The sequence below is a fragment of the Vulpes lagopus genome, chromosome 10, assembly GCF_018345385.1.
Source record: "Vulpes lagopus strain Blue_001 chromosome 10, ASM1834538v1, whole genome shotgun sequence".
Taxonomy (NCBI): domain Eukaryota; kingdom Metazoa; phylum Chordata; class Mammalia; order Carnivora; family Canidae; genus Vulpes; species Vulpes lagopus.
In genome coordinates, this window is record NC_054833.1 from 79,588,134 (window position 1) to 79,660,222 (window position 72,089).

At 43.1% G+C, this 72,089-nt stretch overlaps 1 long non-coding RNA gene across 1 annotated transcript; it reads left to right on the top strand.

The window, feature by feature from the left end:
* The first annotated feature begins 17,518 nt into the window (after positions 1 to 17,518).
* On the top strand, positions 17,519 to 41,625 carry LOC121500242. Its single transcript, XR_005990341.1, has 3 exons — positions 17,519 to 17,684; positions 19,019 to 19,218; positions 40,640 to 41,625. It is a non-coding gene; the product is annotated as an uncharacterized LOC121500242 (long non-coding RNA).
* Positions 41,626 to 72,089: the final 30,464 nt, after the last annotated feature.

The following is a 72,089-nucleotide window of genomic DNA, read 5'->3' on the forward strand; positions in this document are numbered from 1 at the left end:
CAAGTGGGTTTGAACTTGGACTGCTCTGCCTTCCTCAGTTGCTGGGCAGGGTTGTCTTCACTGTTGGAATACTGTGTGGAGCCGTCTCAACTCACTTTTACGGGCCACCGGCTCTGTGGTGGGCCCTACTGGGTGCTTTGGTGGAAGGTCATTCATTCCATGTCGGCTCTGCTAGGGAGCTCCAGGTGTGGTGCTTAACCCTCCTGGCCTCCTGGGCTTCTGTGTTCTCACCTGGCAGGTGGGAGGAGTAGCAGCGCTTTCCCCGGTTGAGTATCCGATGAAGTACCATGCAAAGCACTGGAGGCGGAGCGTGGTAACCAGCGGGCACTCCAGAGTGTCCATCAAAGGAATCTTCTCCTCGAGGGGACCTTGTGGTGTGACTCCTTTATCATTCCTCTTACAGCCTGGGGCTGGTACCCTTGAGAAGACAGAAAACATCCCTTGCCTCCGGGCAAAAGTAGACCTTGAGCTACTTTTAGCATCATAGGTGCTGTTTCCTCTCACCCTCTCCTCTTCCTCCCTTTCCACATACAAGCTTCCAGGTGGACAGTTGGATATTGGCTGCATAGATACCTGTGAAGCCATCAACCTAATCAGAATAGTAAAGGTGACCATCGCCTCCTGGAATTTCCTCAGGCCCCCTATCTGCGCTTTCCCCATTCCCAGTTCCAGGCAATCACGGATCCTCTTTTTGTTACCATAAATTAGTTTACATTGCTAGCATCTCCTATAAATAAAACCATATAGTAAGTATTCCTTAAAAAATTCACTCCTGGGACACCTGGGTGGCTCAGTCGGTGGAGCGGCCAACTCAGTTTTGGCTCATGGTCATGAGCTCATGATCTGGCTCATGATCTCAAGGTCGTGGAATCAAGTTTCTTGTTGGACTCCATGCTGAGTGTGGAGCCTGCTTAAGGTTGTCTGCCTCTCCCTCTGCCCTACCCTTCTCCTCGTGTGCTCTTTCTTAAAAAACAAAAACTCACTTCTTTTATTCAGTATAATTATTTGGAAATTTGCCATTTTATTTCAATCATTCCTCTGTATTGCTGACTACAAGTCCATTGTAAATATTGACCATAATTTGTCCATTCACCTGCTGATGAGCATTTGGTGTGTTTTCAGTTGTTGGCTATTAGAAATAAAGCTGCCAAGAACATTAGCCTTAAGTTCTTTTTTTTTTTTTTTAAGATTTTATTTATTTATTCATGAGAGACACTAAAGAGAGAGAGGCAGAGACACAGGCAGAGGGAGATGCAGGCTTCATGCAGGGAGCCCGATGTGGGACTCAATCCCGGGACTCCATGCCCTCAGTCAAAGGCAGGCGCTAAACTGCTGAGCCACCCAGGGATCTCAGCCTTCTTAAAAGTTCCTTAAGGTAAAATGGTTGGGTCAATGGATGGATGGTGTTTGACTTTCTTAAAAGCTGCCAAACTGTTTTCCAGGTGGTTGCAAGCTTTTACATCTCCACCAGCAACCTGTAAGTGCTCCATTTGCTCCACAGCCTCCCCAAAGCTTGGTATGTCAGTCTTTCATAATTTTGCCCTTCTAAGAGACAAGTAGTGTGTCTTACCATGGTTTTAATTTGCATTTCTCTAATGGCTAATGATGTTGAACATCTGGTCATGTGCTTATTTACTATGCATCTGTCTTTCTTGGTAAAGTGTGTGTTAAAATCTTATTCCATTTTTAAAATTGGGTTTTTAGATTATTATTGAATTTTGATAATTCTTTATACATTCTAGACACAAGTCCTTTTTCAAATACAAGATTCAAAAATATAGTGGCCCAGTGTGTTTTGCTCTGTCATTCCCTAGTGTTCTCCTGAAGCTTACTGATGGTCTGTTCAGTGTTTTCCTCTGTGTTTGATTGTGGCTGGTCTTTCTGTTCATTGTCTTTTTCAGTGTTGACCCTGCCTTTAATCTCACCCAATTCACTTCATCTCAGGCATCATAATTCGGTTTAGGTCTTTTCTACAACTTCCATGTCTCTACATGCTCAGTCTTTCCCTCGAGCTTCTTGATCACATGGAATACATTGATAATCACTGTTTTATGTCCTTGGCTAATTTTACCTTGTAGGTTAGTGTCGATTGGTTGATTCTTCTCCTCATACCAGGTCGGTTCCTCCCCCTGCCTTGAGTAGTCCTCAACCAGGCACACTCCACTGCATAGGTGAGGGGACCATACGTAGATCTCAGGAGTCCTCTCTCTCTCTGTGAGTCTCCTTCCAGCACTCTGCCCTGCTAACTCTGCCTCCCTCAGTCTTTCCAGACTCCCAGCTTTCTCTCTGCAAATCAAGGGGTCCATATGCCTTCACCTGGGTCCTCAGCCAGTGCTGTGGCCCAGAAACTCACTCAGGCTATAAATGGGGTCCGTTATAAGATTTCCCCAATTTGTGTCCTATCTTTCAGAAATCATGGTCCTTCCTTGCCTAAAAGTCCAATGTCTGGAGAACCATTGATTTTTTGTTTGTTTTTTTTTTTTAGTTGTCTTAGGTGGGAAGGTAAATCTGGTCTCTGGTACTTCACCTTGGCCAGAAGTAGAAGTCTCCAGAGTTTCTTTAGTCATAGAGAACCCTTACAGTCTCTTGTTAAAACTCTCCTTATTAGACATTAGGAAGCTGAGGAACTACCCATGTATTATGTACAGTACATAGTTTGGAGTTTAAAGGATGTAATGCGCCATATTTGGTGTTGGGATTGGAAACATGAATGCCATTGAGGCAGAAGCTAGGTTGTAAAGGTAACTGAATGCGGGGAGCAGGGCCTATCCCGTGGTTGGTGGGGGAGGGACTGAAGAATCATTTTAAGTCTAGGAATGGCATAGTCGGGCTGGAAAGCCTAATTAATATTTATGCATCGCTTTTTTTTTTTTTTGTAGTTGGATTATATTCACCTCTACTTCTAGCAGGGAGCTGGCACAAGGTCATGTGTTGTACTTGCTGAGCTCTGGACCATAGTCTGCTCCCATCTGTGCAGCTCTGGACACATCAGTTCACCTCTCGTGGGCCTCAGTTTCCACAGCTGTAAAATGAGAATCCTAATACCTGTATCCACATGAAGTGACTGCAGTGAGGCTTCGATGAGAATGACAGAGGTCTGACCATGGACTCAAGTGCCCAGTACAGTGCCTGGCAAATAGCCCTCAGGGACGATGAGCAATTACTAATCAAGAAAGCTGAGTCTCAGTGAGGCTGTTTTGATGTGGTAACAGAGCAAGCAAGCCTCCACTTCAGCTCCCTGATAGCTTGCCATGTCTGTGATCTTCTAAAGCAAGATTTAATCCAAAAGATGTAATAATGATTGGTTGAGGCGAATCCCGACAGGGCCACAAAGACATACGTAGTGGTGGCTAAGGAGTATCCCCTGCCCTTGGCCGTTCCCTGACCCAGCGGTCCTAGCCCGGCCTGACATGACTTTTCTGAGCAATGCATGTTGGAAGCTGTTGGATTTCTGCCACACAGAGGGCTACATTTAACCAACTAGAATGAAGAGTCAGAGCTAGACTGTGGTGTGCCATGGTTTGTGGTCATGTGTTTTAATATGATGTTTGGGGCAAAATTCAACTGTAAGAGGCTCCATCACGAAATGAAAGCTTTTATTTGTGTATGTTCTCCCATGGTCCAGACCTTTGTACTAGCCATTCTCTCTGCCTCAGGTGCAACGTCCTCTTGATTCGATGCTTCCTGCGTGTCTGATTGCCGAGCGGGCACTCTTTCTTCAGTTCACAAAGACTATTAAACCTTTCTTGACTCCCCCAGACAGATGATATATTCTTTCTCTTTAGATGCTTCTGCATTTTGCAAATACTGCAATTTTCATAATGGCCTTCTTTCCTTTTCTCTCTCTCTCTCTCTCTGTCTCCCCTTAGACTGCAAACCCTTTGTGTCAGCAGAGCGACACCTCCTTTGTTTACCGTGGGACCCGTGCAACCTAGGGTAGTGTCTGTGCTCAACACCTATTTTTGCATAAATGAATGAATGCACAGACAATGGGAATATAAGGTGAAGTGATGTAACACTTGCACATAGTAGGAGCTTTCTTTTTTCATTTCCGTGCCTTATAGTAGCTTGAGCTTTTAGATGCTCATATGTGGTCTTGCTTATCTCTCTATATTTACCGTTATTTACTGTCACAGGGCATTCCGGGGGCTCAGCAGATGCTGGCTGAATGAATGAGCAAGCAAGCCTTATGCCTTAATTGCTTTATCTCTTGCATGAAATGGTTGCATTAGATAATGTATCACTCTGCGAGTATTTCCTGAACCTCTGCCATGTGCCAGGCAGAGGCTGCATCAGTCATGGACTGTATCCTTGAGAAGCCTACAGACTAGTAGAATTCAGACAGACACTGCAACCCAAGATGGAAGGTGAGGGGTCACAGCTTGGGACGTGGCCGAGACTGATGGGAAGCCACCGAGACTAACGCCAGGCCTGTCCTGTGGGATGCGGGTGGGGCTCAGAGCTCGATGCAGCCATAGCTATGAAGAGAAGATCCAGATCGCATCTCCTCCACACTTCCCAGCCAGAAGTCACCTTTTGCTCATTTGTTCTCATCCTGGCACTTGATCTAACCCCTTTTAGAATACTGGCTCCTTTTCTGGAGGGTTAATGGTGATGGTTAATCTTATGTGTCAGCTTGATCAGGCCACAGGCCACCCTGACATTTGGCCAGACATTATCCTGGTTGTGTCTGTGAGGTTGTGTCTGTGCTTTTTGGTGACATTGGCATTTTCGGATTGGTAAACTGAATAAAGCAGAGCGCCCTCCCTCATGTGGGTTGGCCTCATCCAGTCACTTGAAAAAAAAGGAGGGAACTCCTCCTGCCTAAGGGCTGAGTCGGGACATCAGTCTTCGCCTGCCTTTAGATACAAACTGGAATATCAGCTCTTCTTGCTTCTCAAGCCTCTAGCTTCTTCTGGACTGAATGTTGCCATCAGCTCTCCTAGTGTTCAAGCTTTCAGCCTCTGACTGGAGCTGCACCATGGCTTTTCTGGGTCTCTGGTGTGCTGACTACAGGTCTTAGGATTTCTCAGCCTCCATAACTGCATGAACAAACTCCTTATTATTGATCTATTGATCTGTTGATGGATCTATCTACCTATCATCTATCATCCATAATATATATATATGTATATATGTATATATATATATATTGAGAGAAAGAGAAAGAAAGGGAGAGAACTGTTTATTTCCCTTTTTCTCTCTCATCTCTTACTATTTCTGTTTTGCTGGGGAACCCTGACAAACACAGAAGGTGAGAAAGAACCTGCACTTTCCTATCTATTATTATATCCATTAGCTTATTCATTTTATATAATACCCCTCTGAGGATGGATGTAAGTTCCAGTTTATGGATGGGAACAATGAGGCTCAGATTGGTGAAGCAACATTCCCAAGGTCACACAACCAGCAAATGACAAAAACAGTTTAAAATCTTATTCCTGGGGCCCCTGGTGGCACAGTGATTGAACATCTGCCTTTATCTCAGGTTGTGATCCTGGGGTCCTGGGATTGAGTCCTGCATTGGGCTCCCCGTGTGGAGCCTGCTTCTCCCTCTGCCTGTGTCTCGACCTCTCTTTTTGTGTCTCTCATGAGTAAATAAATAAAATCTTTTTTAAAAAAAATCACATTCCCAGGGAGCTTGGGTGGTGCAGCTGGTAAAACATCTGACTCTTGGTTTTGGGTCGGTCATGATCTTGCTATCTTGAGAACAAGCCCCACATCCAGCTCCATGCTCAGTGTGGAGTCTGTGTGAGATTCTCTCTCTCTCTCTCTCTCTCCCTCTACTCCTCCTCACCATGCTCTTTCTCTCTCTAAAATAAAGCACTAAATCTTTTTTAAAATATAAAAATAAACAAAATCTCATTCCCTTTAGCATCATAGCCTATGCTATTTCTCCTCCACTTGACTACTTCCTTCCCTGCATGTTTTATCTCTCTGGTAGATACTAAGTTTTTGGTGAATGGAAACCAGTTCTAATTATTTTTCCTCTGCTTGTCCACCTGTAATTTTTTATGCTTAGCACCATCTCTGGCACAGGAGGGGAGAGTGGAGGTGACCTCAGGGATTGGTGAGTGATCTGTCTGGATCAAGGGACTTCTCTGCAGGGCAGGACTTTAGATACCTCATAGCCCTATGCATCCCTACTTTTACCTTTGCTTCCAGTGTAGCTCTCTTTCTTCTCCATCTCCATGCTGCTGTGTTATTATATGGCCATATATTCCCCACAGTGATTCCAGGGTGTTCTTAAGTTTGCAGTGAAAAGTCAAGGATCATGCTCCCTAGGAAACGCTTCCTCAAGCCCCTTCTGGCACTTTGACTTGCCTGTGCCACCTGGGCCTGGAGCCAGCTGTACAGCAGGGTTGGGGGGAGAGAGTGTGGGCTGAAGAGGACAGGGAGACCCTGACAGCTTGCTGGGCCCATGCTGGGGAAACTCTGGCTATAAATAGAAGGAATACTAAGCTGAATGTTTTTAATATGCACATTGAATTCATTTACTTAATGAAGAATTTTCCTGGAAAAGAGAGCTGAGCTGTCAGAGCTGAGCTGTTTTGGAGTACGATGTAAAAGAAAAACTCAAGAGAATTACTTGCTGTTTGGACTTATGCTTTTAAAATAGGTCACAATAAAAAGCAACACTGTAGGGGCAGAAATCAGGTCAGTGTTCATCAGGGCTGGACGTGGGAGCGAGGGACTGACTGGGAAGGGGCAGGGAGGAACTTTCTGGAGTGAGGGTAGCGTCTTGCATCTTACTGGGTCAGTCAGTTACAGCCGTTCACAGAATTGTTCACCCAAAATAAATGAGTTTTACCGTATGCAAATTATGCTTCAACAGCCCTGATCTATCATGTCACAGTGTTCCGGCCAAGGGAGAAAGAGAAGGAGCGGAGAATGAAAGTTTTCAAGCATCTACTTGGGGTGGAGTTCTCTGTAGCTTCTTTAGATAATTTATCTTGTTATAAAACCAAGGCAAGTTAGAGATTATCATCTGCCTTTTGCAGATGAAACAGCCAAGATTGGGAGATCACTCCGGGTCCCACATAAACTCCTACTGGACCTCATGAGGAGGTTTTGGAATTCCATAGTGACCTCCCTCCACCTCCCCGGATGCTGGGAGTGATAGAGCCAACAAGTCTGGGGATACACAGAACTGAGTTTGTGCTCCTTATATTAAATGCTTCAGACAGCTCTATGCTCTTTCTCCAAAATGTTCCTCCATTCTGTATTCTTTGGCTGTTTCTGGCTGCATCTGGGAAAAGGTCTTAATAAGGTGCTAATGGTCTTTAACAGCTTTATTTAGTACCTTTCGACCTCCCTTTTTATCAAGTGTGCTTGACTTTGGGCAGATGTTGAAATCTGAAAGGGGGTAGGGTGCGCACTGTAGGGCCTGCCATCGTTCCTGGACCCCATTCCCGTGGCTGACATCATTAATCAATCATGTTACTCTATGAACTCTGACTTGCTCTTGCCATCCTTCATGCCATGGTCTTCTGAGCAGTGATTACTAACCAATTTGAATTGGCCCTCAAACTCAAGAGGCTATATTTGCCATCATACCTGTGTTTGGGAGGCCTAATGTAGGTGCGTTTATAAATTGAGGGTGAAATCTTATCCTTTATTCTGCTCAAACCTGGAAACTGGAGAAAAGTTGACATGTGGATTTAGTGGCAAAAGTAGAAAAAGCATGGATTAGACAGAGTTGGACTTGGACATCAGCTCTGTACAATGCCCATCTCTCCCACAACACTCATCGTCTTCATCTTTGAGACGGGGATGATAATAACTCTCCAAAGGTGTCATGGTGAAGTGTAAATCCTATGAGATCACTCATAGGAAACAAATTCACCATGTCCTCAGCTCTGTGCTAAGGACTCTTAGATGCATTAGCTTGTTCAACACTTATAACAAAGTAATGTGTAAGAAACTTTTTAATCTGCCTTAAATAGGTGATACTCCATTTGTTCGGGTCACGCATGGAAGAGTAAGGTGATGAAGTGAACTCAGGTCTGACTCTGAAACTCATACTGTCAGTCACAAGCTACACTGTCTTGTTCCTGGCATGGGGCAGGCAATCTTTGGGGTGCCACAACCCTTATTGCAGGACCGAGTTGACTGACAAGGACTCAGACAAGACTGGCTCATACATCAGACTGGTACAGGCCCTGAAGAGAGGACTGGTACAGGCCCGAAGAGAGGAAGAAAGCCTCTGCAGCAGGGAATTCTGGGAGTGGTAGAAGGTACCAGTACCATTTTGGGGATCCTGCTGGTCTGTTTGGGGGCCTGTGTACAAATTAGAAAAAAAAGTGTCTCATCTGGGCTAAAGAATTACAAAAGTCACTCCCTCTGGGAAGGCACAGTTCAATAGGAGGCAAGGCTTAGAGCATTTGGATGAAAAAAAAATGGGGTACTTTCTTCTGGGTGGAGGAATTAGTACAGGGTGGCATTTCAGCAGGCATTCAATAGCTTGACTGGGGTCTTTGTGCAGTACACAACCTGTACAACAATATAAAGTGACTATATCTTGACAGTTGGGAAAGGCAGTCTTAGGGACTTAGAAGCAGGTGAAAGGTGAATGTCCTAATAGGTAATTTTGTTAGGCAGATAACATCATTGGCCTGAAACGGAACTGGATTCAGCTTGGAATGATTCCAAGGCCAGACTGACTGATCATAAGAATTACTGAGGTTGGAGTGGGGGCCTCTTAGTAAAAAACACAGATTTATCAGCCCCTTCCCCTGAAGAATCTGACTTAGTAAATCTGGGATGGTGAATTTTTAGGATCCAAAAAAGTTTAGGAAATACTATTCTATCCCATGCCCTTCACACAGTATTGCTACTGTCTCTGTTAGTAGCCTTGATAACCATCTGGCCAGTTGGACTCTCTCTTGAGGGCTGGCCACGTCTACGTCCATAGCACAGTGAGCAGGGTCTGGCACATACAATGAATAAAATAGTCAATCAGCAGAGAAACCGTGCATCCACTGAGTGGCTTCACAGTCCAGAGAATTCTGGCTTACGCATCATGCTGTTTATTACTCTGCCAAGGTAACCTCACTTCCATGTCTGTATTCCTTCCCTGCTTCCTCCCCTCTTCCTACTCCCTTAGCCACCATCTATTTTTTCAACCAACCCTTGCAGGACAGGACCCATCATTCTGGGAGGCCCTTTCAGACTTATCGAGAGCATGGCATGTTTCCTGATAGCCACACCTGCTTCTGGGCCTGGGCGCTGCTTCTAACCCGCTGCGTGCGGTTGCACATCTTTAGCTCTTCTTTCCTCCTGGATAAAAAGGAATGGTTTTACAGTATGATTTCTGAAGTCTCTTCTGACATGCCGGAATCCTCTGCATTGAATCTAAGATTTCTGGTAAATTCTGTAAGATGAGAAGGCTTTATCTGAGGCCTTCGCATTGGCATCACAGAGCCTGCTGGTTGCAGCCTGGGCGATGAGCAGCTGTAGTCTGGGATTTTCCTGAGGTCTGCTTTGCTGGTGGATGGCTTTCGGTCATGGGCCTGCTCCAGCAGGTTCTGGCCCCCACCACGGGCAACTCAATAAATACTGGCTGCCTGACGGATGTGTGGGATGGGAAGCCAACTGGATACTGGAGGGCCCTGGAAAACATGGCCGTTCAAAGGCGGGCAGCTGTGCTGAGTCGTTTTCCAAGTGCACTTATCCTTCGGGGCTTTGACTAGCAAGCTCCATCGGAAAATCACAAGTGTCTGCTTCCAAGGGAATGGCTTCTAGTAATAATAATAATAATAAAAAGGAGCTTTGAAGGCTTCTTGGAAATCAGCTTCTATAAAATAGTGTTTTGAGAAATTGAGCTGCAAGTCAAGCAGAAACATGGATTGAAAGTCTCCCTTTGCATACTCATTCTTCTAGAATATTTTATTTTTAAATATGAAAATGATGGGTGCATATGGCTAAAAAAGCCAAACGGCATGGAAAAGTACACAATACAAAGCAAAAATCTCCCTCTGTCATCTCTCATCCCATGAGGTAACTATTTCTTCTTTGTGTATGTGATTACTCTGTGAGTTTACAAAAGTTAAAAAAAATTATTGTGGTAAAATGTCCAAAATGTAAAATTTACCATTTTAGCCATTTTTACGTGTACAGGTCAGTGGCATTAAGTACACTCATGTGGTGGTGCAGCCATCCCCCCCTGTGTCTCTACAGCAATTTTCATCTTCCCCCAATGAAACTTTGTACCCATTAAACAGTACCTCCCCAATCCCACCTACCTCCATCTCTGGCAAACCACCCTTTACTTCCTGTCTGTCTCTCTTTCCATTTGTCTACCCTACGTGGGGGGAGCCATGCAACATTTGTGTGACTGGTTCATTTCCCTTAACATCAACACATTCTTTTTGATTTTTTTTTTTAATTTCAGGTAGGTCACCACTGTCACTCTAATTCTTATGCTTGTGTGGTATTATTTAATCCCTCAAACTTAAATAGTATTTATTGATTCCTGCCATGGGAGATTTAGGTCATTGCTCTACTTCCAGAATCCCTTCTCACTCTCCAACTCTCATGCTATTAATTGCAGTTCTTCAAGTTATTTTTAGTATTTTGAGTAAGTGGTCCTCTCTACTGAGCCCCAGACTCATACCTCCAACTACCTGCTTGATGTCTCTGCCTGGAAGCCTAACAGACATTGCAGTGTCCCCAGTGAAATCCATGGTCTTGGGCCCCACCCCTCCCTGCCTCTCCAACCCGCTCCCCACCAGACTTCCCTATTCAGTAAATGCCAGTGCCATCTTCACAGTGGCTCAATCTCCAAATCTTATAACCACCCTCTTTCCCTCACTCCTTTTTGATCTCCCTCATATCTTATGTCCCGACTGATGGAAAATCCTACTGACTTTATTCCAAAATGTGTCTAGACCCCATCTACTTCTCATTACATCCCCTTGTCCAAATCATGGTCATTTCTCACTTGAATTATTGAGATATTCTGACTTATCTCCCTGCTTCCTCCCTGGCCTCCTGGAGTTTAAGTACAAAATGGTAGTCAGAGAGGTTTTTTTTAACGTAAGTATCAGATTGAGTTACTCCTCTGCTCAGCCAGCGGTTGATTCTCATTCAGAGTAAGAGCCCAGTCCTGATGATGGCTGAGGAGGCTCCATAGAGTGCTTTTCAAACTGTAGTGTGCATAGGGTTCACCCAAGGTCTTGTTAAAGTGCAGATTCTGATCATGCGTGATGGGGTCTTGCTGGCTGAAGGATGACACTTTTACTGCGAGACCACAGGATCTTCTCCATAACCCACATGGTCATCTTCCCTCACCTCTTCGGTCTGTCTCTTATGCTCCTCTTCCCTCTTCTTGCTCCAGCCTCAGGGTCTCTACATTGCACACCCCCTGCTCAGTCTTTGCACTTGCAGTTCCCTCTGCCTAGAACTCTTCTCCCAGATTTGTAAGGCTCACTCACTGCCCTCCTTCAGGTCATTTCCCAAGTATCATTTCTCCTGAGTCTCGCTCTCCTCTCTTTATTTAAAATGTCACCCCCCCCCCCAAAATGTCACCCTATTCATCTATGGCTTTCTCTAGCCCCTGTCCCTGATTAATTTTTCTGTATAGCAAAGGTATGAACTATGGCCTTAGGCAATGGATCAAATCTGGCCCACTCCTTACTTTTATAAATAAAGTTTTACTGGAACAAAGCCATATGCATTTGTTTATGTATTGCTTACAGCTGCTTTCCTGCTATACAAAGTATTTGTAGCAGAGACCTAATGGCCTGCAAAACCTAAGATATTTACTATCTCTTTACAGAAAAAGTTTGCTGACTTCCGCTTTACATCACTGATCACCATCTGACTCACTAGATAAGTCATGCACTTATTTATAGTCTGTCTCTACTCACTAGAATGTAGTGTCTCTGATAAAAAAGGGTTTTTGTCTATTTTGCTCACTGTTATATTCCCAATACATAGGCAGATGCCTAGTAGAGAGAGTCGCTCAATGAGTGTTTGTTAAATGAATGATTATAAATTAAATATATATAGATATATTCATACAGTTTTACACGCAAACTGATGGTTGCCAGAGGGGAGGAGATGTAAGGGTGAATGGGTAAAATAGGTGAAGGGGTTTAAGAGGTACAGATATCCAGTTATAAAATAGATAAGGCAGGAGGATGAAAAGTACAGCATAAGGAAGATAGTCAATAATACAGTAAAATCTTTGTGTGGTTACAGTAACTACACTTATCTTGGTGAGCATTTTGTAATGTATATAATTGTCGAATCACTATGTTATATACCTGAAACAATTTAATATTGCATGTCAACTATACTTCAATTAAAAAAAATCTCTCTTTCTGGCTTTCCTTAAACTGTTCTTGTGTCAACCATTTAGACAATACTACTGACTTCCCATCGTGTAACTATACTTTCTGTCCTTTCACCTCCCCTCTCTCTTAACTCCTGATGGCCAACATTATGTTCATACTGTTAGTGTTGATACCAGTAATGTTTGGTGCTATAATTATAACTAAATCTCACCTGTTTTGTCTATTGGTTAATTCTAACCCCTCAAAAAAGGCATCTCAAATATTATAATTGGGTAAACAGTATTTAATACAGAATATAGAAGTATTACTGAACCTATGGAGAAGAAATGGTTAATTCTAAGCTTAAGAGAAATATTCCTGTTATCAATGGTAAATAGATTTCTTTCCTTACTCTCTGTCACTTAAATTCATATATATTTGGTTTATGATGTTTGTACAACTTTTCATTTTTCCCAAAGTTCCTAGTGGATCTTTAAAAAATTTGTAGAATATGCAAATGTATTCACCATATATTAGAGGTCATGGGGCTTCTTAGCCTCTGATTTTGAAGTGGAATTTGCTTCCTCCTTTAAGATTTTTTTTCCACAGAAACTTCTGGTTTCTTTCTTTCTTTCTTTCTTTCTTTCTTTTTCTTTCTTTCTTTCCTTCCTTCCTTCCTTCCTTCCTTTCTTTCTTTCTTTCTTTCTTTCTTTCTTTCTTTCTTTCTTTCTTTCTTTCTTTCTTTCTTTCTTTCTTCTTTCATTTCTTCATGAGAGATACAGAGAGAGAGGCAGAGAAAGAGAGAGAGAAGCAGGCTCCATGCAGGCAGCCTGACGTGGGACTCGATCCCGGGTCTCCAGGATCATGCCCTGGGCTGAAGGCAGGTGCCAAACCACTGAGCCACCCAGGCATCCCAATTTCTGGCTTTCTGTTCCAATTTTGATGAAATGCTTGCTGGATTTACTGCATGGCTGTAAAGCCAGTTTTTACATTTTACTTCTGGATTAGTTCCACTGTTTCTTGCATCATATTTATTTCTCTTTCTTAGCTTCCTTTTTCATTTTGCTAGAGTGTATTCCCAAGTAATTGTTTTCAGAAGAGGAGTGTGGGAGGTAACTGTACAGTTACCTGTTGCTGCTGTAACTTATCACTACAAGTTTCATGGGTTAAAACAACACATGTTTATTACCTTAATGCTTCTATAGGTTAGAGGTCTGACATAAGGCTCACGAGGCTAAAATCAAAATATAAGCAGAGCTCAATTCCTTTCTGGAGACACTCAGGGAAAATCTGTTTCCTTGCCTTTTCTGGCTTTTAGAGGCCTCTGCATCCTTCGGCTCATGGCCGCATTCCTCTGCCTTCAAAGTCAGCAATGTGATATCCCTCTGACCATTCTTCTGCAGTCACATCTCCCTCTGACTGCAAAGGAAAAAGTTTCCCACTTTTAATGACCCACATCAGGGTCCTTAATTTGTTCATATCTACAAGCCCACATAAGGTAACATAATCATAAGTTTCTAGAATTAGGATGTGACACCTTGGGTGGGGAGTAGTCATTTTTTGCCTATTACAAAATCTTCTGGAGTCCCCCCAAATCCTGGAAATTCTTAAATTAGCTTCACACTGCTTATCAAGTTCTAAACCCAAAAGCATGTTCCCTCATAACTTCAGAGACACTCTTCCATGTCTTTTGGGGTCAGTGATTGTTGATACAAAATCTGAATGCAGTCTGATCCTTTGTCCTTTTCAGGCACATTTATTGCCAAATTCCCTGGCATCTTTTAGGATTGTCTTGCCACAATTTCACCAGGTCATGACCGAGAGTGGGCTTTCATTTTGTTTGTTTGTTTGTTTATATCTGTCATGTTTCATACTGAAATGATCCTTTCAACCTCGGAAGACTTGAATCTCTATTTAAGGATGAGGAATATGTTTTTTTTTCCCTATTTTTTTCTTTGATATCTATGCCACCCCAAGACTTTCACTAGTAGCTCCATATCTGAAACTCCTATTATAGGAATTCTGAGCCATCTGGACTTGTTCTCCATTTATTCTGACTAATTTTCACATATTTCCCTCCTCTTGTCTTCTGGTACCTATGCCATGAGATGTCTTTGACTTCATCTCCCAGAGGACTCATTTGGTCTCTAGCCATGACCAACCTATCATTTGGCTCCATTGCTGAAACTTTTTGCCTATTGGTGAGCACAATTCATATTTCTAAGGACCCTTGACTACCTCTTTCTCATGGGGACAGTAACTTGGCTTGTGGTGAAATATATCTTGAAAATTTTCTTCTGTTTTTTCCTTATTTCTGTTGCAACCAGGCGCCACTGCTTGCATTTTTTTTTTTTTTTTTAGTTTTGGGATTTCTATTTCTCATCAGTTCTCCTCAAATGTTGACCCAGTTGGCTTACTTTTATTTGTGACTCTCACTTGACAGCACAGGCAAGTGACTGCCATGGTTTCCTTTAGTGATTCAGGTCCATTTATCCAAAAGGCCTCTTCTCCAGGTGGGAGGGCTGATGGAGAGCTCTGTGTAGATGAGCAGGTCCTCTTGGATGGCAGGCTGGTCCTTATTGTGCATGGTAGAGAGTAGAGCAGTTTGCTTGAGCTCCTACAATTTCCACGGTGAAAAGGAATGTGCTGTGGGGTTGGAGCCCTGCAGCATACTTTCTTCCTGGTTGGAGCATCTTTCTCCTTTTTTTTCAGCTCAAGATGGTCTTGTGGCTTTGCCCTGAACTCTTCTCTGCCTCCATCCCCAGCTGTCATGCTGACTCTGGGCCCTCCTCAGGCTAGCCTTGATCCCTTCATGATGACCATCCCATAGCCCTTTCTGGCTCCCCAGGCCTGCTCACTCCTGTTCCCAGGCCATTCTAGGGCTCCACCATGTTACACTAGATCACACACTCACTGTAGTCTTCTGTGTCTCTCCCTGCTTCTTGTGTTCTAGCTTATGCCTCAGTAATTGCATTTGCTTTCCACCCTTCAGAGATTTGTGTGTGGATTGCACCCAATTTTTTGGTCTGTTAATCAGTACTGCCAGGGATTTATGTATTCTATTTTGTACATCTTTGTTATCTGTTCAATGGGTCTTATCTGGGAGCCATGTCTGGTCTGCCATCTTGAACTATAAACCTGAAATTCTAAAAGCCCAAATGCAATTCAAATTGAAAGGAAAGAGCTTATATCATATCCTCTTGGAAATATTCTTCTCCCCTCTCTCCCAACCCAGCTTGTCCCAAGGGCCTCTCCTTGGGATTCTACTGAGAGTACCTTGTGTTCTGTCTACCATGTCACATTGTGTTATTCTTTGCCTCTGTATGTTGGCTGTGCCTCCAGGCTGTAGGGTCTTTGAGTACAGAGTCCATGTTCAGCTCTAAATTCCCAGTGCTACACACATGGTAGACAGTCAGTGAATATTTACAGACTGTGAGTGCATTCACACATACTCTATGAACATGGGAATCCAAGATACTACAATATGGCTTTAGCTTTCAAGGAATTCAGAGCATAGTGGGGACAACAGACATGTGTACTGATAATTCTAAGACAGTGTAAACAGAGTGATGACACGTGTGTGGGGCTACAGGCAGGAAAGCAGATAACTGTGCTTGAGGATGGAGAGAAGTCAGGAAAGCCTTCAAAAGGAGATTATATTTATGTCAGTTTTGAAGAGTGCATTGGGGATCTCTGGTTGTTCCAGGTGTATTAATGCATTCCAGAAATAAGACAGCAGTTCAAAGTTAATTATGGCTGGGGTACAAAGTATAAGGGGGTACAGTGGCAGAGAAAGAATCTTAAGAGATAGACATGGGGCAGAACATGCCCAGTGTCAGCAGTGAAAGTGGACACTTTGTACTTGATCCTGAGAGGTGCTGCTGGGGGCTTTTAAACAAAGAGTAGTATCGTCATATTGGCATATTGTAAAGATGCTGACTGCAGGAGAGGGGATGGACAGGCTGAGTCCTGAAGATTTGGGATATAACTGCAATAGTCTAAGTGAGAAGTGATGAGATTTTGACCAACGGAGCAAAAGCTGGGATAAAGTTGAAGAGCTGGGTTTAGGGAATGGCAGGAGGACAGAACTGTGGGCTTTGGTAACTATTTGGTGTGAAGGACTGATGAGAAGGGAAGAGTCAAGCTCCTGGAGGCCCTTCCAGTGCTGGGGCTCTAGGATCCAGTGATCTCAGGAAAGGACACGAGTGCTTTATTTTATTTTATTTATTTTATTTTTTTGGTAAATCTCAAGTGAAAGGCAAAGAGGCTATAGCAGCAGTGATTTATGAGATTTAACCAGACTGTTTCAGTCCTTTCTGAAACTGCACATTTCAGCTGGAATGAGGGAAAGGCGTGTCTTCATTTCTGGCTTTGACAGCCAGGCTCCCCATTTCCTTCGTAGGAAACTGATTGGGAGTGGGATGTCCTGGTGAGGTACATGAGATCAGCTTCTTGTCAAGTTTGGATTAATTTTTAAAGTGGGATTAGCATCCAACTGAAATGGATGTCAACTGCTTGGAATGCATCTTTGGATCTGAGTGATTTTGATATGAACCAAATGTAATCCCCTAGTAAAGTTTTTGTTTATGTGGAACCATCTTGATATCTCGATCCTGCCCCAAGTTTAACTCTTAGGAACCCTCCAAAAAACCCAGACAAACAAAAGGAATATATGTCTCTTGTATTGCCCTTGTGCATCTCTACCTCTTTTTTTCTTTAAATATACCCCTTAGTTCTTCTTAATCATGACAACACAACTCAAAAGCATCTAGGAAAAGTAAAGGGATAGATCTTACCATATACAAGCACTTTGTATGTGATAGGCACTCCCACTAATGGCACTGCATGGACCTGCACAATTACATTAAACATAAGAATCATGATCCCCATTTGACAGCTGTAGAAATTAGGCCTTAAAGGGGTCTTCAAGTTAGTAAATGGTAGAGGGGATTCAAATGTAGTGCCATCTGACGTATGAAGTACCTATCATTGCCTGACATTATATCTGCATTACTCCATTTAATCCTCACAGCTGTGGAAAAATGTAGAGACTTAGAGAAGCCTCATAAAAAGAGGCTTAGCAAGATTAAATAACCTCTCCAAGGTCACTCACCAGGGAGACCTGAGATTTTTGTTTCCCTTCCTTATTATAGGCCAAAGGTACATAATATATGTCTAAGAGGTGTTAAGAGGCATATGGGCAATATTATATGTCATTGCAGGAAAACTCTCCATGATGCTATTCAGATAAAGAGAGAACCTCTTTTGAAAGCTCTGTTTTCTTGGCGGCCATTCCTGAAGCCTTGAGTGTTGGAGAAGGTGGAAGGGCAGTAACTCATTCCAGGCCTTGGATTGGACCATTCCATATTCCACACACAGTGCCAGTACTTCAAACAGCCCTTTGAGGTGGGTGTAATTATTCCTGTTTCCTAGATGAAGGAACTGAAGTCCAGAAAGGTTGGCTAAAGGTTAAGTAACTCATAAGTTTTCTACCCAGGTCCAGCTGACCCAAAGCCCCAGGTTTTCAGGATAGTCCTAACCCACTTGGAGGGCAGTTATTTAGAGAACCTGTGAAATGGAAGAAAGTGATCAGGATGTGAGCCCTGGGTTGGTATTTCACTTGGCCCATTAAGGTCCCTTAAGTAGGTGGTGAATAAATACCCTTTGATGAAATCTGCAGATGATGCTAAATCAGGCCCTCTGTAAACATGAGTAACATAAAAGAAATACGAATGACCCCAGATGAAGGAGATTAGAAGTGCAGGCAGGAAATAACAAGACAAGAGAGATTACCACAAGGGAAATTCTGAATTAAAACATGTAGGCTGGCCAGTGGGACTAACTTAAGCACCTATCAGTAGTTCAGAGCTCTGCAACTGGAAGGTCCACAGTGGTCACCGTATCCAGCTCCTTCATCTACAGATGAGGAAACTCAGACTCAGACAGGAGGTGGAAATTAGCCAAGGCCATGGTCAAATGAATGGCAGAGCTGAGATGAGCCCCAGGTCTCCTGTCTCATAATTGACTTGTCCTTTCATTACGGCCCATGGGTTTCAGAGTCAGAGCTCCTTAAACTTAACTCTGCCCTGTAGATGCTGTGTGTCTTCAGGCATGTTACTTAACCTGCTGGAAACTCACTTTTCCTATCTGGAAAAGTGGTAAAGTGATACATATTCCTTAGGGTTATTTTGGGAAATGAGTGAAATGATTGGTACCTGACATATAGAGGTTCAAGAAAGATTAATTCGCTCTTTCATTAGCAGCAGAGAAATGCTGTAGGGGCAACAGCTACGGTACAGGGTATGTTGTCTCCATTACCGCATACATGAATGGATACTGGAGGCTCTTGCAGAAAGATGGGCAGTGGATGCAATGGGAACGGTAATGCCATACAGCTGTAGTCAACAGCGTCTTCAAATGAATCTGTCAAAAATTTATCACAGAGGGCCTATTACATGCAGGATTGACTGTGTGCCGCCTCAGGGGCTGCAGGATAGTGGGGAAGAATGATGCCCCCAGACCAAAGGTAGCAAAGTTGTGGGAGGAGGAGGTGTGGTGTGAAAGGATGCAGACACTGTCTATAACCCTTCCCTGGACTGCAGTAGACCAGAAATGGAGGAGGAGGAGAAAGCATTCATCTTCTGCAAAGTTGGAAGCTTTGCTTATTACATTGACTTTGCTGAATTAAGATTTTACTTCAGGATTTTTTAAAACTAGTTTATTTATTATTCTTTTTTTAGTAATCTCTACATCCAACATGGGCTCCTACTCACGACCCCAAGATCAAGAGTCATATACTCCTCCGACTGAGCCAGCCAGGTGCCCTTTATTAAGGATTTTAAATGACTACCAAACTTCTGATCATCTAAGAGTAAACAAGGCAGTCAGGGGCCTGCCTCATCTTCATCAGGAATATAGGAAAGACTACCCCACTGAGCAGGTGAGAGACATATAAAGTTCCTTTATTGATTGCAACTCTTGAGTGGCTCGTGTGTGCTGGTCACATTAGCATATTGGATTCATTGGATTGTGCTCTTTACATTGGCTTGTTTGATTTCTTACGGGATGGTGAGTTCTTTGATGAAATCAGACTGATGGTTGGAAAAGTGCCAAGTACACAGTAGGTCCTCAGTATGTATTGTGGACTGAGCTGCATAGAGGAAAAGTTACATGGGTGTGTAGTAGAGTAGACTTCTCCCAGATGCTGACCTTTCTCTTGGGTTGTCCAGCTTTCGTCCATTCAGTGAGCACTTGCTGAGTAGTCCTAACCCACCTGGAGGGCAGTTATTTAGAGAACCTGTGAAATGGAAGAAAGTGATCAGGATGTGAGCCCTGGGTTGGTATTTCACTTGGCCCACTATGTGGTCATTCACCACATAGTCTTTTCTCTTGTGTCACAAGCGAGTGTGACACCATGCTAACCATCTCACCTTTGGGACTCATTGGGAATATACTTTTATTTTCTCATCTTTTGTCATTATCTTTGTATGGTTCTCTCTGCAGGCTAGGACAGCGTTGTTCACATCTCTGATCCCTAGCACAGGAGCCAGGATCTAGAAGCTGCTTGATAAGAGTAGAATGAAAGGCTAGACGGAGCAAATCTGAAATGCTTATAACACTCTAGATGTCAACTCTACCAAACTAGGAAGACAGCTCCAATACTGTCTCAATATTTTTGGAATGTAAATTCTGTGGTGTTAGATTAGAAGCTGCTCTGACTCAGATCCAGAACCCTCCCCCCGCTACCTGAGAAGTATATGATTTTTTGTTAGGATGTGGTTTTGAGAATAACGAGGGCAGCAATATTCATCATAAGTGAGATATATGAAGGTATCTAGTAAAAGGATCTCTAGGTTGGTGCCTCGTAAACAACAGGCTTTGTTTCTCTCTCCATTTATGTGTGATTTCATATATATGTATATATTTAAATTTATATTTATAAATTCATAATAATAAAAATTGTATTTTAGTAATAATATAATAATTCAAACATAATATATATTGATAAAGAATCTTTTATAATTTATAATTATTTATCTGTAATTATATATTTTATACATATATATTTAACTTATATAATTTATCTATGTAAACTATATAAAAATCATATATTTATAATTTTACATATAATATATAGTTATATAGTTATATATTATATATAGTATTATATAGTTATATATTATATATAAATTTATATGTAAAATTTTATTTAATTTAATTACATATAATTTTGTATATAAAATTATATATAATATTATATATAAAATTTTATTTAATTATATATATAAAATTATATATATATAATTTTCTAGACCCTCTTTCTCTTTGTTCTCTGTCCTTAAAACCCAAGGAGCGGGATCCCTGGGTGGCGCAGTGGTTTGGCGCCTGCCTTTGGCCCAGGGCGCGATCCTGGAGACTCGGGATCGAATCCCACGTTGGGCTCCCGGTGCATGGAGCCTGCTTCTCCCTCTGCCTGTGTCTCTGCCTCTCTCTCTCTCTCTCACTGTGTGCCTATCATAAATAAATAAAATAAAATTTAAAAAAAATCTGTAAAAAAAAAAAAAAAAAAAAACCCAAGGAGCATCTCAGCACAGGAGTCATAAAGCTGGTTGGTAGTAACAGTCATGATCAAGGATTTGATCATGTTGGAGGAGAGCTGAAATCAAACAATATGATCTGATACGGTGGTGTGCAGAACATGGAAATCTTTTCCAACTCAAATGGTTTGGGTTAGAGCCCTGTCCCAGTCGCATAACAACTCACAATCTTGGCAAATAAATTACTTCTCTGAGCTTCTTTTCATTTACCTTTAAAAGAAGTCAATATGATGCCTGGACCTTTCTTGAGGGCAAAATCTGTGTCTTACTCATTTCCATGTTCTTGGCAGCTATCAAAGCCGCTGGTCTACAATCATAATAGCAATATACATAATAAGAAATAACTCTTTTTCTAAATATTTGAATGAGTTCACTTAATCCTTACAGCAACACAAGGAGGTAGGTACTCTTAAGTTTTCATAAATACTTGGAGAATGGAATTTCACTCATGCATCAGTAAACAAAATTAGAGCCAACAATGTAGCAACACTAATGTGTGACTTCAAGTGCCATGAAAATATAAGGTAGCATTTGTTATTCTATTTCTCTACTTTGATGTAGGGGACGTGCTGCTCAGGCTTATCATAAAAAGGGGAGGGGATGATTTAAAGATATTTTACAAACATTGCCCTTTGTGCAATTTCATTTAACCTTTGAGTACAACTCCTTGAGGAAGATACAATTATCACATTTCATAGATTTGGAACCTGAAGCTCAGAATAATTAAGGTACTTAGTGACTTGCTCAGGGGCTGTGCAACTATGCCATGGAAAAGTTATGATCCAGATCTAAGTGGGCTGTCTGCAAAGGCAGGCACTTGGAGAGATGGCTAGGTAAGGGGAGAGGGGGAAACGCAGAGGGAAAAAGGAGGTGTCTGATAAGTTTGCAGTGGGTTAAAACAGAGGTTAAAAGCATCAAAAGAACTGAAACCTTGCACTCCACCCCTCCAACACCATTCAGATGTTTTTCTCATTCTGACAGTCAGAAGTAGATGTCTCTGAAGTACCTCTGTTCCCAGGGAAAGGCCAACGGATAAGTCTGCTGGGAACTGTGCAGGATAAGGAGAGTGTTATTTCCAGAGAAATCTGAGAGGCTAAGCGGAGGTCAGGCATTGAGGGGTGTGTCTATGGGCTCTTTCACAGGAGAACACCATGATCACACTGGTTGGGTTATTCTTTTTACTCTTTTCCCAAATGCTGTTGAGGCAGTGTGGCGCTGGAGGACTGGGTTAGAACTGAGGTAGGAGCTGCTGGAATGGGAGCTCGCTGTAACTTGCCTCAGTGTTGTGCCCAGGTCCTCCCCTGGGGATCTCAGACAACAGCAGGGGGTCAGGGCAGCTGACATGGGAAAGCCCTTCCTGTTCTAGAGTCTGCAGTCTGAATTTATTATTTTTTTTTCACGTGACTTCCCACATCCTAGGGAGGGTGCTTCAGTCCTAACCTTGGGAGAGGATAGGCACAACAATCTTTCTAAAGTTTACATTTCATCATGTCACCTCTATGCTTAGCCCTCTGGCAGGGCACTTCTGCAGGTTTCCCAATCAAGGAGCCCACTTGCTCTAAAAACCTCAGACACTCATGCTAATTAATTAGGTGGAGTGTGTGTGTGTGTGTGTGTGTGTGTGTGTGTGTGTGTGTTGGTGAGGGGGTTACTTAACAAGTAGAGTCCCAGGGTTCAAGTCCACCCAGAACTAACTGTGAAATCTTGAACGAGTTACTAACCTCTCTGGGCTTTGGTTTCCTGCTGTAAAGAGAGTCGGACTAGTGCCTGCCTGATTGGGTTGTTCTGCGGGGTGAGCCCCTTTCTGTAAGGCACCCAGAGGAGTGCTGGGCCTACAGTGAGCGCTCCCTGAGAGAAGTTCTTCTCATGAAATCTCACCAGCTCTCTCATTTTACACGTGAGAAAATGGACCCTGCATAAGTTTAACCAACTTGCTCGAGGAAGAATGGTGAAAATTTGAGGATATTTAAAAGAAAATAATAAATATTTTTTAAAGATTTTATTTATTTATTCACAAGAGACACATAGAGAAAGGCAGAGACATAGGCAGAGGGAGAAGCAGGACCCGGGATCATGACCTGAGCCAAAGGCAGACGCTCAGCCACTGAACCACCTAGGTGTCCCTGAGGATATTTTATGATTGTGTCTCAACCCAGGACCCAGAAATGCCTGGGTTGCGCCCTGCTGTTCACTGTCTCTTCCTAACTGTGCTCAGTTTCTGCCCCACAACTGAGGCATGTGGTTGAAGCAGGAAGCAAAGCACACATGTGCTGGCCTAAAAGGGGTCACAGCCCAAGAACAGCACACTCCATGAATAGCCTCGGACCAGACTGATGATTCCTCCAAGAAGCCAGGAGACTGGAGGGCCAGACGCTTGGAAAGGGTGACCTAGCCCCAACAGCAGTTGTAATTGAACTGCATCTTGACCATGTTCAAGGCCATTCACACACTGTCCCCATCGAAACTCCTCAACCTCATCTCTATGCTGTTTGTATTCAGGCCTCTTCTGGATATTCTGTGTCCTGGGTCCTCTATACACCTGTTTGTTCAAGCAGGAAACAGAGTGGCTTGACACCCCCCCCCCCCTTTCTAATCCTTCCTGTTGTGACCAACAAAATCCTGAGTAAAACTTTCCATCTTATTGTTAATTTAGACTAAGCTTGACCAAAGGATCACAATGTGTTGGTATCATTTGAAACTCCAAAGTCTTTCCCAGGGCACACTGAATGTGGGTAAGGAGTCACCACAAAATAAAACTGGCAGTGATTCAATCTGCATATGCACATCTTTGTTATTGAACCAAACAAGAAAAAAAATGTATGGATTAATCAAAGTTTCTTGTGGAAATTAGATCTGCATTATATGATATGAGATATTGGGTTTGGTAGATATTATAGCCACAAAATAAAATTCACAATGATGGAAGCTATAATTAATAAACTGGGATGGAGACAATAAACTGATTCAGGGAATCAAATCTGTACAGGATTGAAATGAAAATTTTATTTTGAAGAACATAAAATAAAAGTGAAATTAGAGAAATTAAGCATAATCTACCTATAGTACAATAATGATTTAAGTTTCTGCATCCATAAGTAAGGTCCATCCGTGGGGTAGGTGGGGTCAGAACATCTGAGGAATTCAAGAACAAAACCAACATCTGAAGGATCAGAATGAATTCTACTTAGCCCAGCACAGTGGCTTGTATGACATGTTTGCTGACACATTTCTCTAGGAGCTAAGACAGTCCTGGCTAAATGTACTGTTTTACATCCTAATAAGATGGTCGTGCAACTCTTGATGACTTTACCTTCTGCTACCTGGGATGCCCTGTGTTTTCAAAAATGATCAAGGTCTTTTTCAGTGGTGTTCAGCAACAGGTGGATGGAATGCAAACAGAAAATGAACATAGATTTCACTATGTGCTGCAGCTCCTGTAGAGCATCTGAAGCCATTTTTCCTGAGCATGGTATACTTTAGGGGCCAAAGCAAGTAACTTCAACAGCTGACATTAAAAAGTACCTAAATCTCAGGGTGCCTGGGTGGCTCAGTCAGTTAAGCATCTGACTTCTGATTGCAGCTTGGGTCATGATCTCAGAGTTGCGGGATTGAGCCTCATGTCAGGCTCTGCACTCAGTGTGGGCTCTGCTTGAGATTCTGTTTCTCCCTCTGCCCTTCCCCTGTGTGTGTGTGTCTCTTGCTCTGTCTAAAATAAATAAATAGATCTTTTTTTTAAAAAAAAACTACTTAAATCTCACTTAAAAAAGAAAAAAAGTACCTAAATCTTATACACACACACACACACACACACACACACACACAATTGGCCCATAAAACTTTTTTCTAGAAACATTTCCTTTGACTATCCCTTCATGACTTTAGTCATTTCCCAGTTATTGACTAAATGGGAAACTGGATGGTTAGATATGGTTCGTGTCTCCAAAGAAGGCAAGACACAGTCACTCACACATAGATAGCACGATGTGCTGCGTTTAAGAATACTACTTAATATGCAGAGGATATGGTAATCAGTTTTGCTAAATAAGTCAGAGGAGGTGATACTTAAGTAAAATCATCAAAGTCCAAAGAATGAATGTTTCCAGTTGGGCGCACAACACGGATAATATAGTGGGGAAAGTATTTCAGGTAGTTGGGGGTTGACAGATGAGACCAGGGTCTGGAGATGAGGGCTCATGGGAACTGTAGTGGTGACCGCTGCTTCTTCCCAAATCAGAGTGAACTCCTGTGTCCTTTCTAGCCCTGCCATCCAGGCGCGGGTGCTCTTCCCAGTTGGATATCCACTGGTTCCCATAGAGCTAATGGGTGTTTTGAGATGTTGTGGAGCTGTCCGAATAGCATCTCAGGGTTGCTGAGGGATTTTGGTTTGAACTTAAGGCACAGGTGGGTGTAGATCACATTCACTCCCTGACTATCTAGTAGCTCGAAAGCTGCTGGTAAGAGGTCTGGGGTCAGGAGGACGTGGCTTTAACTCAGACCTCCGCTTCATCGTCTTGAATCTGAGGCACATGCCCCTGTGGAGGTACCTAAAGACTTTTATTTATTTTTTTTTAAAGATTTTTACTTTTATTTTTATTTACTCATGAGAGAGAGAGAGAGAGGCAGAGACGCAGGCAGAGGGAGAAGCAGGCTCCATGCAGGGAGCCTGATGTGGGACTCGATCCCGGGTCTCCAGGATCACGCCCTGGGCTGAACCCAGTGGTGCTAAACCACTGAGCCACGTGGGCTGCCCCCTAAAGACTCTTCAAGAAATGTGTAGGCATAGATAGTTTTAGGGGAATCAACTTCTAGCCCCTCAACTTCCATGTATGTTTTTTCCTACCATTGATCTCACCAACAGTTTTCCTTCTGGCAAATTCTCCTCTCTTTCCCACAGCACCATTCATCATCTCCCTCCCCACCCCTCTTTTAAACACCTATTGCTTTATGGTTTCAGGAAAGTAAATCAATTTTAAAATTTATGCATACATTTCACAGAAGTGCTGAGTGATCAATAAATGACTAAGGTTCTAGCATAAAAAATCTAATACATTAGGATAAAATCCTGTGGGAGAAGTGACCTAGAAACAGGAGTTCAAGGAGTTTTTGGAGAAGAAAAAAGAATAATGTACCATCTCCAGCTGCTACAGAAGAGTTTGTTTGTACATTTTTCAAATGGATTGTGGTGGGTTTTAAGTAACTGGTATTTAGACCAAATAGGGTACATGCAAAAGAGCAATGTAGCAATTTTATTTTAAAATGTCAATATTTACAACATGTTTAAAGTTTCGCTGAAAAACTTCAGATGTCAACTTAAAATGTGTGAGGGGGTACAAGAGCTATTTTAAGGGTACATGAGGAAAAAGTGTGCAGACCTCTGTTCTGTTGAGCCTGCCTTGCATGGCATTGCTGGCCTGGGGACTGGATTTTCTTCTTTGTACCAGCATGCATCCCACCCACTATCCATCACCCTCAAGAGTGGGATCCAGAAGCCAGGAGGACCCCACAGTCCCATTCAGGTTCCCTTGTTACCACTTTCTCAGGAGACTTCACACACGAAAGCCTTCATCCTGCATACTTTCTCCCATTATTATGTACAGAGGCCATTAGAAGAAGATTAATCCCTTTGAATAGAATCCAAACCCTTAGCAACATAACCTTTAGGTAAGAAAAGCCACTCCTTTAGAAATAAAACTAGAGTAGCCTTGATTATCTCTGAGGAGTGAGGTGTGTTAGAGTTCCTCTTCCTCCTCCTCCTCCTCCTCCTCCTCCTCCTCCTCCTCCTCCTCCTCCATTTCTGGGTCGGGTAGCAGAGCTGTCACTAAAGTGCAGATAGCTGGGCTGGCACGAATGACCCTGCAGTGGCCGTGGAGAAAGAGAGTACTCTCTTATCCTGCTGCCACCCACCGCTTCTGAGCTCTGAGACCTTGGGCAAATTCCTCACCCTCTCTGAGTCACAGACTCACACCTGGAAAGGGAGATCTTAATGTGATCCTCTTGCAGTTTTTGTAAAGATTATATGAGATAGTTATGAAAGTGTCTAGCCTGGGGTGAACAATGTAGGCGGCAGTCCAGGCGTGATTATTCTGAGCATGGACGAATAAGCACCCTTCCTTTCACTGTGTGTAGGGAAATAACAAGGTGAAGAGGATGACAGTCACCTTTGTGAAGTTGTCTGGCTCCTAAGAGAGGCAGACAAGGGAAGCAGGCAGGGAGAGTGCTTCGAAGACAGTGGGGAATGCGGGCTATGTAACAGGATATGCAGACATCCTGAGGACCACAGGACCGAAGTCTGGTGTTGGGGTTGGACAGTAACATCTAAGGGAACAACTGCAGGCCCAGAAGGATTGGGTAGGCACAGAAGAGGAAATATCACCATGGGCATGGAGCAAGTCCCACACGAAGGCCTGGAGGCAGAGATCTTGGGCTAGGTTGGGACAGGGGTACCGTGGTCGGGCTGGAGAGGTAGGAGGGGGCTATGTGCCATGCTAAGGGGCTGAGACTTACTCCCTTTCCTTAAAGAGGAGCCACTGTGGGGGTTTTTTCCCGGAATGCCCTGGCCTGATATGGGGTTTAGAAATCTCCTGCTCTAGTGAGGCCCAGAGAGAGGGTGCCTGGTGGAGATCAGGGAGCCTGTTCAGTGCCCAGAGAATGTCTGCTGTATCTCTGTAAATTCAGGGCCCAGGACGGGGCCCATGAGGGAGTAAAAGTCTAATGCAATGTTGTTGAATGAACCGATCAGTGACTCAGCAAACTAATTTCTCCTACTTTTATATCAACGAGGGCAAAAATGACTGCTGAATATAGTTTCTCATCAATGCCCACTTAGGCTGTCCCTTCAGTGCTCTCAGTAGATTCACACCTAGACACGAGGCAGTCTAAGCAATGAAGCTGCCTGCTAGTTAGTGGAGGAATGGCCCTAAGCATCCCTCCCCGCGTCCTCATGAACTCTGAATCTTGTCTCACCGCTGCTCTGCTCTGTCCTATAATGTCCTTCCTTGCTGAGTCTTGTTCTGTTTGATGTCCCTGTTTCATCCTGGGATTTACCTGCCTCCAATCTAGTATTCTCAGAAGGTGCTTTTCTCTTCACCCCAGGCCACTCCCACTGGCCAATCAGCATGCAGTTAAGAACCTGACCCCCAACAACAGATCTCCTTTTTCAGTCCAGCCAGCATTTCCTTGGTTTTGAGAGTTAGGACCCCCCCCTGACCTATTCCACTTTGGAGAATTTTCTCTAGGACTTCACCAGGCCAAACCTTGGGGCTTGTAATTATGCTGCCGGACAGCAGGAAAGCAGCGGAGGAGGGGAAATCAATGAAAAGGTTTCTTATCATAAGCTCCTTCTCTAATTTGGGGAAACAGAAATCTCTGCATGTTTTCTCAATAAGCACTTCATCAGAAGCCTTCTTATCCTGACAGGCTTCACTCTTTCATAAACACAGCAAGAATAACCTCTGGACGCTGGCCTACCATTGTCAAGTATGAAAATGTGAATTCCACGGGTCACTGTTTTTGCAGCCGCCAGATGTGGATGAAAGGAGAAGGGTGTTTTATTGTGTTTTCTCAAGAAACAGAGAAAGGTCTGTCCTGAGATGGGCCTGCTTCCCTCCCACACAAGTGGCCACCATGTGGCCAGAGGACAGCTAGCTAATTTGCAAGATTAAGCTTTTCCAAATATTTAGAATTGGTCTATTCTGTCTTCAGCTAATAAAATGGATTTCTGCTCCAAAATGGATTTAGGAAGCAGACACAAGAGCTCCTAAGGGCTTGTTGGCAAGTTACCTGTTAACAGGGTCCATCTGTCAAATGGATGTACAATGGGTAGGCTCTACATAGATCTCCTACTTGTCCTCCCAAGGATGCCGACGTTCATGCAGAAATTCTACTCAGAACAGATGGAGGCCAGTGCCACCTGGTTCTGAGAGATGCCCAGGACATAAGCTTCTGCCCTCTGTCACACACTCATCCCCTATAAGTACATAAAAAGCAAGCATACATTAAAAAACAATCCTATACAGCAAATGAGAACTCTACCTAAATTGCAAATATCTTTATTCAATTCAATGTTTCATTCACTAATTTGATATTGAGTGTTTACAATGTGCCAGAGACTTTAGGTACCAGGGAAATAGGTGAAGCAAGATGTGGTCCCTGCCTTAGAGGAGCTTGTAGTTTATTTGGGGGATACAGAGTTATAAACGTCTATAATGTAAAGTACTAATAAAACATAGGCCGTAAAAGGAACTTTGGAGAAGAAGCCCAGAGTTGTCTGGGGGTGGGGGCAGGGGGTTTCACAGTGCAAGTCACCCTTGAGCGGAGCCTTAAAGAACGAGTAGGAGGTTTCCAGTGGGGGTAGTGTGGTCAGGACAAAAGAATAGACCCTTTGCGGCAATGCTGTGTTCAGGGAGTGACATACGTTCATGTTGCTGGGTTGTGAAGTAGGAGGAAAGGGAGAGGTGGCCCTGAGGACATGAGGAGGAAGGCAAGGGCCCGGCCACCAGGGGCATTAGTCATGCTAATACTTTTTATTTTATTTTTTTTGGCTCTGTAGGCACTGGGGACACTGTGGGGCTCTTAAGAATGTTGACTAAGAGAGCAAAGTGGTCACGTCATAGTGCAGAAGATGGTTTGGAGGTGTGTGAGGCAACATCTATTCAGTCCAGATGGTGAAGCATACCTGCTGGTAATTAACTATAATAAAGGGTAATGAGCTTTAATAGGATGAGATGGGGCTCTTCTCTTTGTGCTTCAGATCTGCTCTCCACCCTTCTCCACCATGCTCCATACTCCAGGATGCTGACCTGTATGCGCTGAATCAGTAGGTTTCCTAGTCCCTGGATTTGATTGGGTTCTGCTAATGGGAGCTTAGGCAGGAGATGGAAAAGAGAAAGAAGAATAAAGTCATGGTATTATTCTCCAGGGGTTACCTTGGACTGATTTTGTGCTTTGAGAGAAATCATAGCTCCTCCCACACAACTCCTTCCTGCTGAGTTCCAGGTAACCTCTTCCTGTCCTTCAGACATGGGGATGTTAAAGGTCTCACCGGCTCGTGGGTACTGTGCTATTTCTTAGAGTTTCCCTCCATCCTGCCCACATCTCCCTAAAGAATGTCTTTATTAAATACTTCTGAATTATCCACATATAAGCGGGTCATCTGTTTGGTGCTGGGACTCTGTGCTAGGTGGCAGAGCAGTTTGGTTCTGCCTGGGGCAGGGAGGAAGGAATCAAGAAGCCTTCAGAGGGGAGGTAGCCATTGAGCCCTCTCTTGACCAATGAGCTTGAGTTGCCCAGGCATCAAGAGTGTGAAAGGCATCCTGGACTGAAGGAATAGAGTCCACAAATGAACAGCAGAATGCAGTATCTGGGTGTACATGGGGAGGCCATGGATGGGAAGGTGCCTGCAGAGTGAGGTGAGATGTTACAGACGAGGGGCAAAGGTAAAGTAGGTCAGAGCCAGAAGAACCTGGAATGTCAGCTTAGGAGTCGTCCCCAGAAAAGGAGCAAGAATGGGGGCAGCACCAGGAACTGAATTATGTGAGGAAGATGGAAGGATCTGGGTATGTTTTGCTTTTAGAAAAAAACTTGGGAGCATGACCATTGTCTTCAGATATGTGAAGGATCAGGATAACAGTATGGCAATATGTATTGTGAGTTCATATTTTTTGGCCCAGTAATTCTGTGTCTAGGAATTCAGCCGAAGGAAATCATCCAAAATGCAGACAAAAATGTTCATTGCTACATTATTTATAATAGTCAAGAATTGGAAACAACCTAAATGCCCAGTAAAAAGAGAGTTGTTAAATAAATTATGGCAGAACTTTACAATATGTGGTTGTTAAAGTATATAAAAAACTTAAAGGCATGGGAATATACTTTTAATATTGTGTTAAGTAAAAAGCAGGATACAAAATATCTATACGGCATGATCTCAGGGATCTATAAATATATGGACAAAATAAAATTGTGAAACTCTTATCCATAGTTACTGCTATTGATGAGTTAGTGGGTGAGGGATATTCTCAGTGTGTTTCAAAGATTGTTTGTAAATAGGACTTGGGAAGTAGTGTACTGTAAGTAGAGTGCACAGCCTCTCGGGTGAAAAATGGTGAACAAGACTCCACCATGTAAACCTACGGGTTATGCTGTCTGTTTACTCCCTCTACCTCCTCTACCTCTCCCACCTCCACCACCATGACCTGCACCTCCATCACCACCACCTTCACCTCTACCACCTGTACCTCTACTACCCACCCCCGCACCACCTCTTCCTCCACCTCCTCCATCTCCTCCACCTCTACTACCTCTCCCACCACCACCTCCACCTCCATTGCTACCGCTTTTACCTCCTCTACCTCTACTACCACCTCCACTTCCACAACCTCTACCTCTACCATTTCCACCTCTACTCCTCCATCACCATCACTTCCATCTCCACTACATCCATCACCTCCACCCCCTCTACCCCTACTACCCCTACCACCATCACCTCACATCTATCACCATCACCTCCACCTCTACAGCCTCTGCTATATCCACCTTTACTCCCTCCATCTTCTCTGCCTGTACCACCCCCACCCCCACCTCCACCTCCATCATCACCACCAATACCTCTACCTCCACCACCTCCACCAGTACCTCCACCTATACTACCGCTATCACCACCATCACCACCTTCAGCAGCATCACCTCTACCGCCAGCACCTCTACCACCTCCATCTTAACCACCAGCACCTCTACCACCACCACCTCTACTACGACCACCTCTATGTCTATACCTCCATGTCCATGACCACCTCTACCATCTAACCCACTGAGCAGGTACCAGGTACTAAGCATATATGTTCCTCTACATGTTATATCTCTAATCCTCTCAACTCTGTAAGGTAGGTTTTATTTTTACTCATATTTACCAAATGAGGAAACCATCTCAGAGAGGTCAACCAACTTATCCAAGATAACACTGCAAGCACATTTCCAAATTGACAGTTGAACCTGGGTTGTCTGACTCCAAATTGTTATGCCAGGCTGCTAGTGCATTGCTTTTGTGTAGTCATATCACTGTCTCCAGGCAAGTATCATTGGCTAGAAGTTTGTCATGATAATGAACCGCAGTGCTCAAAATGGTACATATTCTTGGTAACACCTTAGGAGATGTTGGCTGCAGTTAAAGTAGGTGATGCAAGATGAAAAGGGCTATCGTCCCACGATGAAAAAAGGGCTCAGAGGAAATGGAGTCGATCTTGGTTAATAAAAACAAATAACTACTACTTATTGAGGCTTTATCACGTGCCATGCAGTGTTCTGAGTTTTCTCCATGTACTAACTAATTTAATTCTTACAAATACCCTATGAGTTTAGTGCTGTTATAATCTTCATGTTACATGTTAGGACACAAGGCTTGACGTGTCACCTATGTTCACACAGCTAGACAAGATATAGGGCAATGAAGACAAGACATCCAGCCCGCTCTGCTCCTTGTCACTATTGCAGTACTGGTTCTGTATCTGTGCATAATGAAATGATTTTTTATTTATTTATTTTTTAAAGATTTTATTTATTTATTCATGAGAGACACACAGAGAGGCAGAAACACAGGCAGAGGGAGAATCAGGCTCCCTGCAGGGAGCCTGATGAGGGACTCAATCCCAGGACCCTGAGCCACCCAGGTGTCCCTGAAGTGATTTTTTAAATGTTTGGTCTTAATGGCTAGAATTCCACTCAGGGAGATAACTGTCTTTCTGATGAAAATACCTGGAAAAACTATTTGGGAATAAAGGCATTATCAGGAGTTTCAGCAACAAAGGAAGAGTCAAACTCCTCTGGCTGAGAATGTGAGAGGAATTTGCTTTTTGCTCTAGAAGAAGAGAAGGGAGGGGAGGTGCAGAAAGTGCAGTGCAAGTGAAGAAGCCAGTGAGGTGGAGCATGGAGAACGGCACCTGGTAGTGTGCAGGAGGCCAAGGAAGTCTTAAGGACAGGCTGTACCTTAATGTGGAAATTCCTAATGTTTTAAATGTAAATCTCTCCCTCTGGAATGTCAGTAAGTAGTACTATGTTCATAAACTGTGATTTTATTATGATGATGGTGATCATTATTGCTATTGCTAGAAACTGAAGAATGGACTGAATTTTATATTGTTCTCAATGCTGAGTGGGACAGTCTTCAACTCTAACATAGGAGCCTAGACTCATATATATATATATATATGAGCAAGGGATGCCCCTAGAATTTGCAGATATCTGGAGGAGGGCTTCAGACATTCACAGGGGACTCCAGCTGTTCCTTTGGAGATCTCTGTGCAGGAACAGAGGCCCCAGGGAACACCTCTGTCACCTACTTCAGCAGGTTTAAACCTCCTGACAATCCTATCATCTTTTACTCTGGCCATTTTCTTTCCAAAGGAAATAAACAGTGTTCAGAGAGGATATGGAACTTTTGGGTCTATGGCAGTAAGAGGGAGACCCAGAATTCGAAGCCAGGCTGGTCTGATTTCAAGGCCCATGAACTTCCCAGAACTCCTCACGGTCTCACCTGTCTTGATTTTTTCTTCTCCATTGACCCTCTGTGGGAGAGCCTCATAGCTTTGGTGGTGGAGATTCTGAATCTCTAGGAACTGGGATGGCCCAGGGCTTAGTCCACTGGCAGGACCCTTCGGCCAATTCAGCAATCAGGGTGGACTTACATATCTGGCTCTCAGTGGGGCAAGGGAATCTAGATCACCTCCGTGGGGGTGAGCCAAAAACTAATTTAAGGTAATGATGGGAATCGACCTGGAATCTGGTAAATATTGTAAAGCAATAGTTTCGCAGTCTTAAAATTGCAAAAAATCACATTTTCCCAGTTTTTAACCTGCAAATCTTTAGTAAGATCTCCTCGGCCTTGTAATAGAATTCTCATAATTTTAAAGTATCTTTAAAATTGAAAACAAATACATGTTTATTGTAGAACATACGTTAACTGAACATTTCCTTCTTCTATCCTAAATTGTCTTTCATTCTTTTTGTCCACTTTCTTTGGATTTGGTTCTTACTTAAATGTAAAATAGACTTCTCCTATAGCCACAAAAGAGGCCAAATATCTTAGCATCTCACTTATATAACAAAGGTCTTTCTTGGCTCCCCAGCTAAGAGGTGGGGAGGAAATGCAGAGGAGCAATCATGATAGGGAGCAGTGTTTCCCAAATTGTATTTTCTGGAAAAGTAATTCTATAAGACGTTAATGGATGTTGTAGAAGGAAAAGGCTGAAATGACTTGAAAGTGCTGTGTTAAATTTACAAAATAATGGTTTCTAAATTGCAGCTGAACTGCAGGATATTCTATAGCCTTTGGTATTAACAAGGATTAAGACTTTTCTAGCAAAACGGAGAGGAAGACAGATAACAGAAAACAACTAAACACTCAGGACCCCGTGCCCTTTGGGCAACCCTGGTGTGGAGTGAAGAATATAGAACAGGGTAGCTAGAAGCCTGTTCTGCTCTTGGTCTGCCTCTGATGTACTTTATGACCATGGCCCATTCCGGCCATCCAACCACTGGTAAAATAAACAAGGACGCATTTGAGGTGAGAGTTGAAGGATGCATAAGGAGGAGCAGAGATGTTCCACGTGGAGACAATTGAATGGGCAAAGTACAAGGCACTTTCCTACCCAGAGTGATAGGAAACCAAATAATTCTGCCCCTGTTTTATAACAAGTCTACCCTGTGAGTAGAAAAGGCAACCAGTGTGTTTACTCAAAGAGATAGACTTTCACCAACTTCTTTTCATTCCTGTTTCAACGCCGAGAAACCTACCTGCCTTTTCCTAAGTTTCCTGCCCGCATAGGTAGACCACACCATAAAAATTCTTATTTGAAATAAGAAACCTCACAGCTTCTATCACTTTGACAGCCAGCCTTCGGGCTTATGGAGAAATTATAGCTGAATGTCTTTAAAATCCAGTGAAGGACTTTTATGATCCGTTCCTTGAATGGCAGGTTTAGAATTTTCATACATGGCTTATTTTTACTAATTATATAAAACATCTACGCAACCAATTAGAAAAGTAAAAAACAGCATGTACCAGAGCATTATTTGGATTACTAATTGCGAAATAAGTTACTCACTTAAAAACAAATCTCGAATTTGCAGCTGATCAGCATTTTCTTTCTTTTCTGGTTGAATGAATGCACAATATGAAAAAAGAAAAAGAAGAAGGAGATAAAGGCATTTTTGGAGAATGCAGAGTAGTTCATCTAACACAGCTAGAGCAGGATGCAGAGAGGGACATGAGACAGGGAAAACCTTGAGAAAAATTTAGTAGCTCTTGGCTACTAAATTTGTTTTTTTAAAGATTTTATTTATTTAATCATTAGAGACACACACACACACACACACACACACAGAGAGAGAGAGAGAGAGAGAGAGAGAGAGAGAGAGGGAGAAGCAGCTCCATGCAGGGAGCCTGATGCAGGACTTGATCCGGGGCTCCAGGATCACACCCTGGGCCAAAGGCAGGTGCTAAACCGCTGAGCCACCCAGGGATCCCTTGGCTACCAAATTTGAACTAACATAAGCAGATGAAAGTGAGTTAGCCTACCAGCATTTCCAAAGAGCCAGTCTGGCTCTTTCCCCACCCACCTTCACACCCAATCCCATCTACCCTTTCACGTGTCTCATTGGTTAAAAGTAATTGTTTACTCCAAAGCCAGGTGATTAGGCCTCAGGGTTTTTGTTTTTGTTCTGTTGTTTTTTTGTTTTGTTTTGTTTTTTTTTTAACTCCTTTGGTTCAAAGACCTCTCATTCCACCAGCTCATTCAGAGGGAAAAGGAGGTTTGGGATAACACCATCCTCTTCAAGCTCCAAAGTGAAGTTCGATTCATGTCCTGCCTCATGGACTCTGGGAATCTCGGGGCTGGAAGGGACATCAGTTGGAGAAATTGAGGTTCAGGTTGAGGAAGTGCCTTGCTGGGGACCACACAGCCAGGCAGGGAGCAAGGCTGGGACTGCGGCCCAGATGTGTTCGACTGTGCTCCGAGTCTCGTCATCCTCTACATTTCTGAAGCCACTTGTCTTTCATTCGGCAGACTTCTGCACTTCCAGGCTTCCTGCCCTAGAAGAGTTTCCTGTTTTACCTCCAAAGCCATCAGCAGCCTTAGGCCCCTGCCAAACATCTGGCACTTGACAGGGATGGTCCCTGCTTCCCCCTCTCTGCAGGGTGCCGAAGGGGTGGGTCATGAATTATGCCTTGATTCCATCCAGCCAGGCAGAGTGTAAATAAACAGAAGCATGGAAAGCATGTGTGTAGATGGATAGTGAACGTTGTGTATCCCTCTCTGCAGCTATCTGCAGGAGAGCCCTGGTGGCCCATCTCTGGGGGGTGTCTCAGGCTTTGTCTCTCCCCTCGGTAGGGGCTCCTTGAGACCAAGGCACTCTGTGCCCTCCACTGCTACCCCTAAAAACCATCTCCTGTGATATGGAACTCTGTATGCTTCCCACAGCATGCCGTGTTCTTTCATATGTCATTATTGCATTCTTTCTAGGTCCCTTCTTGGGAATTCTCTCTCCTGATATGTGGGCCTTTAGGAAAGCTCAGTTTGAGAGAAACTTCGTGAAGCATCCTTGATTTCCTCCAAATTTCAGGGCTGCTTCACCTGTTCTCATTCTGTGCTTTCAACCACTTTATGCTTCCATTATAGCATTCATCTTATTGGATTACACTTGATCCTCCCCCCCCCAAGAATATAATAGTTTACATTAATACCCACAATTTATTAAGCGTGGACAGTGTGCTAAGAAATTTGTTTAGAATGTCACTCATGTTACTATAGGTAATTTTTGGAATAACTTTGTGGATATGGTGCCCTGATTTGGGTTTCACTCAAAGTAGAGCCTGATACAAGGGCGTGGGTACCTGTACAGAGGATCCCAAGAAGGATTGAGGGACCAGAGTGAGGAAGACAGGGAAAGAGGAAAAGACAAAATAAATTTGTGTTTTTGAGGTCACTGTGGTAGACAGTGTGGGTTCAGTTCTGTCTTCTAGAAAAGTGGGTGGCTGGAGCATTTACCCACCAGTTATGCCATGTTGATTAGGAACTGTCCTGAGGTCTTGGGGTCCTTGATGCTTCTGCGTTTCTGAACTGAGCTTACCTACACAGGGCAAGTAGATGATGACAATATTGGAGGAAGCCCTGGGGCTTCCTGGGGCAGAATGCTGAATGATGGAAGATGCTTGCTGGAGGTGGAAAGGTGGCAGTACAAGATGATTCTGAGCTTGTGTGGAAATACTCCTCATAGTTGCAGCTGAAATTAGGGTGTGATGAAGGTACCAGAGACATCTGCTTTAGCAGACAGCCCCATTTTACAGGTGAGGGAACCAAGGCCTCTGCCTTTAAAGCTGTTCACTCGCATACTAGACTCTGAGGGTCCTGAAGTATGGATCACACCTCTTTACTCTCTGCAGCTTCAAGGGCTAGCAAAGAAAGACTTGGCACCTGAAGGAAGCTTAGAAGGTGATACCTGAATAAGCAGAGGCATTGGCAGAGTGGTAATTTGGGAATTTGCAGAGTTGATTCTTACTTAAAACATTTATCTGATTTATGATATGCAATGCAAGGAGCTTACAGCCAAGAAGAGAAGGCACATGGTAAATGAGTATCAAAAAAAAAAAGATCTGATGAGTGTTTCAAAAGTAGAATTCTGTGTTATGAAAAAGAGAAGGAGGCTCACCTAGTTCACTGGTCAGGAGGGCCTTTTGGAGGAAATGAAGTTTACCTGAGTACTCAAAAAGTAAATTATAGGGGAGGTGTGTGAGTGGAAGGAAAGCACATTGAGAAGCACTGGAGGACTGAGTGGTTCAAGAACTAAGAGCAGACGGTGTAGCTCTCGGGTGGTGGGAGTGCAGCAATGGCTGGTTGTAATTACTAAGGCTGGAGGAGTTGGAAGGGCCAGATTTTTAGAGGATGATGTTGTAAGGCAGGTTAGGAAAGACCCTTCTGATTATGTTAAAAAAAAAAAAAAAAAGAAGAAGAAGGATTAGAGGAAAGCAAGATGGGAAATGGGAAGGCCCAGTTGAGGGGGCTATTGGGTGATGTCCAGTGGAAACATGATGGCCACATAGCTAGTGTCATAAGGTGGTGGGACTGAGAAATGGATGGATTCTGGAGACATGTCCTGTCCTGAGCCACTGGAGAGGGTTCAGGCTAGTGACAGGTTTGGATAATATTAGCATATAGGTGATGGAGTGGACATTTACCATTGTTTAGCTTCCCAGTATTCATTTCTACTTCCTAACAGCACTTAATTTCATTTAGGGGAGTTTATTTCCCCATTGTGTGTCTTGATTGGACATTGTGGGAAATAGGTGCTTGCCTCCTACAATAGAAACCCAAGAGGGCCCTGGAAGCACACCCTGTGAACATTAGAGGCCATTGTACTCCCTGTAAATCCTGATCTAATGGCTCTAGATAAACAGTTAAACAAGATGTGCAAAGAAGATCACTGAGTGACCCAGGTCATATAATTTTGCCAGCTTATCTTTCTTTTTTTTTTTTAATTTTTATTTATTTATGATAGTCACACAGAGAGAGAGAGACAGAGAGAGGCAGAGACACAGGCAGAGGGAGAAGCAGGCTCCATGCACTGGGAGCCTGACATGGGATTCGATCCCGGGTCTCCAGGATCGTGCCCTGGGCCAAAGGCAGGCGCCAAACCGCTGCGCCACCCAGGGATCCCCCAGCTTATCTTTCTGTGTTCAGTGTCCCTCTTGCCCTTGTCAATACTAATAGAAGGAAATACCACTCTTCTCTAGAGTGTGTTCTGTGAGAAGGTGAAGTCTGTATTTATAAAAGCAATTTTTGTTAGCATCACAGAAGCCCCCAAAGCTGTTTGAGGGCTGTGGTTAGGGTGAGGTGAGGGTATAGGGACCAGTTAGGGAAGGGGACATGTAGATTCTGAGAATAAGACAGACATCATTGGAAGCACATCAGAGACAACGAAAGGAAGTAGATCCTGGGTGACATGGTTGGAAACTGCTGGATCAAGCCACACCTGAAGGGAATTGTGTTAGTCAGTGAGAGGGTATGTATGCTGCTACAACAAAGACTTACCAGCAGCAGGACTTCGATAAGATAGAAGTTTGCTTCTGTCTCATATCACAGTCCAGAGGTAAAAGGTCCAAGGCTGCAAGAGTAGCTCTGCCATTCTCAGCATATGCCTCCCATCTCTCCATCTAGAGGGACTGCTGCCAGGGATCCATTTCTCAGCCAAGGGGCAAGAGCGGAAGAAGATAGAGGAGCAGTTAGTTTCTCCTTTAAAGAAGCGACGTGAGAATGGTACTCCTCTCCTTCATTTATGTTTCCCTGCGTGCTCACAGGCAGGTGCAAGCCAGGCTAGGAAATGTGGTGTCGGAGTGGGTGTGGAGGAGAGAGACACAGCCTGTGTGTCTCACTAGGAGACAGGGTGCGCTCAACGCAAGGGAAGAAGAGAAGGAGGGATAGTAGGAGTATTGATCAGGTTTGCCAAAGCAATAATGTTTTTAACCTCTTACAAGGCAATTTGAGTGGTGTTCCTGTTCTTTACAATAAAAATTGGACTAAATGCGACAAGATTTGCCCCTGAGCCTTTGCTCCCCCCCCCACATGTGATTGCCTCTCTTTGACCCCCAAGGAGCATTCCAATGTGTGCTCCTTTGAAAGCTTTGAATTACTTGTTGAGGGTGGCTGCAGGAGGGAGCTACTTGAGATTCTACTCCACGACAGCTGCTGTTGTTATTTATGTATCTGACGTTCTTTAATCCATTCTTTTTCTTTCTCCTCTGGTTCTAGGTAAGGAAATGAGGTGGAGAAAGGTTTACACACCAGCACAGAGGTATGTAATTGGGTGGCCGGACAGTCCTGGTCCATCGGGTTTGAGCACTGCCCCACACTCCATGCCCGCAGTGGTGCTACAGTGTGCAGGTACCTGAGGGTGTCAGAATTAATGGGCGGGGGGGGCGGTTGGTCAGGGACGATTGACAGTGTGGAGAGGCACTGGGTGTGAGGGCAGGGAACAAGAAGGCCACCTGTGCTGCTTGTGTGTGTGTGTGTGTGCGTGTGTGTGATGTATGTGTTATATGCATGTGATGTGTGTGATGCATGTGTTGTGTGGTATGTGTATGGTGTGTGTTTTGTGTGATGTATGTGTTGTGTGCATGTGATGTGCGTGGCTTTGTGTGTGTGTGTTGTGTAGTACGTGTATGACGTGTGTTGTGTGTTATGTATGTGTTGTGTGCATGTGATGTATGTGCTGTGCGTGTTCCCGAGTGCTTGCTCATCCACAGAGACAGGGGGCAGCCAGGGGGAGACAGGTACTGGAAGGGCTGGTGGGAAATCAGCCCCCTAAGCCCGCCCTTTCCCAAGAGCTGCACCTGGTCCACGACACCCCTGACTCCTCTGGGCCCAGGCGTTGGCGTGTGGCCTTGGTGTCTCTGTGAGGGGGATCTGCAGGCCTGGAGCCCCCTATACTCTGACGGGCTTGAGGAGGTGGCTTGGAGGAGGCCTGCATCACTGGCGGCTGAACTGAAGCCACTTGGGGCCTTGTCTCCGCAGGAGGCTGGCTGGGAGCTTGCTTCTTTCCCAGGGGCAGCAGAGCAGGAAGCACAGGGCTGCCCTAGGGTAGAAGGAGGGCTGGAGGCACTTGGTTGAGGAGCTGGCTTTCCTGGAAGGCAAGCCCACCCTCTACCCTTAGGCTGAATTAAGGCTGCCCCGATGTCTCATTCCTGAGAGTCTCTGAAGAATTCTATTGTCTGCCCTTCAGGAACAAGGAAACGTTCTTTGGGGACACAGTGAGGACACCTAGCAGCCAAGGACACCGGGAGGAAGCAAAGGGTCCCGGAGTTCTCTAGAACCTGCTGGAAACTGCCTTTTGTCAAGTGTTCAGGGAGACGTGCTCCACGCTCAGCCTAGAGGAGCAGCCCCGGCCCTGGGAACAGTGGTGAGGACGCAGTGCAAGCTGTAGCTATGGTCACCCTGACACCATACGTGGGGGTGTCCAGCCTCGTGTCTGTCAGACGCCGGTGTGCCCTTTCTCAGCCATGCCTGAACTGCTCCATCCTCCTGGATAAACATCATACACTTTCCTCATCTTGCTTGTCTGTAGCCCTTTCCCACCTATATGTGCTTATCCTTCAGGGCCCGACCGAATGTCGCCTCTTTTGGGAAGCCTTCCTTGATTGCCTCAGGCAGTGGCTTATGTCCGCCTTCTGAGAGCGCACGTTGTTTTCACCTTGCGTATCTGCACGCCTGACAAATCGTCTTACACATATTGGTAAAGGAATAGTCCGATATACCTAAATGTTGTTATTATTGAGAAGGGTTATATAATCTTTTAATGGTATATATGTTCATGGATGAGATTCAAAAGATTTTTTGTTGAACCCTGCGTTGTAGTTTTTTGGTCCAGGTGTGTGGTGACTGCCCCTATCCAAACCTGCATTCAGGTGACAGGTAACATGCTGTGAGTGACATGTCACTTGGCTGTGATTGTGCTAAACTCTTTAGCAAGCCTCTATCCTGATTCTCCATTAAAATAAAGAAATCATTAAAATAATGATTCTCCATTAAAATAACTGCTCATGCTGAGATCCTTCCCGCTGAAAAATGCTATGGGTCCAGGTCCTATTTAAAATGTGACCTCCTTGGGGCACCTGGGTGGCACAGTGGGTTAAGTGTCTGCCTTCAGCTCAGGTCATGATCTCAGGGTCCTGGGATCGATGCCTGCATCGGGCTCCCTGCTCAGTGGGGAATCTGTTTCTCCTTCTCCCTCTGCCCCCTGCTCATGCTCTCTTTTTCTCACTCTTTCTATCTCAAATAAATAAATAAATAAAAGCCTTAAAAAAATAAAATGTGACTTCCTAGGAACATTTGTATTATAACGGGGTCACTTCACTAGCAGCAAAAAGCCTTAGTGATGGGAAAGCCTTCAACAGAGGATTAGAAATAGAGTTTCAACGGCAAAGATTTGCAGAACTTACTAAGGAGTGATGAGGTAAAGACCCTTCATTTAGCTTCCTTTGAGTAAAGTCACTCAACTTGGTGTGAATACACCTAGCCTTTATGAAAATACAGCCAAGGAAAAGATATGGAGGGAACTTAACTGTATATTGCTAAGTGAACGGAGCCAGTCTGAAAAGGCTACATGCCATATGACAGCTATATGGCATTCTGGAAAAGGTGAAATTGTGGAGACAGTAAGAAGATCAGTGGTTGCCAGAGGATAGGAAATTGGGGGAGGAGCAAAAGGCAGAGCAACAGAGGATGTTTAGGCAGTGAAACTATTCCATATGATACAGTGATGGATGGTACACGAGGTGCGTTTATCGAAACCTATAGAATGTACAGCATAGAGAGTGAACTCTAGCGTAGAATGTGGATTCAGTTAGTAATGTGCCAATATTGCACCAAATGCACCACACTCATGCAAAATGCTAATAAAAGGGGAAATGGTGTGTGGAGGGAACGGGTGTGTGGGAACTCGGTATTCTCTGCTCAATTTTTTTCTATAAACCTAAAACTGCTTAAAGTCTATTCATTAAAAAAAATAATCATGCATCTCCTTCATTATAGCTAACATTTATATAGCACTTATCACATATAAGATACCATTCTGTGCACTTTGCATATGTTGACTTTTCATGAAAATTCTCACGTCAAGCCTGTGAGCTAAGTACTATGATTCTTATTTTATGTTATGGGTGAGGGAACTAAGGCACAGAAAAGTGAGGGGAACTTGCCCAGGGTCACATAGCTGGTGATTGGCAGGGCGCACTTTGACCTCACTCAGTCTGGGTCAAGAGTTCACACCATGCTGTACTACATGCTTCTGTCCTATAGCATATGCTGGATGTGTGCTACATATATCTGCCCAGGTCTCCCTCCTCCAGGAAGCCTTCCAGCCTTGCTACAGGCTGGGGTAGGTGACTCTCTTCTGTGTCCTCACAACACTCTGGCCTTCACTCTGCAGATATAACCACATTTGGCAATATGTTTGCTGACTGCATATTAAATAATTGCCAAAGAAGAGTTTGAGCTATGTCTTGTCGAATCTCAGAGAAACTGTAGACTTTTCACTAAGCTCTCCACAAAAAGGTAGCCAGGTGAGTGATCTTGTTCTCCCAGTCACTACCACTTCCTTTTCTGGCATTCTGAGTTTTCCCTCTTGATGACCCCATCCCCATCATGGCTTGGTGTCCATGTCAAGGTCACCACTGAAGTTTACTCGTCCACTTTTTTCTCATTGTTGAAAATAAAAATAGTGTTGGTCGAATTCCTGTCCTTCACCTCTGCTCTTGCTCTTCATGTTTCCTTAAAACTTCATCTGCAGAAATTCTCACTTCTGGGACAGAGTTTAATCTGAGGCAGAAGATGACGATTCAATTGGGGAAACAGAGATCACTTATGATGCCCCCTACTCTCTGGAAAGTCATTTCTCTCGCTTGCGAAGATACAGAACAGGAATAGAGGAATGTAGCCCCCCCGGCCATCGCTGAAACACTACACCATCAGCATCGCTCAGTAGAACACCTTCATCTCCCCAGTTCACCATGATTCTCCCTTCACAGGATTCAGACCCAGGAGACACAAGAATGGGTGTGGCCTCAGTTCTCCCCCTTTTCCCCCTCCCACACCCTTACCCCCTACTCCCACACCCTTACCCCCTACTCCCTCCACTTAGAGCTGGTTGCCAAGCATGGAGCCAAAGAAGGTCTGAAAATTATGTGCACCCTGGTAAGCTGGAAGGGAGTGGTGAGGGCAGCCCTTCCCTCCATCAGCTGGCTCTGCATCAGCCAGGGTTTCCCTCTTTTGCACCTCATTCTGCACAGCCTAGTGAGAGTGCTCTCCTTCTGGGCCCCTTGTTTCCTGCTTCCCCTTTCCTAGGCTAACTCAACCTTCTGCTCAGTCCCAGCTGAAATGTCAGTTTCTCCAAAGATGCTCTGCAGGTTGCCCTTACAGGTTGGACTGCCTGTTGTATGTACTCACAGGGTCCTGAAGGTCCCCTAGTGTAACACCCATCCCTCTTCATTGTAATAAAAGTCATAGCTTGACTTTCTAGTTAGTTAATAAACTATGTAGGGGGAGAGAATGGCTCTGTCTTATTTGCCATTTGATCCCTCCCTCTAGTGCCTGGATTAGGGGATGTGGTGGTTAAGTGTCTGCCACATAAATAAATGACCCCTAAAGCACCAGTCAGAGTGGGAGTGCAAAGAGATGGCCTTAGATCCAAGGTCACCATCAGGAGGGCAGCAGAAATAGTCTGTGCATTAGTTACATTTGGCACCACGTTGGTGTGTGCTTAATAAATGAAAGAACATTAATTACACTGTGCTCAGAGGTTGGTCCCTCCCACTCTGAATTAAATAAGCCTTCAGTACAGAAAGTATTTTTCCCCCCAAGAATCAGCATGGTTTGTGCTAATATATTTTGGGGGGAGCTTTGGATCATAGATTAAAAAAAAGAGAGTCTCCCCCTTCCAAACCACTTCCTTGAGGATGCACTGAATCACAGTGAATTGGCCAATTGAGCTGCCAGCAGGCCCCTTAGAAAGTGGGTTGTCAGAGACTCATATTACGTAGGATTAATATTAGGCATCTCTGTCTCAGCCCAGTGAAAGGCCTCAAGTGTCCTTGGAATTTCAGCGACCTTTCCCCATCAATGACAACATTGTTCTCAGGGCCGATGGTTTAATTCATAGGAAATGCAATGCACTCCTCCTCATCACTGCCCACCACATCTGGGATGGGGGGCCTGGTGCCTGGGAGTGCTGAGCTCCAGGCACTGAAATGTTACGTTTCCCTTGCACAAAACCTCCAAGGCTTCAAGAGCTCCTGATAGCTGTTTTCTGAACCTCTCCACGATCTTCTCAGTGGTCTTAGCTGGGAATTAGGAGGCGGTGGCACAGGTTCTAGGAGCCTAGCAGGTCTTAAACCTGTCATCAGCTGAGCTCCTCGGATCCAATGGGGTGAAGCTGCTGGTCAGAAAATCCACCTAGGACCCTGGCAACAGTGTAGGGGAGGATCTAAGCCCAGACGGACCATGGTCATTCAGGGAAGGCCCAGGAAAACTCAATATGTTCAACTCAACAATATGCATTGTTGACATATTTGTTCCTAAATCCTCTCTCCAGCCTCACGAGGTTATTATTTCCCTGCCTCTGTTTTACAGACCAGGGGGCTGTGGCTCAGAGCGCACTGGAACGGGATTTCCAGTTCCACCATGAGGCCCGGCTGACTTCAAACATCGGGTGGGTGGTAGTGGTATCTGTTGAATACCTGGTGGTGTTACACAGCATGTCAGGGGGGGTCTACATTCTTTCTCTTGCAGCCTTGCAGGATAGCAGCTGAAGGGAAGATGGAGCTTGCTAATTCTTTTCCGGTGCGATTCAGCATCATAAGGTAAACTTCTCCAGGCAGTTTGGCAGCTTAGGTAGTGAGGGTGAGTGACTGGGTGGAGCAGATGAAGGGTCTCGAGGCTGGTGAGAGGCTGGTCTAGGTTGGCCAGAGGGACTGAGGCTAGTTTGGGAAAGCAGAGATGGGGCTTATTCTAGGTGAATCTCTCACACCAGGCTCATGGTTGGCATTCACAGGGTGTCTACTGAATAGGTGTGTGAATGCTAGCAGGAGATCGATGGACAGGCAAGCCAAGCTCCCGGAGGGTCCAGTGGGGCCCCAGAGTAGTGGTTGTGTGAGTGAGCTGTGAGAGCTGGGGATCTGAGAGGGGTGGGTAGTGGACTTGAAGAGCCTCAGAGGAGGAGCCATCAGAATGGTGACAGGAACCATTGTGGGCCATTCTGGGGCAGCTGCATACAAGCATGTGGCAGTGGCCACTGGCGTTGGGGAATAAGAGGTCAATGAGGTCAGAATGTGAGCCAACTCCCACTCAGCTCCTGGGCATTTCATGCTATTCTGGGCAGTTGTGGTACGTAGGGATTGGATGGATGCAAGTCTCCAATCACTTTGAAGGGTTGAGTGTCATGCTTCTCTAAAGCTCTGCTTCCAAGGGAAAGAAAATGCTGTAAACATCCACTCTGCCCTTGAGCTACGAGCAATACCTGCGCTGTGCAGTCAGGAAGCTCAGATGTGGGCCTCGGTGCTTCCTACTGTGGCTTTCTACAGATTTGGTCAGTAAAGACGGAGCTAATCTATGAATACATTTTCTTTTTCATTCAGGCAATGCCTTTACCCAATCAGCCCTGGCTTCCTGTAGCAGAGGTCTGCGCTGTAAGAGAGCCAGTCTTATTTTATTTTTTATTAAAGTTCATGAACTTTGGAGGAAGGAACTTGGAAAAAAAAGGTCTCATTACCTTAGGAATGAAGGCTCATGCTTTTTTTAATGCCAGGCATTGGCGTGGCCTTGCTTGTTATAGCCACAAATAATCCAGGGTGGAAAATTGTAGCAGAGTGGCAAGGAGCAAACAGGATAGCTTTTTGCTATGAAGCAGGTGGGATGGGGGAGTAGAGGTTAGTGAAGGGTCAACCTAAAATTGCAAGATCCTGAATCAAGCCCTGCGGATTTGAACTATGGCTAACCATTTGTATAGATTGACTCTCTGAGGATGGGCTGTACCAGAGACCCTTCCAGAAGCCAGGATAATGGGCAAAGCATGGACTCAGGTGGATTTGGTTTTGAATTCCAAGTTGGCTACTTACTATAAGCTGGAGGACCTTTTGCATGTCTCCAAACTTCTTGAGTTTTGGTTTCCAAATCTGTACAATGTAGAACATATCTATCTTGCAGGATTGTGGAGGGGGTTAGATGGAACAGTGTAGGAAAAGTGTCAGTCTGGGTCTGTAAAGAGAAAAGTGGTACAAGGTTGCTGACCCCATAAGTCATATCCTTTAGTGAAATATATCTTGGAGTTATCCAGGGCAGTGGTCCGTATGATTGAATTGTTAACTGACCAGAAGGCTGACTTCCATGCTGGGGTCTGCTTCCTCAGCAAAGACTGGTGGGAGAGGCCCTAAACCTTAGTGCCCAGGCTAGTCCAATGTTGGCTAAACTTCTCTGATAATGAGAATCTCCTGGGGGTACTTGTTAAATATTGCTAGTTCCTGGCTTCATCTCAGACTTATTCATTGAATAAGAGGCTCCAGAAGGCCTGGGAAGCTGTGTTTTTAGTCAGAACCCCAGACAATTCTTATCAGAGAATTTGGGGAAACACGATTAATCCTCGCTATATACCACTGATTGATTGGTGGCTGGTTTCTTTCCCTTTAAGGGTAAAATAAAAATTTACTTCAAAGATGATTCCTAAGATCCAGACTTATTTCTCCAAAAGGTTCTTCGATTGACTGATACTTGGGGGAAGAGTGTATCATTGTGTTTTGGGGAGAAACATGCCCTTTCCTTCCTCCCCAGCTTTAGCTCTCAGTTTCCTCTCTCTTGAAATTCTCTCCTCACTTGGTCCACCTGGGAAACTCTGCTCCTTCTTCAAGAGTCAATTCGATAGTCACTTATTCTGAAAACCTTCCATGACTCTCCCAGCCCAATGGGGTGCTTCTTCCTCCATGTTTCTTTTCTGCCTTTGTCATACATCTATTGTAAGGTAAATCATTCCATAGTATATGTTTGCTTCATGTTTCTTCTCATGCTAGTTTATGTATATAAGGGTCAAAAGAGTGGTTTCTGAATCAAAGTACCTAGATTTAAATCTCTCCAGTGAGGAGGAGGTGGTCAGAACAGACAAAACAGAAGAGATCACATTGATTCCAGTGTTGGGAGATGAACAGGAGTTGTCTAGATGGACGAAGAAGATTTTCAGGTGGGTGACACATGTGAAAGTGTGCAGATCATTAAAAAAAAACAACACATTTTTCCTATCTTGAACTTCTTTTTTGCCATGATATCTTTTGAGGTCTTGAAAATTTTTCCAGGAAGCCATGTTTAGTGTCTTTTCATGAGAGTTTTACTCACAAGGGTCAGAAAAGGTACTATTGTGATTCTGAAAATAGTGGTTTTTTTTTTTTTTTTTTTGAAAATAGTGGTTTAAATGGTTAAACTGAAGGGGGTCTAGATTAGTCCTCGGGTATCCCATACACATGATTTTGCAAAGTCTGGTATAATCCTGTGTGTGAGGGGCTTTGGCTTCAGACCCTTTACCTGGTGCAAAGCAGGCTTCTCCCACTTGTCACTGCAAGACTTTGAGCAAGTCACTTAGCTTCTTTGGACTTCAGTTTCCTGTGTGTAAAATAGAAAATTAACACCATTTTCCTTTCCTTTTACTGTTCCAAAGTGGAAAGGGGCAACTAAAAAAATAGACAACAAAATAAAGACTTTAAAATAATCTCGATAGACCAGAGCACTGGGCTAATACTATTAAAGTAACATTTTACAAAGATAAATGTCAAGTCCAGAATGTAAGCTTATATGTAGAAATACTGGCTTGAGGAGAGTTAGTTTGGCAGCAGTCCATGTCAGAAATACCAGAAGAAATTGTCAGAGATCAAGTTCAATCAGCTCCGACAGGGTAGTGGGACACTACAAATGTATTTTTGACTTTGGCATCATAACTAGGTTGGCAACATTATTTTTAGCTATGTAATATCAAGTGTTATCATGGAGAAGGAGACCAGAAGCCCTCATGCACTGCTGGTGGGAGTGCAGACTTGTGTTGTCGTTCTGGAGAACAAGCTGGCACTCCTTGGGCAAATTAAAATGCATATATGTCCATGACTCATGAGTCCCACCCACTCTTGGTTTGTGGCAAATTCTAGAGGGACATTACAAAAAAAAAATGAATGCCTATGGGAAAGGATAATAGGATGATGAGGGGACCACACAATGTGTCACAAAAGCAGTGATTGAAGACCATGGGAATATTCAGCCTGGAGAGGAACAGGGAGGGGTTGGGGACCAACTGTCTTGGTTTGCCTGGAACTTTCCCAATGTTAGCATGGAAAGCCCTGTATCCTAGGGAATCCCGAGTCCTGGGCAAATCAGGGTAGTTGGTCACTGTAGGGAGACATCAGTGCTATCTTCGACTATCTAAAGAGCTTTCCCAGATAAAGATAGGAGGTAAACTGACTATATGAACCTTCAGAGGGTGATTTTAGACCACTGGGAAGAATGAAGTTAGAGGAAGGAGAATTTGGGTTCACTACTTGGAGGACTTTGAACCAATGAGAAACCTATTTTTTTGTAAATTTATTTAAATTCAAATTATATAACATACAGTGTATTATTTCTTTCAGAGGTAGAATTTATTGATTCCTGGGTTGCATACAACACCCAGTGCTCAGGGGCACCCGGGTGGCTCAGTAGGTTAAGCATCTGCCTTTCACTCAGGTCATGATCTCAGGGTCCTAGGATTCAGCCCCTGGTCAGGCTCCCTGCTCAGTGGGGAGTCTGCTTCTCGCTCCCCTCTGCTCTTCCCCGCAGCTTATTCTCTCTTTGTCTCTTTCTCTCAAATGAATAAATGAAATCTTAAAAGAAATAAGACCCAGTGTTTATTACATCACGTGCCCTCCTTAATGCCCATCACCCAGTAACCCTGTCCCCACCCCCACTTCTCCTCCAGCAACCCCCAGTTTGTTTCCTATAGTTAAAGAGTCTCTTATGGTTTGCCTCCCTCTCTGTTTTCATCTTATATTTTCTTCCCTTCCCCTGTGTTCATCTGTTTTGTTTCTTAAGTTCCACATAGGAGTGAAATCATATTTGTCTTTCTCTGACTTCTTTTGCTTAGCATAATACCCTTTAGTTCCATCCACATCATTGCAAATGGCGAGATTTCATTCTTTTTTCTTTTTCATTTTTCTTGTGTACTTTTTTAAAAAAGACTTTATTTGAGAGAGAGAGAGAGAGAGAGAGAGAATGAGTGGGGGTGGGGGGCACAGGGAGAGGGATAAGCAGGCTTCCTGTTGAGCAGAGAGCCTGATGGGTGGCTCTATCCCATGACCCCAGCATCATGATCTGAGCCAAAGACAGATGCTTAACTGACTGAGCCACCCAGGCTCCCCCACATTTTATTCTTTTTTTTTTTTTTTTTTTTTCATTTTATTCTTTTTGATCGCTGACTAGAGCAGCCCATTTTTGAGGATACAGTTGACTACTCCCATTTCATGAGTTCCTGCTGGGTACATAATCTCATTAGGTCAGCACAGTGCATTAAGCTAACTTTCCCAAGGTCAGACAAGTAAGAGTTTGAACAAAGGACTGTCTGACTCCAAAAATCCCAAGCTCTTAACTCATATCTTTTAAAATAATCTTGATCGTTCTTTCTACTCCAAGATGGTGAAATTAAGTGCTAGCTTGTGTGTCCCAGGCTAACAATGCTTAGACGTTCAGACATGAGGAATTTCAGTGAAAGCTGTTTTAGGCAGGGAACTAATCATGAGTTGATTTCAAAACACTTGATTCTCCTAAGAAGTCGAGCCACAGCGACATCATCCTGAGAGGCTGGAACTCTCAATGACACTCGATAAGGGAAGAGCTCTGAAGAGATTTACGATGTGCTAACTACAGTATCCCAGCACAGACCTTCCCATTGTTGAACCTTAAGAGGCAAGTACAGTTTCTAGATTCGGGATGGATAGCCAGGATCAATACAACTGGACTTGTAATAATAATACCTGCCATTTTGGGGGTACATCTACTATGTGGTAAGCATGGTGCCAAGTGCTTAATGTGCATCAAGAGCCTATCATGAGAATATGGTAGTCACTCAGTAAATATTTGATAAACAAATATTCCAGTTTTTTCCTGTACAACCATACCTGGAGACCCTACACCACTCTTCACGGCAGGTCCTATTATTACGTCCATTAGAGAGATGAGAACATTGAACCTCAGAAAAGAAATTATATTCCTAGGGTCATACTCTATTTTTGTCTCCTACTGTAGTAAAGATAGTAAGTTAGAGAATGTGTGGATACGCCTGTCCTTTAACAGACCTGTCAGACCAGATAACATACATTAATTTGTTGTAAAATTGGTTATGACCAATTTTTGCCCATCATTACATTTCTTCTATCTTTCAACTCATAGTTCTTGTCAATGGAGGTATTTTAAAGTTTTGTTCCTATTTTTTTCCTTAATTACATTTATTTGTCCTTAGAGAGAGGTATTTTAAACTTGACTGTGTTGTCTACCATGATTTCCCAAATCTTGCCTGGTAACAACAAGGATTATTTGGGGCCACTTGTTAACAACAGTGATTTTTAGGTCAGCCTCTTGCCATTCTCCTTCAGAATCTGTGATGGCATCCATCACAGTGTAGTATAACTGGCTGTTTACTATGCAGTGACCTCCTCAAGGGAAGGTACAAAGTAAGTGCTCAATGGTTGTCTGTTGAATGGATGAATGTTTTTAGTAAGCTTATCTTATAAATTTTTGCTACGTAATTTGTACTGTAGTTAAACAGGAAAGGCCAAGAAGTGAGGAGAGCACTCTCCCTCCAGACAGATTTTGATACATTCATTACTATATGAATTTGACCAGGTACAGATCTGTCCAAATGGCATCATCTTCCTGCTGATGTTTTTCTCTTTTCACAGGGACATTATACAAGATTTGTCAAACTCTGGAGTGGGAGAGGATTTTTCAGGATTTATGATTTGAAAAGCTATGTCTATCCCAATGATCACTTCTTCATTTTTAAAATGCTCCTAAATTTGGTAGTAATCAGTTTTACATTAAACTGTCTGTGATTTTTTAAATTCACCTCCAGTTGCTTTTTGAGAAACTAACACTCCTTATCCATTTCCTGTCTTCTGGCTTTTCTCTAATTCTCTAATATTTTAGAAATTCCTGAAAACGTTTTGAATAATTCAACTTGGGGGACACACTTCACTCGAAATAGCTTGGTTGAGTAACTCAGACCTGCAGATTCAGTACTTATTCCTTAATTCACTCAGTCAGTTGTACTGCCTTTGTTGAGTACCTACAATGCATCAGGTTTGTGCAGGATACTTGGAATATGGCAGAGAGTGAGAGCTGGTTCTCATGGTTGTGACAGCGATAACAAAATGTAATGGTTGATGATATTATGATGGAGGTAAGCTCAGGCTGCTTAGGTGAGAACAGAGAAGGGGCCTCCTCTGTCAGCCTGGTGTCAGAGCCCCACATAGCTGATCCTGGGGCTGCAGCTCAGTGATGAGTGGGACCTGGGCAAGCAGAGGCATGGGAGAAGAGTCAAAATGCAGAGCATTTGTCAAGCATGGATATGGGCAGGAACATGGGGACAACTAGAACAGAGTTTGCAGGAATCTTGGGCTTCCTTCCTTCCTTCCTTCCTTCCTTCCTTCCTTCCTTCCTTCCTTCCTTCTTCCTTCCTTCCTTCCTTCTTTCTGATTTTATTCATGACAGACACACAGAGAGAGGCAGAGACACAGGCAGAGGGCGAAGCAGGCTCCCTGCAGGGAGCCCGAAGTGGGACTCAATCCCAGGACCCCAGGATCACGACCTGAACCAAAGGCACACGCTCAACCACTGAGCCACTCAGGTGCCCCTGGGCCTTTCTTTCTAAGACACTGAGTGACAGCATGATCCTTCGTTGACCATCTATCTGTCCTCTACTTGAACTCTAGTGGTGCTCATCAGGCAACGAACTACCCACCATTAACAGTATGTTGGCATGGGGATAAGGAATTGTATGGAAACAATATTACTCCAACCAATGAGCTGGCTGATTGAAGCAGATTCCTATGGGGCTGACAGGAGAGAATGAGAAATTTTATAATTGGACTCTGAGGAAGCCCATATTCGTTTAAGTCTTATTATAAGCACATGCCTCGTATAATCACGCTGGTTAGTGCCGTGTGCTCCTTATCCCTCTCACAAAGCTGTCTAGAAGGCTGGGATTTATATGTATCCATGGCTGCGCTGTCTGTAATCAAGAAGCTTTGCTTTTGACTCCTGCAGAAGTTTCCATTTAAGTGAAGATAAAATTGAAATCAAATGCTGCATTTGAAGCTGCTCTGCCTCCTTTGCGTTTAGTTATTGGTCCTTCTCGTTATTTAAACCTCAGAAATCAGAGCCTCTGAAACCTGTGCATAACTGCACACATGACATCCATTTGCTAATTGGCTTTACTTATTGCTGAACTCCGCTATAAAACTGTCCTACATGACTGTTTAATAAGGTCCAGATAAGTAAATGTTTCTCAAGGTGTGGGCTTCACATAATGTGCATAGGAATCATTGGAAAATTTAGTAAAAGCAAAGATTCCCCTGACCCCTCTCCCCCAGACTCTCTCCATCAGAAGTTCTAGGGTTAATGCCCAGGTATCGGAGTTTTGAACAATTTCTGGCTGATACTTAGGAATATTCACAGATTAGGTGCATCTACTCTAAGCACTGTTTATGTACCAGCGCTGGGGTTCAAACTTGAATAAGACATAGTTCTTGCTCCCAAGCCACAGTCTGGTGGGTGACAAATGAGCACACTCATTTAATTCAAACCAGTTTGCACAGGGATGGAGCACACACAGCATTAGTGGTTAGCAAACATGATGCCATGTTTGGCATAGTGGTGGGTCGTGCAACAGGGTAGTTTTTGCTATTAATAAAAAAGAAAACTTAAGGTGTGTAAATGATTTTTAACAAAATGTGTATTAAATCTGGTTCAAGGTTTTCCTATGTTATTTAAAAATATTCTTATTTTTAAAAGATTTTATTTATTTTAGAGAGAGAGAAAGAGAGCAAATAAGCACAAGTAGGGGGAGCCACAGATGGAGAGGGAGAAGCAGGCCCCTTGCTGAGCCGGGAACCTAATGTGGGGCTCCGTCTCAGGACCCTGGGATCATGACCTGAGCCAAAGATAGATGCTTAACTGACAGAGCCACCTAGGTGCCCCTAAAAATATTTTTGTTATAAAAACTTTCAAGCATATACAAACATGGGGAGATTATACTATTTGCTACTACTATTATAATACAATTTAATAAGCTCCAATACCATATATCATATATATATATATATATATATATATATATATATATAGAGAGAGAGAGAGAGAGAGAGAGAGAGAGAGAGAATTTTCCTCTCTTGCTTCATCATCTCTGCCCCCTACCCAAACTCTACGCAAGGGTTGTGTTTTCAAATTCCAGATCTCATTTCGTTTCACTTATGAATAGTTCAAGATACATCTTTTAGGAATATAGACATTTTCTTAGCTAACCAAAGGATTATCATCATACCTAAAAACAATTCACTCTGATGCCTTGGTGTCATACCCAAATTTCTCCAATTATCTCAAAAATGTGATGTCACTATTGCTGTTTAAATCAGGATCTAAATAAGATTGATGCATATTTCATTTTGTTGTGGTGGTTTTTAAACCTTTTGTCTTAAATCTAGAACAGCCTCTTCCCCTCTTCCCTTCCTCCTTCCTTGTCCTCTCCCATTTTATACCATTTTCTTGTTGAAGAAACTAGGTCTTGCAGAAAGTCCCACATTCTGAACTTGTCTATATTTGCTTCATCATGTGTTCTCATTTAATTGATTTCTCTACTCCTTCTGTTTATAGTAAAACTAGAAGTTAAGGACAGCCCAGGTGGCTCAGTGGTTTAGCACCGCCTTCAGCCCAGGGCCTAATCCTGGAGACCTGGGATCGAGTCCCATGTCAGGCTCCCTGCCTGGAGCCTGCTTCTCCTTCTGCCTCTCTCTCTCTCTCTCTCATGTCTCCCTCTGCCTGTGTCTCTGCCTCTCTCTCTCTCTCTGTGTGTGTGTCTCTCATGAATAAATAAATAAAATCTTAAAAAAAAAACAACAATAACTAGAAGTTAGTTCTAAAGTCTTGATGGGATTCAAGTCCAACTTCTTTTTCAAGACCATTTCATTGTTGGTGCCTTGTACTTCATGTTGCATCACATTAGAAGCCACGTGAAATCCGAACAATGTTAATGATGCTAATTTGATCCAGGGTTTCAGATGGTGATATCGTGATATCTCTGTTCTGAAATGTCCCTTTGACCTTTCGTCTAATGGTTTCATCTATAGATAATCTTTGCTTGAATGAATTATTTCATTAGGGGTTGAAAAGTGGCAATTCTTAAAATTCCGTCATCTTTTCACATTTATGGGCTGGAATTACTCTGTAAAGACCTATTATGCTCACAAATTGTGAATATCTGATTATCCTGAAAACTTTTTCTTTGAGAAAAGGCAAGATAAATGCTGCTTCTTTTTTTTTTTAATTGCTGATATTCAGTTAAGAGTTGGTGCCTAGTTACCACTAATGTGAACACTGAGAATGTTGAGGTTATTTATTTTCCTGTTGAGTATCGTAACGAACACATGGGGTTTTCAATGCACTATGTTTCAATACATTGCAGCTGTCATTGTTTTGACCATTGTTTTATCAAACCATCAGTAGTCCTTGATAGCTTTCCTACCTTCTGGTACAGGAAGTCCTTAGAAATCCTTTGCTCTAAATCTTAGACATCATCCATTTTTCAGAGGAATCCTGTTTGTTTTGGAGGGGAGTGCTATTTATAATCCATAATTTGGGTGCCAGTGATGCTCACTACTGTGAGGTTGTGATTGCTTCTGGGCCTCTTTAGGGGACGTAACTAGGGAAGATTTACTTTTAAAAATCACAGGATTGAGCTAATCATTTCCAATCCAAATGTAGTAATACAGAGTTTCATTTAAGTTTATTAGATTGATCCTTATATCTTTTTTCTTACACACTAAAAATCTCAGTTCTTGATAAAATTAGCATAAGTGCTTTCCTGCTATATCTGTAATATATTCCAGTGTGGTTGGAAAACATTCTTGTTATGACTTTAATCTTCTTAAATTTATTAAGATTCGTTTTCTCTTTTCACTCTCACTCACTTATGTTCCAATATAATTTATTGAGTGGGAGTCAGAGGGGAGGAGTTTCAGCTGATATAATGCTGGCTGACATTTGCTGGGTGCTTATTATGTGGTGGGAAAAATGTATATGGCTTACGGTTAAGTGATTAACTCATTTAATGCTTACACCAGCCCTGTGAAGACTCAGTTTCTCCTTTACTGACCGATTCTGGGCCATTTTGTTCTGTATGCTATGCTGTTAAAGATAGTAGGCTTTAATAAATATTTCGGGTTGGCTTCTAGTCATTCATTCAGCAAATCAGTAACTGAAGCATGATCTGATTCATACGTAGGATAAACAGGAAAGAAAGTCTATTTTGGTTGTGAGTTTTAGGAAACCAGAGTATTCCTGTTTGACTATAAGCTTTGTTTTTTTGGAAACAAGCACACATTCCAGCACAAAAATATTTTCGTGCCCTACCAATCCCCTTCAGCCTTATTACATCTTAGAATTAAGGCTGAATTAAGGTATAGTGGGAAGTGCACGAGAGACCTGGGATCTCTGTAGTGTGGTTTTCACAAAAAGGAACAAGTAGAGTCCATTAGAGGCATTGACCACAAGGAGTGCACTGGGGCTGGAGGGCCGAGGGAGAACATTTACTCAAAGCAGCTTGAGGCAGCGCAGCCAAAGTGATATGCTCAAGTGGGACTGTTTGGGCAGGGGGTAGCCAAAATCTGAGCTGAGAAAGAAGGGAGAAGCATTAAGTCATCTCGTAAAGGCCGAGGCAGCATGGATAGCATGAAGAAAATAAGAGGCAAAGTCAGAAGTTCAGAAGCAGGACAGAATCAGGTGCAGTTGATGGTTAAGGAAAACAAATCTGAATCAAGGCAGTGGATGAAAGAAGGAAGAATGCCAACTCACCTGTGTGGTGCTTGGTGTGGATTTCCAAAGTGACTGTGGCAGCTGAAAACCTTGCTACTCAAAAAATGGTCCACAGGCCCCCATGTCTGTCTCAGCTCAGACACACGGGATCAGAATCTCCTTTTTAACAAGATTGACTAGTAGATTGAGGGACGTGTTGGGATTTGAGGAGCACGGGTCTGAGGGACTTTGCCAGTGGCAGCTCTGTGACTTAGGGAAGTCCCTTTCCCTCGCTGAGCCTCCAGTTCCTCATTTCTAAAATGTTCAGGTCACATTTAAGCTTTTAAAGTCCTTTTAAAAATGGGAATCTCACTCCTGGTGTGCAAGTTGATGTCCCCTCCTCCCCCTGCACAAGGAGAGAGCACAGTATGGGAGGACTGGGGTGTTCTGAGGCCACAATGGTGACATCTGTCTGTGAGACATCTGGGGTCACAAGGCCCAGGCTTGCCTGGCCCACATGACCCACAGGACAAGCTAGACCACATGATGGCACCTTTCCACTGAGACAGATGAAATGCTTCCTGGTCAAGCTATTCAGGGGCCCAGTGATACCACTGAGGTGCGGGAGGCTAGCCCCCCCTCCTCGACCCCCAGGGTCAGCCTTGACCAGGGAGGCAGGGAGACACTTTCCTCTCTCCTCCTTCTGCGGAGTGCCAAGTGGCAGTGTCTGCTTGCAGACCTTCCAGAAAGTCTTATCCACTGAAGGAATGAATGAACATGCATTTGCAGGATGTGCATCTCTTTGCCACTCCTCACAAAGAGTAGCATCATCGCAATGTACACATCACATTAGTTTGCGTATTTCTTCCGCTCATTTATGCTTTGCTTCCTCACGCTGGCCTCACTTGGCTTGCACCTCCAACATGAAGGAGCCCTTTAGTCCTTGCCTCAGACTGCTTTCTAGAGGATAAAGACTAAGCTGAATGTCAAATACATCATGCTGTTTAATCTGGGCAAGTGCTGTCATCCTATTTTATAGAATATAGACAAATGATGTGTGTGAGTTGTACAAGGTCACATGATTGGGAAATGCCGGAACTGGATCTTTATCCTCTGTTTGTTGGCTTCAAATCCATGTATTTCTTTATTCAGATAAACACCCGAGATTTATGGAACATCAGTTAACATGCCAGTTTTCCCACTGAATCATCATGACCACCCTGGGTGGTAGGAATATTACCCTCCATTTACAGATGAGGAAACCAAGGCACAGAGATTTGTAGGTGCTCATAAGGCTACTGAGCACTTGAAATGGGGCTAGCCCATTGGATTTGCCTGACATCATATAGCAGGAAAGTGCTAGAACTCCAACTCGGTCTGCGTTCCGCTTCATTACACAGCAGTTAAATAAGTCCTGCTGTCTGTGTGCCTGCGTAAGCTTTATCTCCACATCACTGGGACTTGCTCTCGGCCAAGGCTGATTAAATAATAGGAAAATCACTGATAGGAAGTATTCTGTACAAAAATCTTAGAGAAAAGCCTCCAAGTAGTTTTTTTTAATTTTTATTTTTTTCTTTATATTTTAGTTGAAGTACAGTTAACGTACAATGTTATATTAATTTCAGGTGTGCACCATAATGACTCAACAATTAAATACCTTGTAAAATGCTCACCATGTAAGTGTAGTTACCATCTGTCATGGTACAAAGTTATTACACTATTACTGGAACTAATACAATTGGATGTTATTACAGTATAACTGGAAGTTTGTGTCTCTTAACCTCCAAAGTAGTTTTTAAACAAACTTCTGTCCTGGCTATCACTGTCATTTTGCCAAGATGTTTTCTATAGAGGTCTTTTATGGTAATGCAAACTCAAACGATGTTTCCTTCCCTCGTGTTTAAAAAGATAAACGACCAGGGGCACCTGGGTGGCTCAGTCGATTAAGAGGCCGACTCTTGATTTTGGCTCAGGTCGTGATGTCAGGGTCCTGGGATTGAGCCTTGTGTTGAGCTCCATGCTCGGCGGGGATTCTGTTTGAGGCTCTCTCTTTCTCTTTCCTTCTCCTCTTCTCCCCTCTTACGCGCTCTCTCTAAATAAATAAATCTTAAAAAAAAAAAAAAAAGATAAACAACTGGAATTCTCAAAATACAATAGTTCAGATCCATGGAATGGATTTTGATGTGGTGACTTCAAATCATCACCTATCTATTTGCATGGCTTTCCTTAGCCACCCCCGTCCCTGACCTCCTCTCTGTGGATGATGCAGAATTATCCAGTCACTGGTTTTTCCTCTTTGTCTCTTCTTTATGACATATCATTTGTGGAAGAAAAAAATATAGGAGGGAACACTCCCCATCCCAGCTGGAGCGTTTTGAAAAGCTGGAGGTTTTGAAGTCTGGCCTGGGCTGGAAGAAAAACAAGAGGAAAATTTCCTTGAAATGTGAAAATGACCTTGAAACAGATCCAAAATGCTTCACTGGGGCAAAAGCTTCTACCATGATGGATCTGTGGAATGATGCCTCACAGCCAACAGCTACAGGATGAAACTGAAGCCACAGCAGATCACATGAGACCAGGTTGATGGTTCCCTCACTGGCTTGGCCACAGAACAGAATCTGTTTGATTCCTTGTACATGGAATCAAACAGATTGCTCCGTGTGCAGGTCGATGGAGAACAGCATGTCTGCCTTTCTGTTTGGGCTTTCCTTGGTCTCTATACCAGGCCACATTGTCTGGATTTTGCACCAGCCCCCTGTTTTTGCTCTCCCTGCCTCCAGGATGGCCTGTCAAATCTGAACGAATGGTGTCATGAGATCCATTAGCTCTCCTTCAGGATCAAATCCAAATGCCTGAGTATCTCATAAAAGACCTCTCCTTAACTGACTCCTGCCTCTTCCCAGTCTACTTTGGTTTCCTTTATATTCTAGCAACAAGAAGCATATGTTGGTTAGGAGAGGTCATGCTGAAACACATAACAAAATCTTCATGGCTTATGGAAACAATGACTTATGTCTTGATTATGCCATGTGTTCACCAAGTTTGGCTGGGCCCCTGCTCTGTGCTTCTTGATCACTAGTTGAGGGTCACAGAGCCTCTACAAGATGTACCATGATTGTCCAACCAGCAGCTACCAGCTACATAAGGCTACTGAGCACTTGAAATGGGGCTAGTCCAAACTGAGATGTTCTGCAAGTGTGTAATACACACCTAGAGTACAACACACTTAGTATGAAAAAGAATATGACATGTCTCATTAATAATTTGTATATTGATTACATGGTGAAATGATCCTATTTTGAATATATGAAGTTAGAATACTTAATATATTATTAAATTAATTTCATCATTCTCTTTTTGCCTTTTAAAATAATGTGGCTACTAGAAAATGTAAAATTACATATGTGGCTTGTAGAAATGATACCAGACTTGTACTCACATTTCATAAGCCAAAGCCAGTCACAGGCCCCATTTAACTTCAGAGGTGGAGCAGTGCTGTCCCAACCTGTGCTTGAAAGGAAAGGAATGGGGGCATACTCGTGGCCATCCTTAGTCACTGCATGGAGCTCTCAGTGGCTTTCTGAATAGGATACAGTTGCCTTTGTCAGGCTGTTCCTCTAGCCTGGACGGTCCTTTCTTTTCACATACATTTGGCCAACTCCTACTTCTTCATTGAGGAGGTAGATCAAATGTAACCTTTACTGGAAAGCCTTCCTGGACCCCTACCTACTCACCCAGCACATGTATATCATGTAGGGTTGATCACATTATTCTCATTTGATCCTTAGACCAACTCTGTGGGATTGGGTACTATTATTATTCCCATGTTACAAATGGGAAAACCAAGGATCTAAGAAGCTTAATAATGTGCTCAAGTTCCCACAAACAGTAAACGGTAGAGCTGGGCTTTGAATTGACACAGTTGGGCTGCAGATCTCCTGCTCTTAACCATGACCTCTGTGAAGCCAGTTTTAGATCTGCATCTTTGACCTGGGTAGTTACAGCCTTTTCTTAATTGCTTTCCCTATTCTGTCTTAGCTATACACCACTGCTAGAGCAATATACCTAAAAATAATACTACCTTTAGGAGCCTTTATGAGCATCCAAGACTGAATGTACTCCAGGCCCATAGTGAGAAAAAGGGTCTCTGTTTCTCCTGCCTCACCTTCACCCTCCAGCACTGGCTGAGGCATGTGATCTTCCCAAAAGATTTTTGGAATGTACATAGTTTATTCACTTCTCTGGATGCTCTGGGTTCTCTTTTGGAATCAAGCTGAGCCATCAGAAGGGCAGTAGAAGCATCCACAGGGTGCCTTGCAGAATCAAGCTGGGTTATATCCTCACAGCCTTTGGGTCAGAAACCCTGTCATGGGATGAATTGTGTCCCACTTTGATTCATTTGTTGAAGTCCAAATACCCACTGCCTTAAAATGTGACTATATTTGGAGATAGGGCCTTTAAGGAGGTAATTAGGGTAAAATGAGGTCCTGTAGGTAGGCTGTAATCCAGTATGATTGGTGTCCTGATAACAAGAGGAAATTGGGACACAGACACACACAGAGGGAAGACCATCTATAAGCCAACGAAGGGGAACTCAGAAGAAACAGCTCCACTGACACCTTGATCTCTGATTTCAGCCTACAGAACTGGGAGAAAATACATTTCTGTTGTGTAAGCTGTACCCCTCACCCCCCTTGGTACTTTGTTATGGTGGATCAAACAGACTAGACACCGCTGTGAATACGGTTCACTACATCACGTAGTGCCTCCTCTGTGAAGCCGGTGGAAGGAATTCCTTCAGAAGCTCTGTTCTGGGAAAGTAATTATGGATTGGTTCTCCTTTTTGCTTTGGCTGCCAGGAAACTGGACGTCAAACTTGAAACTATACCATAGCAGCCATGTGAGACTTTATGGTCTGGGTTTTTGTGTTCTTTCCCCCATGTTAATCAGTGATTCTTGTGGGCATTTTCCCCTTATTCTCACTCTTTATGTGTATTTCCCCAGTCACTGGAAATGATTAAAGTTAAAAATAAAGTGACTGGCATTGTAGAAGTTGGTGCTTCAGGCAATTATCATAACGATCGTTAAGTTACATAGCATCATTGCTGTGTGTGAGACACTGCACTCAGTTCTTTGTATGTATTATTTCATTTAATTCTCACACCAACCTAATGTGGTAGAAGCTATTACACCTTTATTACAGATGAGGAAATGGGCCAAGAAGATAAACTATTTGCCCAGTTTATGCAGCAAGTCAGTGGCCATGGCGGGCTCAATGACCTAACACAAGGCTTGCACCATTTAGTTAAGGAAAATGGGTATATAATCTATTCCAGTTTGGGGCAGCTTGTCTTTCTTTGCTTACAAATAAAGTGATATGTGGTATAGGTAAGAGATCACTAAAGCCCAGCTGTAGGAGCAACTGGAAAAGCCAGTGTCTGAGTGAGGCACAAAGCCCTTGAAGACTCTGGAAGACTCCCTGATGTTTCACTGGACTCTGGAATGGGGACGTTCATGAGCAGAACCAGGGGAGCTGTTTTAGCTCGAGGAGCTTCATCATCCATATCCCTCTCTCCCCTACAACTTGAAGCTTCCACAGAACTGCCAACTGACACACCCCCTCCTCCCTGGGTGTGAGTATTCCTGCTCTTTTACCCCCAGAATCTAGTCTGTTCTTCAAGAAAAAGCTCAGAAGTTCCTGTCCCCAGGAATGCTTGCTCTGGTTTCGGGACCCTTCTGTCACTACCCAGACTTGCAACTTGCTGTGTTTTTGTCTTCTGTGGTGCTAGGCATTCTTGTAAAGTGGCCTGTTCTTACTCCGTTTTCTCTTCTAGGCTCTGAGATGCTTGAGGGCAGGGACTGTGTTTTATTCACTTACATTCACTCAGGTTTGGCCCAATGCTGGGGCTTAGTAAGGGTTTGCTGAATGAATGATTTTATGAATGTGAGATTGGAATCCTTGGGTTTTATTTGTGCCTGCAAAGTCTTTCTCCATGAAGACTTACCAGGTGGAGGAATTAATCTCTTTCGTATACCTGCACTGGTATTCAGATTACTGAACAGGGTTATTTTACTGCGTGTGGTCTCATGTAGGCTTCATTGCAGAATGAAAAAAAAAATTAAACAGGCAGGCAAATAAATACATGCAACTCAAATTTGCATAATGCTTTATGGTTGACAAAATCATTTCGTATAGATTATGTCAGTGGTTACAACATCCTTATTTTATAGATGAGGTAAGAAAAAATGACTTTCCCCAGCGTCGCTCAGCCCAGGAGGGGTTTTGGGGTGGGCTCCAATCCAGAACGGGGGCTTTGGATCAGACACATCCTGGGCATAAAGCCTACTTTGATCACTTGTGAGCCTCATTGAGATTTAATTTCCTCATTTCTAAAATGGCAATAACAGTAGAAGCTAGAGGAGTTGGTACATATCAACAGTTAAGTATAAAGGCTCCAGAAATGCTTGGCGAATTAATTAATACACAACTTGACTCCATAGACAAAGTTTTGCAACAAACAACAGATTGTAAGGAAACACTGGAATTCCTTATGTGTTCCTGACCACACTCATTCTTCCCCCTAACTTTTGCTCATTCACTTCCCTCTAGATCTTGCAGTTGCTAAGATCCTTCGTTCTTGCCACGTGGACTTTATTTCATGATTCTTGGCCTCACTTCGCACTCCCACTCTCCCCAAGCTCGCTCTCCAAGAGTTGTACTTTTGCTGAGTTGGAAACTTCTTTCTCTTCTTGCACAACTTCTCTGATTCCACAGCTGTGACGCCCCATCTGGCAGGGAGCTCTGTTGTGGAGACAGAGCTGGCTTGGGGGCCTCAGCCAGGAACACAGAGACCTCACTGCTTTGGCCTGGTAGAGCTCACCTTCCTCCAGTTCTAGTTGATGCACAAGAGAAGGCCTGCATCATTCCAAAGCCAACATTTTTCAGGCGTTGGACAATTTGATGGTGGAGTTCATTTTCCCCCTCCCATCTGGCCTGGCTCATTGTGATCTGTCAAGTGAGGCCAGAAGGACTGCCAGATTGGGTAATTTTCTCAGAAAAGAGCTATAAAGATGAGAGTTTCAGATGTGCTTTCAGCATGAATCATACGTTGCAGGCACCAGGGCCAAAGTGAGGCACACGTCCACCAGCAGGGGTTGGGCAGAACAAGGCCCAGGTTAGGTGTGACATCCTTGGGGCTGTCACATGTCAAAGGAAAGTTCTGCACCTGTGATTTTTGGGACTTATCTTAGATATTTCCACTGACTTTTTATGTTGAATTCATATTAGTGTTCATTCAACAGAGAATTATTGAGCCTTGAACTCACAGATGTGGCCCTGGCAGTCTAGTTGGGAAGCTGGACGTGTAAAGTAACAATTTTTATAGTGAGGGAACTATAGGGTGCTGGGGGATGCTGCATTAAAGGTCCTCAATCGAGACTTGGTCAGGGTGGTGAAGAAGGGAGTGACAGATGCCAGGGAAACCTTGTCAGCAGAATTCATCCTGTAGCTAAGGTCAGAGGGATGAATAGAATTTAGCTACCTGAAGGAGGGAGATAAAGAGCAACCCAGGAGGAGAATATAATATGTGCTAGAGACTGGAAGTGATGGGGCATCTGAGTGGCTTAGTGGTTGAGCCTCTGCCTTTGGCTCAGGTCAGGATCCCAGGATCCTGGGATTGAGTCCCACATCAGGCTCCCAGTAGGGAGCCTACTTCTCCCTCTGCCTGTGTCTCCGCCTCTCTCTGTGTGTCTCTCATGAGTAAATAAATAAATAAAATCTTAAAAAAAAAAAAAAGACTGGAGGTGAGAGAGTGTGCCTTGTTTAAGGAACAATTGTAGTTTCTCAATGGGACAGGGCTAACAATGGGGTAAGAATGAATGAGAAATGAGGGATCTCACTCCCTACTTTTCCCCCTTCCCTATTTCCCAACTCCTATCCAGGTAAGGTTTGCCTGAGGAAAATGTGCTCAAGAATTTGGGTCAAGTGGGAAATTCCTTACAATCATAGATCCATAAGTTCCTAAATCTCTGTCTGATGAGACATTGAAAGCCAACCATCCTGGCAGCCTCGGTGGTGCAGCTGTTTGGCGCCGCCTGCAGCCCGGGGTGTGATCCTGGAGACCCAGGATCGAGTCCCACGTTGGGCTCCCTGTGTGGAGCCTGCTTCTCCCTCTGCCTCTCTCTCTCTCTTTCTCTATGAATAAATAAATAAAATCTTAAAAAAAAAGCCAACCATCCAAGCCCATGTTGCTTGGTCCTGTCATTCACTATTTATGCCTCTGTATACCCCAGTGGCCTGAGCTTAATCCTTCCTCATTTACAGTGCAACTCTTGAGTACTAATGGGAATTTGGATGGCATTTTAGGAAAAGTGACTTTAATGTAAAGTTAGTAAAGCTACATCATAAGTTTTTAAAGGAAGAACAGAGTTAATTAAGAGAAATATGTAGCTAATCTGAAAGAAAACAGACTGGGGATGGTTAGCTCAGAGGCAGAGAAACTCTCTGGAGAGAAGCATCAGTAGTCCAAGGTAGAGAAAATGACCATATGAACCAGATCACTGAGCAGAGGATGAGCAGAAAGGAGGATCCTGGAGAGATTGTTCAAGAGTGGTGTATAATAAGCTCATCAGGACCTACTCGCTGCTTGCTTCTTCATTACTCAGGGCAGTGGTTCCCATCCTTGGCTACACATTAGAGTCTCTTGGAGGAAATACAGGCCCAAGCTTTACCTCCGGTGAAATGAATTAAATTTGTTGAGGTAGGGCTCTGGTTCCCAGGTGATTCTACTGTGCAGTCACCACTGAGAATGATCATCCTAGGAGAATCCTCCAGGCCTTTATTCTTTGGACAGGGAGTGATGTGACATCCCAAAAGTCAGATAGGAAGAAGTGCACTGTTACATGAGCAAATGGGTTGAGTATGTTAATAGATCCCTAGACAGAGTTGCCTGTGCTTTGAATTGTTATATAATTTGTCATCCAGATAGGGACACTTTAATGGGATATAACACTGGCCTGCAGGTACAGACTGCGATTGCCACAGGCAAATAACACATGGCAGCCCCGTTTACCTTCTGTCACAAATTCCACTCCTCCCCTTCTCTCTAGAACCTTCCCCAATTAAGCTATTACCATATTATTCACAAAAGTTTTCTTGTCCAGATCACCAGTTTCTACATTGTTAAAACTGATGATTAGGGTCGCCTAGTGGCTCAGTCAAGCATCTGTCTTCAGCTCAGGTCATGGTACCAGGGTCTTGGGATCAAGCTCTCTCTGCTCAAGCTCTCTCTCTTTCTTTCTCATATGTTCTCTCTCGCTCTCTCAGACAAATAAAATCTTTAAACAAAACAAAACTGCTGACCAGTTGTCTGTCCAAAACTGCTAGCCCAACAATTGAAATGCTGTCATTGTGTTGACATGTCGTAAATTTATGTTTCTAGCTCTGGCTTCTTTAGTGAAATCCGGAGTGTTCCTGTCAATCTGACATCTCACCTGGATAATAAAAATGTCAGACTTGGAATTTCCTATAGCTGAGCTCCTGGATCCCCCCGATTGTCACACAAGATCTATTTCTTTCATAGTCTTCCATCGTAAGATGCCACTGCACATTCATTGGAATGGTTAGTACTATCAAAAATAAAAAAAATAAAAATCAGAGAACAGTAAGTGCTGACAAGGATGTGGAGAAAATGGGACACTTGTGCATTGCTGCTGGGAATGTAAATTGGTACAGTCACTATGGAAAACAGTGTGAAAATTCCTCAAAAAAATTACACTTAGAATTACCATAAAACCCAGCAATTTGTCTTCTGGGTATATATACAAAAGGAAATGAAATCAGGTTCTTGAAGAGATATCTGCACTCCCATGTTCACTGCAGCATGATTCACAATAGCCAAGATATAGAAACAACCTAAGTATTCATATACAGATGAATACAGAAGGTGTAATGAGTGTATTAAATATATATTTATATTAAATGAAATATTATTCAACCATTAGAAGGAAGAAAATTCTGCCATTTGTGACAACATGGGTAGAATCTGAGGGCATTATGCTAAATGGCTGTCAGGGCCGAGAGATGGGAGAGACGGGGAGATGTTGGTGAAAGTGTACAAAGTTTCAGTTTTAAGATAAGTAAGTTCCGGAGATCCAATGTACATCATGGCAAATATAGTTTTAATAGTGTATTATATCCTTGAAAGTTGCTGAAAGAGTAGATCTCAAATGTTCTCACCACACACATAAAAAGTAACTACATGAGGTACTGGACGTGTTAAGTGATTTATTGTGGTGGTCATTCTCAATAGATAATGTGTACCAAATCATCACATTGTACACCTTGAATTTACACAATGTTATGTGACAATTATATCTCAACAAAGCTGGAAAAGACCTCATCAACCCCTTCCATCTAGTTGCTCAAACCAAAAATCTTACTGCCTTTTCTGTGTGTCTTCTCTTTCTCTTCTACATTTAGTTTGTCTACAAGTGATTTAGAAATATACCTAGAATTTGTCCACCTATTACCCACAACATGCTGCACCCTTTCCTGAGACCCCATTATTTCTTGCCTAGATTATTGTACCAGTGGGTCTCTGTCTGCTTCTATTTTTGCTCCCCTCCTGCCTTGCTCCAACATTGTAACTGAGCTACATTTTAATTTTAATTTTATTTTTTGAAAATTTTAAGGTTTTTGTTTGTTTTACTAAAGTATAGTTGACAATGTTACTTTAGTTTCAGGTGTACAATATAGTGATTTGACAATTCTATACATTACTCAGTGCTCACTATGATAAGTGTAATTCCCATCTGTCACCATACCTTATTATAAAATTAAGTGTAATTACCATCTGTCACCGTACTTTATTATAAAATTATTGACTATATTCCTTATGCTGTGCTCTTTAACCCTGTGCCTTATTTATTTATTTTCAAATTTTTATTTAAATCCTAGTTAACATACAGTGCAATATTGGTTTTGGTGTACATAACTTACATATAATACCCAGTGCTCATCACAACAAGTGCCCTCCTTAATACTCCTCATTCATCTAGCCCATCCCTACCCACCTCCCTCCAACACTCATGTTTGTTCTCTAACCTTAAGTCCCATGATTTGTTTGCCTCTTTTTTCCCCTTACCATATGTTCATGTTTTATTTCTTAAATTCCACATGTGAGTGAAGTTGTATGGTATTTGTCTTTCTCTGGCTGACTTATTTCACTTAGTATAATATGCTGTAGCTCCCTCCACATCATTGCAAATGGCATGATTTCATTCTTTTTGATGACTGAGTAATATTCCAGTGTGTGTGTGTGTGTGTGTGTGTGTGTAGTGTATACACTACATTTCTTTCTTTTTTTTTTTTTTTTAAGATTTTATTTATTTAAGAGAGAGCAAGAGTGAGCGAGCACAAGCAGGGGGAGTGGTGGAGGGAAAGGGAGAAGCAGGCTCACCACCCAGCAGGGAGCCTGATGTAGGGCTTGATCCCAGGACTCAGGGATCACAACCTGAGCTGAAAGTAGATGTTTAACTGACTGAGCCACCCAGGTTCCCCCACTACATTTTCTTTATCCATTCACTGGTCAATGGACATTTAGCTAAATTACATTTTTTTAAAATTTTTTTTATTCATGATAGGCACACAGAGAGAGAGAGAGAATGGCAGAGACACAGGCAGAGGGAGAAGCAGGCTCCATGCACCGGGAGCCCAACGTGGGATTCGATCCAGGGTCTCCAGGATCGCGCCCTGGGCCAAAGGCAGGTGCCAAACCGCTGCGCCACCCAGGGATCCCGCTAAATTACATGTTAAAGCACATGTCAGTTGACCTTATTTTGCTATTCAGAACCTTCCAATGGCTTCCTGTCTCACACAGGGAAAGTCTGAGTCCTTATGGGAAGCTTCCAGGCTGTACACATTGTCACACTCATCTCCTACTGTGTCTGCTACCACCATACTCCGTAATTTACCCAGTGTTGTAGCCACACTGGGCTTAGGCTTGATTCTGAAACAAGCCACTGAGGCCGATGATCGTTTTCTCTAACCTGGATTGTTGGTGTCGCTGCTGCCTTTAGGTCTTGGTGCGGATATTCCCTCTGCCTGGAATGCCCCACACTCTCTTATATCCTTTGAGTCCTTGCTCCAAGGTTACCTTTTATTAGAGGCCTTGGAGGAACCCCTGCCCTCCAGCGTACATACAATGTATTCTTTATCCCTCTTTGTTTTTTATATTTTTCCATAGTATTTTCACCATATGATGTACTTCATATTATACTAGCTTATTGTTTGTCTCCTATATATATATAGGCACCATCACTCAATTTGGGGAGAATTGACATCTTCATACTGAGTCATTCACCATAACGATTGCAGTAATCTCTTTGTTTATTTGGGTTTTCTTTAACATCTTTCAGCAATGTATTATAGTTTTCAGTACATAAGTATTTCATAGCTATTTCACATTCATTCCTAAATATTTTATATATATATTTAATATTTTATATTTTTGATGCTATTCGAAGCAATACCTTTTTATAATTTTAATTTCTGATCTTTCATTGCTACTATTTAGAAATACAACTGATCTTTGCAGTATTGATCTTGTACCCTAATCTTTGCTAAACTCACTTATTTCTAGTAGTTTTTTTTTTCTGTAAAATCAATAGGATTTTCTACATAGATGATGGTGTTATCTGTGAATAAAGTCAATTTTACTTCTTCCTTTCCAGTCTTGATGTCTTTTATTTTGGTTTTGTCTGAAATCTCTTTCAAGGCAGTCATCCGGGCAATTGTGGGGCTCAGCTTTATTTATTTCCCACATCTCTTGAAAACCAATGTTTCATACATATACATATGAAACATATACTACATATGAAAAAAAATATGTATCATATGGATGAGAATAAATCCAGTCTCTCTTGCTCCATGTTGACCAGAAGCAGAAGTTCTCCTCACTTGGATTTAAGATCAAGACAAAAGATGAGATTTAAAAAATAATCTTCAAGCCCTTTGTCAAGGTCAGAGCCTCTGCCCATAGAGCTCTTTGAGTCCATTGTGCTTAATTTCTCACGGGAGCAGACCAACTGTGAAGAGATACTGTTACTCAGGGGGCAGCAGGGGCCAACAGATCCTAATTATTTTCAAGGTCAGTGGTGATAGTGACAAAAACAGTCCTTGCATGTGGGTGCCCTTCATGGTTTATCAAATGTTTTCATATTTATGAACTCATTTGGTTCTTATGGCACTACGTGAAACTAATGACGGGAGATTATCCCTATTTATTGATAGGGAAATGGAAGCTCAGAGAAGTGAAATGAATTTTTCAAGAATATACAATTAAGGAGAGGAGATGTGGGAGCTGCTACTGGAACCCAATGCCGTCTGACCATAGTATATTTACTATGGAAAATTTCAATGGTATACTAAAGTTGCCAGAATTGTATAATAAATACCTATGTACTCATTATGTAGCTTTAACACTTATGAGCTCATGGGCATTCGTACGTGCTTCATTTGTACCCCCATCTGCTTGTCTCCACTCTGTAGGATAAATCTCAGCTATATCATTTCCCAGGTAAATAGTTTAATAGGTACTCTTAAAAACTAAGGAGTCTTTTTAAAAGATGTAATCATAATACCAGCTCATACCTAAAATTAGCTTTAATCCCTTCATTTCCTCAATTATACAGTTTACAAATTTCCAGTTATCTCATAATGTCGTAATTTCTTAGTTTATTTGAATCCAAATAAGTCCCATACATTGTTACTGGTTTCTCTTAATGCCTATGCTTCTTCTCAATCTCTTTTTCCCCCTTTGTAATTTTTTTCTTTTGGTGCAAAAAAGGTGGTTTTATTAAAGCACAGGGACAGGATGGGCAGACAGAAAGAGCTGCATGGGGATTGTAAGGAGCAATTGATTATATACTATGGGGTTGGGGAAGATAAAGGAAAAAGGGAGGTTTTCAAAAGAACTTTCATATGCTAAAGAGGACCTACAAGATACTGGAGGCCTTGCCTTTGACAAATTAAGGTTGTTTTTCCCTCTAGTAAAGTATTAGCATTAAGACAGTTGGGAGCTTCTCGGAAGAATGTAACACAGATTTACCCTAGGAGTGGGGGAGGGAGGATTTTGCAAGGTGTCAGTTTAAGCTTGGTCCTCAGGTAGCCTTCTGCTCCCTCATCACCAAGGTCTCTTGATCTTTCTTTTCCACACCTTTCAGAATCTTCTTGCATTTGTTCCACATATAGTGCTTAGGATTTGTAGCTTAGCTGTACTTAGTGGAAGGAATAAGAAGTGTCTATCCATCTACAGAAGTCATGCTCCTTTCAATCTATTAGTTTTTATATTTTCGTTTTTCATCAGACCCATGAGTAAGAATTTAATGTGAGCATGGATTCTAGAAATCAGAAAATCATCAAAGTCACAGTTTTTAAATTTGACCTCAGGCACCATGAAGTGGGGCCTAAGAGTAGGGCATCCAAATACAGGTATGTGGAAAACAAAATTTTCTTATCAGGACTGTGTATGCAATGGATGCTTGAGGTACTGGCCACTCACTGCCATCATCAGTGTAATGCCTCTCTCTCTATCTCTCCCTCCTCTTCCTCTTCAGTGCTCTATTTTGGCAATATTCCCTTCTAATTTATCTATTTAAAAAGGAGGTTATTTTCTTATAGTGTTTTCAGTCTAGATTTTGCTGATTGCACTTGTGTGGTATGATTTAACATGTTCTTTTTTTTTTTTTTTTTTTTTTGTCATTCCTGAAAATTGGGAGGAGTTGTACCTAGAGGCTTGATCAGATTTAAGGTCAATTTTTTTTAAGGCTTTATTTATTTATTTGAGAGAGAGCAAGAGAGAGAATGCAGAAGGAGAGAGCACAGATGGAGGGGGAGAAGCATACTCCCTGCCAAGATAGGTGCTGAATGCAAGGCTCTATCCCAGGACCCTGAGATCATGACCTGAGCTGAAGGCAGACGCGGTTAACTGACTGAGTCACCCAGGCATCACCAAGAGTCAATGTTTTTATTCTAGCAAGAGAACTTCACAGGTGATGTAGTGCTCCCCCTTAATGGTCACATAATATGTAGTGGTCTTAGTTTTTGTGTTGCAGTTACTGATGCTTAAAACCTGTACCCACTAATTTATTATAGATTGGAAAATGATTACATTCTAATTCTATCAGCTATCTGGGATTCTTTCCTTTATTTTCTTATGCACTTCTCTTAACTAATAGAGAATCAAAATCTGAAAACATAACCCGGATCATCTTGAGACCAGTTAAATAATATAAATGCAAATATTAGGACAAAAATTAAATTCTCTTCCATCTGTATGACATAACACTTAAGTCTTTACAAAGTGTCTATAATTATATCAGCTTATCTGCTTGTAAATAACCCCAGAGGCAGGAGAGATGTGTGTTAGATTGATACAAAAATGGCCTCCAATGAATTATTCCTCACTGTGGCCATGTCCCTTTTTATAATTTGACTTTGTTTTTCTGCCATCAAATACCGGGATCTATTTCCTGAACCCATACTTCTTGGCTGACTGTATAACTTGCTTTTGATGAAGTTTTGGAATATAGATGAGGTTCGAAGCCGATGACCA